This window comes from Neofelis nebulosa, chromosome 16 (assembly GCF_028018385.1).
Source record: "Neofelis nebulosa isolate mNeoNeb1 chromosome 16, mNeoNeb1.pri, whole genome shotgun sequence".
In the NCBI taxonomy this organism is placed as follows: Eukaryota; Metazoa; Chordata; class Mammalia; order Carnivora; family Felidae; genus Neofelis; species Neofelis nebulosa.
Window position 1 is genome coordinate 44979077 of NC_080797.1, and position 72089 is coordinate 45051165.

The 72089-nt window shown below is 42.4% G+C and overlaps 1 protein-coding gene and 1 long non-coding RNA gene across 3 annotated transcripts; one reads left to right on the forward strand and one right to left on the reverse strand.

The window, feature by feature from the left end:
* The first annotated feature begins 829 nt into the window (after positions 1 to 829).
* On the forward strand, positions 830 to 28035 carry PCTP (phosphatidylcholine transfer protein). 2 transcript variants are annotated; one of them, XM_058703154.1, is made up of 6 exons: positions 830 to 1108; positions 18603 to 18717; positions 21289 to 21368; positions 24536 to 24707; positions 25577 to 25644; positions 26776 to 28035. In XM_058703154.1, exons 1-6 carry the CDS (start codon positions 965 to 967, stop codon positions 26839 to 26841), a joined length of 645 nt encoding a protein of 214 aa, XP_058559137.1. In that variant the 5' UTR covers positions 830 to 964; the 3' UTR covers positions 26842 to 28035. The 2 variants fall into 2 exon arrangements, with proteins under 2 accessions (XP_058559137.1, XP_058559136.1); XM_058703153.1 differs by having other exon boundaries at positions 837 to 1108; positions 18600 to 18717.
* Positions 28036 to 28637: 602 nt separating this feature from the next.
* On the reverse strand, positions 28638 to 32318 carry LOC131497130 (uncharacterized). The gene is made up of 2 exons (XR_009254783.1): positions 31740 to 32318; positions 28638 to 30850 (listed from the first exon to the last, which is right to left on the reverse strand). It is a non-coding gene; the product is annotated as an uncharacterized LOC131497130 (long non-coding RNA).
* Between the last annotated feature and the right edge of the window lie 39771 nt (positions 32319 to 72089).

A 72089-nucleotide genomic window follows, 5' to 3' on the forward strand; every position in this document is an offset into this window, starting at 1 on the left:
TGTTTATTTTATGTGGTCACCTCCTCAGTTCTCACTGGTTACACAATTCTTACCCCATTTTACAGATTAGGAAACATGGATTTTCAGAGCGTATTGACATTGTGGTATGACATTGTTTCAACTACTTACTCAAAGCCAATTACAGGGTGCCGGTAGCACATATACTAACACCCAAAGGAGCTGAGGGAGCAAAAAGATCTTTGAGTTGCACGAAGATCTGAATTATGCAAGCAGCAGAAATCCTCGGTGGACACCATGATACCTTTTAGATTATCTTTCACCCTCCAGGGTGGCAAATTACCTGGTAAACCCATTATGGATTAGGTTATTTAATCCTTTTTGTGCCATGGACCCCTTTGGCCTCCTGGTGAATCCCATGCACCCCTTCTTGGAATAATGTTTTTAAATGCATAACAGAAGGAATAGACATGACATTGGAACAGTATTCAGTTCTAGCATCTGATCCCGGGGATTTTCAAGCATTTCTGCTCTGTCCCTCTCACCTCCCAAGTGTACCAATCCCCTCAGAGACTTTCCCTGCCTTCTTCAGAGAAGGTAAAGGAGGGACACCCAAGCAGGTGTTAGGAGGTACGGGGTGGGGAGGAGGATGAGATGGGCTAAGGAGCGGTTTCTGAGATGGCGTTAGTTTCTTCCTTTTCCCTTCCGTCTACAAGCCTCCTCACTCCCCTAGCCCCTGCATCTTGCCCGAGATCAAGTCCAGTACTTCTCTGGTTTTTCTTCTCTTCCATCTTCACGATCTCAGGCCCAGCCCCGCCCACCTCCCTAAGCCCGCCCTTCCGTGGCCACGCCCCCGAGGCTCCTCCCTCCCCATAAATCCCTCCAGCGCTCCATCGCGCCTCTGGTCCCTGCCAATCACGCTGGACCACCCTCTCGGCCCGCCCCAGAGCGCACACACAGCGGGTCCGCGGCTTCGCCCGGGAGGCGAAGCTGGGGCTGCCAAAAGATGGAGTGTGGTGCGGCCGGCGGCTTCTCCGAGGAGCAGTTCCGGGAGGCCTGCGCGGAGATCCAGCAGCGCGCGCCGGCAGGCGCCAACTGGGAGCTGCTGGTGGAGACCCTGGGCTTCAGCATCTACGGGCTGCTGGACCAGGTAGCGGCCGGCCAGTTGGAGGATCCCAGGCAGTCGCTTGTCGGGGCCAACCTCCCCAGGGGAAGCGCGGGGCAGCGGCCTAGGAAGTCAGGGCCGGAGTTGGTCACGCGGAGCAGGGAGGAGCGAGCGCTGGGGCAGTGCTGGCAACTGACTTTGCCCTGCAGTTGGGAGGTCATCCGAATTCAGCCTAAGTCTGAGGCCCAGGGCGGGAGTGGTTTGTTGGAAGCAAATGATAGGGTTAAAATGCAGGACTGCAGAGTCTGAGCCCCATGCACTTGGCTGCAAGGGACGTGGATCCTCCTCCCGGGTGGGTGCCACTGATGTGTGTATGTTGGTGGGGTGGAGAGAACCTTAGGGTTTGCATACAGGTGGGAAGGAGACCAGACTTTTCAGAAACTGACTGGATGTGCAGGGTGATAGTGTGTGTGCAGAGCAGTGTGGCTGAGAAGGGAGCTAATATCATCTCAGTCATTTTAGTCATTTCATTTCGCAGCTGCCCCTTTCTTGTAAGGGGCACTTAAGAATTTGGTCTGAAGCTTTAGGGAGAAGGTTAACTTAAAGGGTAGGAGGAATAGAGTTGGTTATTAAGCAATTCTCCAGGCACTCCCGGAGGCCTTTGGAATCAGGTAGCTTTCCAGGTGGAACGATTGCGTTGTACCTGAGACCTTTCATCAGTTACAGTGAGTGATAGTAGCTGAAGGCACATGGGATAATAAATCACTTTTAGGCAAGTGAAGTGAAATCAAGGTTTACTGGCAGAGAACCAGAGTAGTATAGAGTAGGGAGGCACTCTGAACGTGTGTGTAGCAGGGCCACGGGGTGTGACAAAATGAACAAGAAGCTCACAGTCCAGCGCAGGTGGAATTAATTTCTGAGTGTAATTTCATTAGGTGCCTTGGTGCCAAAGTGGACATGTTTTCAGACAAAATCTTTTATTCTTCTGACCATTCCATTTTCCTTACCAGCCATATCCAGGCATTTGCCAAGTTTTGTCAATTCAGCTGCTCAGACAAGCCTGATATCTGGCCCCCTTCCCTTCCGTTTTCATTCCTTTGTGGTTGGCACTTTGGATGGTACCTTTCACCTAGAGTTGCAGAAGACTTCTGGCCTTCCTCCTTCCTCTCTGATCCCTTCCATCCTACACATTACAGCCTGATCAGGCACCTGAAGGAGAGGCTGTGGTCTTACCACTCCCCTTTCAGTGGCACTGTTGATTGCAGATTTAATACTATTATAATAGCTCACACACTGCATGCTGTCTTATGTTCCAGGCACTGTTTAAGTGCTTCACAGGTATTGACTTACTGAATCTTCATGTCAGTCTTAATGTAAGGCACTGTAATTATCACCTTTTTACCTATATGGAAATGAATGTGTGCAAAGGTTAAGGTGATTGCTCAAGGTCTGAACTGGGATCAGAACTCACCTGTCTACTTCCAGACCTGTGCCATGAGCAGGCTCCTGCATTGCCTCTCTGAGAGAAGTCAAATGCTGCTGGGTAGACTATACAGATCTTTCTCAACTTATGATGGGTTTACATCCTGATAAACCCATCATAAGCTGAAAATATCATAAGCTGAAAATGCATTTAATATACCTCACCTACTGAGCATCACAGTTAGCCTAGCTGATCTTAACTGTGCTCAGAATGCTGTCATTAGCCTATTGTTGGGCAAAATCATCTAACACAAGGCCTATTTTATACTAAAGTGTTGAATATCATGTAATTTTTTGAAGAGTGTACTGAAAGTGAAAACAGGATGATTGTATGGGTGCAGAATAGTTGTAAGTGTAGTGGTTCACTGCCCCTGCCCAGCATCAGAAGGTACTTTATCACGTATCACTAGCCCAGGGAAAGATAACAATTCAAAATTCAAAGTACTGTTTCTACTGAATGCATATTGCTCTTGTGCGTTTGTAAAGTCAAAAATTATAAGTTATCCTGTCAAGTTGTTGACTGTATTGAATTGCATTAAGGCTTTTTATTTTATCCTGTTTCTTTTTATTTTTTAATGTTTATTTATTTTATTATTAAAAATTTTTTTTTAATGTGTACTTTTGAGAGAGAGAGAGAGAGAGAGAGAGAGAGACAGAGTATGAGTGGGGAAGGGCAGAGAGAGAGAGACACACACACACACAGAATCCCAAGCAGGCTCCAGGCTCTAGGCTCTGAGCTGTCAGTACAGAGCCTGACACGGGACTTGAACTCACTGACTGAGAGATCATGACCTGAGTCAAAGTCATCCACTTAACTGACTGAGCCATGCAGGTGCCCCAATGTTTGTTTATTTTTGAGACAGAGAGAGAGAGAGAGAGAGAGAGAGAGAGAGAGACCGAGTGGGGAGGGGCAGAGAGAGAAGGAGACACAGAATCCTAAGCAGGCTCTAGGCTCTGGGCTGTTAGCACAGAGCTTGACTAGGGGCTCGAATTCAGGATCGTGTAATCATGACCTGAGCTGAGGATCAACAGACTGAGCCACCCAGACGCCCCTCATACTTCCTGTTTGTTAATACCATCTAAAGATTTCCACTCTATTGAGATGAGTGAACTAGTTTGGTCCCAACTTACATTTCCAGCTTTATCTCCCATGACTCATCTGCACACCCCTTGTCCTCCAGCCAGCCCAGAGCACTCTACCCTTTACTCCAGTGAGCATGTGCTTTCTTGCTTTTGTGCTTGTGAGCTGAGACAGTGCCTGGCTTTCTTTTTTTTTTTTTTTTTTTTTTTTTAATTTTTTTTTCAACATTTTTTATTTATTTTTGGGACAGAGAGAGACAGAGCATGAACGGGGGAGGGGCAGAGAGAGAGGGAGACACAGAATCGGAAGCAGGCTCCAGGCTCCGAGCCATCAGCCCAGAGCCTGACGCGGGGCTCGAACTCACGGACCGCGAGATCGTGACCTGGCTGAAGTCGGACGCTTAACCGACTGCGCCACCCAGGCGCCCCAGTGCCTGGCTTTCTATTGTGTCTTGTTGCCATTGTGTATTGTTACATTGCAGGGCCTGCCTCCCTCTTGTGGGGAGGACATGAGTGGTATTCAGAATAGTTCCTATCCCTACTAATAATACCGTATGTCTTATTTCAACCTGCTTAGGGATAAGGGTAGTCATGGTACACTGATGTAAATTACACGTGCTCCCAGGTAACTTCTTTAAGTTTAAAGGGCGTGGGATTCCAGTAGGTGTGCCCTGAGCCTCAACAGCTAGGACGGAGGGCCATTGCTCCATGGCCACTTTGTTCTCCATCTGTATTAAAATGTCAGGAGGCCCTACTGAGTTAGGATATAAGCCCTTTCCTAGAACCCTTCCTGGGTTCTAGCATTTTCCAGCATTATTTGCTGCCTGGCCCACTTTGCTAAAGCCTCATTTTCTTTCCAGTTTGACTCCACGTTTTGCCTTCTTCCCGGAAGAGAATTCCCTCTAATTTCCAGTTAGTAAATCTTTTCATCCGAATACAATACCTTATCAAAAGTGAATTCACTTGTCCCACATTCTGCACCTATCTGCCCCAAAGCCCTTTTCTGTCTTGTGGGCCAGTGGTGTTTAATCCACCCTGCATGTTACCATTATGTGTCTTTTCTTCCACCAACCCAAACCATTTTACACACATGAGTGTATATGGCCTTGGGTCCTCAGGTCCCCAACTGGGGGCTCAGACCAGAAGACCTTGGTCCTTCTGTTAGTCTTCATCTTGATTAATCTACTTGACTATTGCTGCAGGTGAGTCCAGGTGAGGTTCAGTATTTCAGTTTTTGCTTTCTGGCTTTTTAAATTCCAACAACTGGGGTAAACAGAGTGGACTTGTTTGGAGCCCTTTAATGTTGAAGGGCCAACAGGGGGTACGACTAGTCCATCTAACTTTAGGTAGTGCTACTTTGCCTCAACCCCATCAACATTTGCTTCATTCATCCTGTTTCTTAATAACCATCTAAAGATTTCCACTCTATTGAGATGAGTGCTCTGATTCTCCCCTCTCTTTCCCCATTTTCTTGTTAGTCTAATTTTTATTGGCATCTTTAACATCCATATAAGGGATACTGAGATAGGTAATCTGGTAAGTCTTGGATTGCTCGAATTTTGCAGCAGTAAGGTTACACATAGTACCCATGCAAAGGGGACCTCCTCTATCAAAGTATTTACCATGATTTGGCTAAAAGGCATATTTAATAGATGAATATCTCCATCATGATAAAGCCAGTCCAACATGACTTGCATATAAAGCATATTAGTGGCCTTATGGGGTGGGGTAGGGAAAAGCAGGTAACACTAGGAATTTTTATGATAGGAAGAATCGGGCAGCCACCCTTCTCAGTGTAAACAGATTTTGCAGTGGCTTTTATCCATTCCACCAGGTTGACTGTTCCCTTGGGAACAACCTACTATGTGTCTGGATCACGTATAGACATTTATGTTAATCCACCATGAACTGTGACGATGATCTATTTTGCATGTTTTGAAAAGACTGAAGTGTAGGGGCATTTTAGTTATCTGGTGTAAAAAATAAATTAAATTAAAAAAAAGATTGTAGCCTTTTCTGTTTATGTTTTTTATTTATTTTTGAGAGAGAGAGAGAGAGAGAGAGAGAGAGAGAGTGAGCGAGAGCGAGCAAGCAGGGGAGGGACAGAGAAAGAGGGAGACACAGAATCTGAAGACAGGCTCCAGGCTCTGAGTAGCTGTCAGCACAGAGCCCGACACAGGGCTTGAACTCACAAACCGCGAGATCATGCCCTGAGTTGAAGTTGGAAGCTTAATCGACTGAGCCACCCAGGTGCCCCATAGATGGTCACTTTTGATATACAGTATTTTGATACTTTTTCATTTTCTCTTTTTCTATTAAATCACAGGTTTTTGACGTTGAAAGTTTCTTTGAAACCGTTCTGTTCAATGCCATCATCTTTTTCATTCTCTTCTTTTTTCTACTTCCTTCGCCTGCTGTTTCCTTCCTCTCTTCTCTTTTTTCCTCCCCAGGTTGTAATGTCAATAACTTACCATTACATAGTGATTTAATTTACAAAATGCTGTCACGTGTAAGTTTCCTTTATCCCTGTAAACAAATCTGGAAGATAGGTAGGGACAGGCCTATTTTCCTATTTTACAGATGGAAATAATACCCAGTTGTTAAGTGAGCCACACAGGACCTAATTACTAGTAACTAGACATGAACCAGCCTACTTTGATAAGCATAGCACCAAATATACAGCTTGCTTCAAGGCAAGAATTACTTTCTCTTTCTGGAGGATAAGCAAAACTAGCCCCGAACTGCCACATGGTATCATGGGAAGAACATGGGTTTTGGAGGCAGACAATCCTGGGTTAAGATCTCCATTCTGCCCACTGTCATTCATTTTTTTTCATTCAGAGAAGATTCATCAAAGTGCCTCCCATGTGCTATTGCCCTCACAGGCACTGGGGATAAACAGTGAATGGGAAGATGTGCCACTGTTCCAATGAATGAGTTCTTGAACAATGAACGACATTCACTGATGAGAATAAACCCATAGCATGTAATGATACATTGGGTGAAAAATGCTATGAAGACAGTAAAGTGGGGTAAAGGGATAGAGAGATGGTATCACAGTGGTGGCCAGGGATGATGTGATGTGTTTTAGATGAGGGAATCTGGAGAACCCTTCTGCCGAGGTAACATTTGAGTGGGGACAGAAATGAAGCGAGAGATTGCATCATGCAAATATCTGGAGGAGAAATGTACCAGAGAGTGTTTTTCAAAGCGCAAGCACATTAGGATCACCCTGGGAGCTATTAAGACATGACCAAGCCCTACTCTAGAATCCTGGAATTAATTGATCTGGGTTGTGGCCTGGGTAGTCCTTTGAAAAACTCCCCTTTCATTACAGGGGTTGATCATTCTGTTGTCTCTACTTTTGTGTATGTTTGAAATGCTTCATAATCTGGTTTGTTGTTGTTTTTGTTTTCAGTGTTAAAACTTCCCAGGAGATTCAAATGGACTTGCTGGGTTTTAAATCACTGTAGTAGGGGGAACACTGAGTGCTAAGTCCCGGAGTCAGGCTAAGCTTGCCTTGTTCTCCAGGAAGAGCCAAAAGGATACAGGACTAGGGTGAATCTATGGTTGGAGAGTAGCCAGGGGCCAGGCCCCACTTACTAGCTGGGTGATGTTATTCAGTTATCTTTTCATTTTGAAATCCCAGCTTCCTCATTTTCAAAACAAGGATAATATTTACCTTTCAGAATTACTGACCTCTCAACAGTCATCAAATGAAATGGTATATGGCACAATGGTATTTCTTTTTTTTCTTCTTTTTGTGTTTTATTTCTAACCAGTTGCCAAGTGATGCTGAAGCTACCAGTCCAGGGACTATACCCTGAGTACCACCAATGTATGGGGACCATCTAGAATGGTGCTGGGGGGTGGAGAGTCCTAGAGAAGCAGTGAGTGGAAACTGAAAGGTAAGAGGGAGAAAGAAGAATATCTTAAGACAAAATCAACACCATTTGAAGACTCACTCTCCTGATTTTTAAGTTAGTGGCCACCTGGGGGAGTGAATGTTGACTTCTGAGCTGTGCCAAGAAGTCTCCCTGGTAGAGAAGGGCCACAGGTCACTTACAAAAGCGTTCCCAGTGATCTGCAGTCAGGTCTCCTTGGAGCTCTGGGCCACATCACCATGCCAGTTGACACTGTGACATGCCTACAGAGAGTAAAATCATCAGGCAGAGCTTTGCACCCTCAATTTAGACCAAGTAAGTAGTGGTCTGAGCTGATGGGGTTAATGGCTTGACTTCTTAACATTTTTAAATCTGAATGCCTGGCGCTGTGAGAAGGGACTGCCTGCAGTGTGCCTTTGTCCTTTAATGGGCCTTCTAATCAAGAAGTTTGCTCAGGAGCTGACAGCTCTTTTCCAGGGACTGTTCTTTTCTAGGCTGTGTACCTACTAAAATACAAAAAGCCTGGCATTCCTAGGAAAATGGTGTTTAGCCAGGCTGGGCTAAGGGAGAGTTTGGCCTTTAGGTGGGAAGCACAGATTTAACTCCCACAAGAACAGGTTTACTTCAATGGCTGAGAAGTTTCCACTACCACCCCACAGGTGAGATCATCATCATCAGGAGTGTCTTCACTTCCAGATTACAGGACTGTTCTGCCCCCTTCTCTCACCCTTTTACCTCTCTGCTAAGGGAGGAGTAGCTACCGGCATGAGTGTCCTAATGATTATTGGACCTGGGACACTTATGGAGCCGCATTTTACCAGTGGGCAGGGCCACCAGGTTTGAATGCAGAGCACCCATGTGTGGCATTCTTCTACCTGCCACAGACTGAGGCCAGCTCTTGTGCTCTCTTGCTCATGCTCTCTCTCTCTCCCTCTGTGTGTGTGTCTCTCTCTCCCTTTTTCCATATTCCTGAGCAAGCAGCTGGATGGATATATCAGAGCCTCAGGTCTTCCCCTCCTCACCTCTCTCTCCTGATGAGCATGTGGTGTGAGACTGTGTGAGAATGCTGGTCCCAAGGTTTAAATTGAGGGGACTGAGAGGAGAGGGCTGAGCAGGACCTCCCACTCCTGTCTTGGTATAAGCCAGGCTTCATACCCTCACCCTGTCTTTCACCAAATTCCTCCATGGGGATCACAGGAGGTGACTATTATTAATAAAGCAAAACTCTGATTTTCATTGGGCCTTCAGGACTCTGAGAGCAGAAGTGACTTGTCAGCAAAGATTTGGACATTCTGGATCCTTGGACACAATACCATACCAATTGAACCAGGGGCTGAATTGGAGTAGTGTCAAGTGGAATATGGTTCTTGCTGGATCTTCCAACCCGCTGTTGACATCAGAGTCACCACCTATGGGTGGAAGGAGAATTCTAGTGGGCCCTTCAGTGGGAATAATTTGTTACTTCACAAGCTCACAGTCCCTGGACATAATTTTGTGAGGCTATTTTATCCATCAGGGAAATTATGTAAATGAATGTATTCATGTAAGAAAGGGAGCATCCATGCAAATACGAACCTTTGAATTTTAGTCTGGGACTTTTAATGTGTTTTGTTTTTTAGGGGGAGAGAGAGAGAGAGAGAGAGAGAGAGAGAGAGAGAGAGAGAGAGAGAAAATACGAATGAGCCAGGGAGAGAGGCAGAGGGGGAGACAGAGACAGAATCCTAAGCAGGCTGCATACTCAGTGCAGAGACCCATGCTGGGCTTGATCCCACGACCCTGGGATAATGACCTGAGAGGTGAAATCAAGAGGTGCCCCTTTAATGTGTTTTTACGACCCAGAAAAGCTTAGATGGGGTGCCTGGGTGGCTCAGTCGGTTAAGTGTCTGGCTTTGGCTCAGGTTATGATCTCACAGTTTGTGAGTTTGAGCCCCACATTGGGCTCTCCGCTCTCACTGCAGAGCTTGCTTCGGATCTTGTCTCTCTCTCTGTCCCTTCCCAGCTCTCTCTCTCTCCCTCTCTGTCAAAAGTAAATAAACACTAAAAAATTAAAAAAAAAAAAGACCCAGAAAAATTTAGAGATAGACTTAACCACCTTATTTTGCCATTTAGTTTAGGATAGATACCTCTCCATAGCTACCTTTGGGTGAATGAAAACTCCAAAATATTTGTTCATGTGCTCGTTCAAGCAGTCTTTAGGACCTGTTGTGCGCCTGGCATATGCTAAATCCCGGTGATACCTGATGAATAAGACAAAGTTCATACCTTCAAGAAGCTTTAAGACAATAAAACAAGCACTTTATATATTACATAGATCTGAGTTTCTGACCTTTATCATTTTTTTTTTCTCTCTTGGAACGTCTTCTTTTAACATTTCTTCCAGAGTAGGTCTGCTGCTGAATTCCTGCAGTTTGTATTTGTTTGAAAAACTTTTTATTTCTCCTTCACTTATTTATTTTGAGAGAGAACAAGGGTGAGCAGGGGAGGGGCAGAGAGAGAGGGAGAGAGAGAATCAGAGCATTGTCAGCACAGAGCCCAACGTGGGGCTCAATCTCGCGAACCAAGAGATCATGACCTGAGCTGAAATCAAGAGTATGTCGCTTAACTGACTGAGCTACTCAGGAGCCCCTCTCCTTCACTTTTGAAGGACAGTTTCACTGCATACAGCATTCTAGATTGGTGGATTTTCTCTTTTAATACACTATATATTTTATTCCACTCTTGTTTTACATGGATGGTTTCTGACAAGATGTCTGGTGTAATCTGCATCTATGTTCCTCTATAGGTCAAGATTTTCTTTTTCTTTTCTGAATTTAAATAGGATATATTTTGCTACCTAATTTGGATGTAAATTAAAAATAAGTTAATTAAAAAAATAAATAAATAGGGTATATTTAAGGTTTTTTTTTTTTTTTTTTTGTATTTGTCCCATATGGCGTGCTCAAGATGGGCAGATTTACTTTGAAGGGTGGTCTGAGCCTGCACAGTAAACACCCATGTGATTCAAAATAAAACATAAATATGACTACGACACAAAGTTTCCTCTCTTACATGTGTAATTGCAGTACGACTCATTGGCAGTTCAGAGTTTTCCGGAGTTGTATGTTTTGGAAGTGGTGGTAGCAATGGTCTCGAGCAGGGATCACCAGACTTTTCCTCTAAAGGGCCAGCGAGTAAATATTGGAGGCTTTGTGGGCCAAGAGGCAAAATGGAAGATATTATGTAGGTGCTTATATAACCACCTAGAAATGCAGAAACAATCCTTAGCTTGTGGACTGTTCAAAAATAACCAACAGGACAGATTTGGCATCACCTGACTAAAGTATGTTTCTGACACCTGATTGCTCGGTCATTTTAGGATTTATGAGCCTGAGACTCTAGCTGGGTTCTCAGATTCCTCATCTGTAAAGTGGAAATAATTCCTGTTCTGCCAAATTTGTATGGGGATCCAATGAGAAGATACATTTTGAAACACACAGTAAATTAAATGGTTTTTGTTGTGAGCCATAGCTAAGTGTGTATGTCCTACCCAATATACTCCCCAGAGGCCTGGTTTATACCTGTTGTCCTGGTGATATTTTTACCACATCCCTTTCACTCTCAAAAGTATGCTGGTTGGAATGATAAATAATACGGTCATCCTCGCTATAACTATATGCACTTCAACAGCTTTCTTATTTATCCAATGGTACGTTTGGAGAGGTCAGTGACAATCCAGAGGCAGTATCACAGACCATGACTTCAGCTGTCCGATCACTGGCTGCAAGGCTAGGTTCTACGGTCATTATTTGAGTGACTTTAGTTGAGTTTCACAGACTTTTTTTTTTTTTTTTTTACAGCTCTAATGAGGTATCATTTGTATACCATAAAATTTACTCAGTTTAAGTGTACAGTTCAATGAATTTTAGTAAATTTATGGAGTTATGCAGCCTTCATCACAGTCTAATTTTAGAACATTTGTGATATCCCCAAAAAACACTTCTTGTGGTTGTTATCATTCCCAGTCCAGACAGCCACCAATCTGCTTCCTGTCTCTGTAGACTTGCCTTTTCCAGAAATTTCTCCGAACTCCTTTAGCCTCAGTTTCCTTGTCTGAAAAATGGGTTTCCCAATGAGCCACACTTCATATTATCATTGTGTGGATTAAGTGAGATAATCCGATATCAGTCCAGTGTCCGGTATTCAATAAGCACTCAGTGAATGTTAGCCATCATTATTATCTTACCTAGCTATGTGCAATCCTTAGGGATTAAACCTGCCATGTTTTCATAGAGAGATCTAAAATATTAAATCAGATTTACTCAACTGCCTTTTTTTTTTTTTTAATGTTTTTATTTGTTTTTCAAGGGGAGAGAGAGACAGAGCATGAGTGGGGGAGGAACAGAGAGAGAGGGAGACACAGAAGCTGAAGCAGGATACAGGCTCTGAGCTGTCAGCACAGAGCCCAATGCGGGGCTTGAACCCACGAACTGTGAGATCATGACCTGAGCCGAAGTCGGACGCTTAACTGACTGAGCCACCCAGGCGCCCCACAACTGCCTTTTTTTTTTTTTTATCTTGATACACCCTTCCAAGTGGCAGCTGTAGCTTGATTCCTGTCATTAGAATTGATGCTCTTTGGTGAAAAATGCTTACTTTTCGTAACTTCAGAGCCTGTTTACTTGCCACAGAGTGGCTGGAGTTGGTCAGCTTCCACAGTCATAGTTGAGATCTTGTCCCCTCCTGCGGAATGGGAATGAGCTCTTCTTTGAGAGGTTAAGAAAATTCAGCACACACTCAGAGGTGCATTTTCAGGATGAGACAAATGTGATTTATCAAGACTGTCTCCCAGTCAGTGAGGTCAATGCAGATGAACATCATGATTTACAGAGACGGGGTGACACCTTTCTGGATCAGGTGGGGGAGAGGTAAAGGAGGTCTAACAGATTAGTCCTCTGAGGGAGCTGCAAATGTCAAATGCAAACATTGTGACATTTTGGCATTTCTCATATGTAAACACATGAGCTCTTACAGAATTTATCCTGCTCAGGACAAATAAGTGTGCTGTTGGCAGTAGTGTTTCTCAAAATATGTTAACCTTATAAATGCAGTTGAAAATAAAATGTCCAGTTCTTTTGTGCATTTGAATCAGCACTGCTAAGAAATACAACAATCTGATGTTTAGACAAGTGTCCCAGAATAACAGAGTATCTTAAAAATTACTGATTAGTGCGATCAGTAGCAAATTGCCAAACCCTGTCCCCACACCTCCACCATTTCTTCATTTATAAAGTGGAGATAATAATATGCTTACCTCATAGGATTATTTTATGTATTAATCACCAAGCACAGTGCCTGGCTTCATACTCCATAGATGTTAGTTTCTCTAAAAAATGTGCATTATGTTACAGTTCTGAATCCTCAATTATTTAATATGGAAAAGGGGATCATTGTACCCACCTTATGAATGACAATGACATCTAATATCTGCTAAGTACTTATGTGTGAGGCACAATGGTAAGAATTTTAGATGGATTAGCTCACAATCCTCATAATCATCCCCTTAAGTACAAATTCATTTAGACCCACTCTGCAGCTGAGGAAAGCAAGGCTAGTGGGTAGAAGAGCTTTGACCCTACTGGGTTGTGACTCTGAGCCCATGAGGTAACCACCATGGGGTATTTTCTGGTTTTTGAGATGACTCTGGAATAATACACGTAAAGATAGCAAAGCACTAGTCCATTGAAAGTTCTATTATTCATCCTTTCCCATTCCTGCCTATCTCCTGCTCTGGATCTGAATCTCTACAGAAGAGGCATCTAAAAAATATTCCTCTGGCTGCTTGGAGGCCTGTTAGACAAACACCAGGCTTAAGGCCTCAGGGGAGCATCTCAGTGGGCGGTCCATTCTGGGTGGTCCAGGGAAGGAGCAAGAGCACTGGCTTGGGGACCAGAAGGAACAGGTTCCCGTCCAGCCTTTGCAACCAACAGCTTCATCAGTGGGACCCTTGGTAAGTCACTGACCTCTTTTACGTAAAGGTCTAAGGCCCCTTCTGGCTCTAAGATGCTATGTGATGGGTCTTCTTTATCTTAATCATTAGACTGTGGTTTGGAACAGTGGTTTGAAGGAAATGTGCAGATAGTAGGGCTAAACAGGAGACACTGAAGGAAGTAGAAGGGCCCATATCACCTTCTTTCTGGCTGTCCCAAGTACTAGCTGTGGGACTCAAGCAAGTAATTTAGCCTGCCTGAGATAATTTCTTCACATAAAGATGGAGATAACACTAACATCCCCATCTCTATCACAGAACTCTGTTAAAGATTACATGAGGTAATGAATATAAACCTGAAAACTGAACAATTACTAGTATTAGTAAAATAATTTATAGCAGGTCAAAGTGACCAGAAAACTTCAAATACAGAATGCATGGCTATTGCATGACTACTGACATCACCAGGGGGAAGTATGTTCCAAGCTCAAAAGCCAAGAATATGTGTATGCCCGATTTCCTCCCAGGGCCAAGGATACAGTAAGTCCTAGCAAGTTTATAATTTTATAATAAAATTTGTTAATTTTTTGTAATTATACTTTTTTCTGACCTAGTGGAAGGAGGTGGCACTTTCTGTAACAGTGTGTGGAGTTTCAGATATGCAAAATTAAATATACTTACTGTTGATTAACACTGGTCATGATCTCTTCCCTCTCTTCCTTGACAATGCATTGTAGCAATGCTTATGTACTTCTGTACTGTTTTAATGGATTTATACATAATAGTTTCTCCTTGTAAATGCATCTAAGTCTTATCAGCACTATTCTGGCCATCTGCTTTTCTACTTTAGAGTAATAATGCCAAGTAAAAACAAACCTGGACTCACAAGGAGAGATTTTTATCCAAAAGGATTATTGCAAAGTGGGGAGAGAGATTATTGTAATAGGGAGAACGCTTTGACCATAAGATCTGTGAATGTCTCAAGAATGAGGCAAAAAGAGTTTTTCTTTTATAGAGATGAGTAAACAAGGTGAGAAACCAGTGTGAGGATGTGAGATAAAAGGTGGCATGCCTGGATAGTAGATCAGAGAATATTTTGCCCTGAGGCTAATCTGTTCTCAGGAGGGGCTGTATGCTGGCTCAGCCTGAGGGTGGGCCAACATTTAGGGGAAGAATGAGAGAAACTTAACCAGTCTGGTTCACAAGCATTTTGTTCTGATCGGATCAGTGGGGACAAGCAGTTCAGCTAATCATTTATGAGGCAATGCAAGGGAATTCAGAGCGTCTGTGTCTGGCCTTGTCACAGGTAAACAAGGGCAGCATCTGGGAGTCTTATCTAAGTCCTATGGGGAATGATGGTTCTTTGCAACAAGCTCTTTTCTGGAACACAAAGGAGAGGGGAGTTTTCTTAACCTTCACTGTTCCCCCAAATCACAGGACTCCTGTAAAATTCATTGTTGGAAAGGATCATTTTTATCAATTAAGATTGCTTTTAGCTGCAAGTAACAGGAAACTGTACAGTGACTCAAAGAGGGGTTTATTTTTCTCATTTAACAAGTAGAGCAGGGGTCAGTAGTTGATGACACTGGTTTAGCTGATCAATGATGCCAGTAAAACAATGAGTCTTTTTAGTCTTCCTCCTCATGTTTGGTACCTCTTCATTACAAAATAGCTGCTGTAGCTCCAAATAGCCATAGTCAAACCAGTGTAGGAGACCGGCAAAGTCATTAGTTGTGTACATTGCCACAGAGGTTCTCTTAGCAAGAAAGAAGGCACTCTGTGCTACGGTAAATCTTCTGTTTCTTCTGGTCACTGTATTCTACACAAGGTATTTACTGATTCTCTACCACCGATTAATTTTTTTTCAATTTTATTCATACATGGAGAATTAGAAAAATATACACCAAGTTTTACAGCATGATAAATAAATGGAGACATTCTTACAAATGATTTTCTGGAGGAGCTTCAGGAAAGCCAAGAATCTCTTGAGTAAACTTAATTGGAATCATTTATTGAATCATCTACTGAATCTTACACATAATGCAGAAAGTTTATATTTCTAATTTTAAGGAGATCTTACACATCAGTAATAAAAACTTTGCCCAAATCAAGCCAAGCTTTATTCCCTTTCCTATCTATTTGCACAAACAATGGTACCCAATCCTGATGAGATGTTCCTGTGCTATTGGCAAGAGTATACATTGGTATAAATTCTTAAAGCCTTATAAAAAGCATGAAGAACCTTAAACTTATAAAAAAGCATAGAGAACCTTTACTAAAATCTATCTCTAAGGAAGAATGAAAAAAATTAGAATTATGGACCAAGTTGGTCCATCTGAAATAATAATTATTCCAGCAATATTTATATTTGTAAAAATATTAGAAACGAAGGACTGAATGAGAATAATTAAATTAGGTCTGATCTCTCCATAGAGAATACAAGTTGTTTAAACCATATTATTCCGATTTTGTAACATATAGAAGTATTTATGTACTTAAAAGAAATAATGTCAAATATTACCAATAGATCTTTGTGGATTATGGGGTTACATGTCATTTATATTTTCCTTATTCAGTTTTTTGCATTTTCCAATTTTCCTATAATGAATATTATTTCTACAGTTATAAAAAATTCACTTTATTTTTTAAAGGAAAGTAAAATCGTGTGTATGTTTGCAGAGATCCTTGTCAGAAAGAAATAATAGGTGAAAAGGTGCCTTGATCCAAGAATTTTGGTGGGCTGTTTGTTACTTGAAAAGAACATTTTATTGATAGACGAGGGAAGTGTTACCAAGCATTTTGTTCCTCTGGAGTCCTGGCATTTCTCAGTTCTGCCACGAAGGGAGTGTTTAAAGGAAGTTGTAACAATAGTTCGTTCTTCTGTATTCAAGTAAATCACATCGTTTTATTTTTCTCTTTCTAAGAGGGCTTTCTGTTTTTCTTTTCTGTGATATGTATAGGACTGAGGTCACTAAGGACAGTAACTAAATTCAGAAGGGGAAGGGAAGCAGTGTAAGGAAACAGTTTGTCTTAATTTATCCAGATAACCAAAGTTAACTCATTTAAGCTGAGATCATTATCTCAATGCATAATTATCCCTTTTGCTCAGTATGTACAGAAAATGGGGCCCCAGCATTCCTGAACAGGGAACTGTCTCTCTTCCAGAGATGATTAGTAAATGTATGAGTATGTATAAACCCTCACTATCTTCCCATCTGTGTGAGGGGAGGGCACAGGAGGGAGAAGGAGGTGTTTCTCCTGATGTTTGTCTTTTGGGGTATACAAACTAGCAGATCTAAATACCTCGCGTGCTGTGCTCACAGCATGTGAGGTGTTTAAATCTGCTAGTTTGTCATTTGCTGGTTGGAAACCTTTGGTATAAAGTCACATACTTTTAGAGCTGGAAGAACTTTATGAATTCCATTTCAATTGCATCTTCCATTTCTTACCAGTTAATTTAACAGATAGATGAGATTCTTAAACTAGGATATGTTTTGCCCTGGGTTATGCCCCCTGAGCCAGGAAGCCCTTGTAGCCTCAAGATCTCTAGAAAGCTTCACCATGTTTACCTCTTGACTTCACATGTTCGATTAGCCAATAACATTGCTTTAGCACATGGAAGAACGTGTCATTCTAAAAGCATCGTTTTTGTTTTATTTGTTTGCTTTTGCATGGAACTTAATCTAAAAGCCTTTGGTTTAATCTTAACAGTAAAGCCTTTAGGCAAGAGGAGGGTCAGGAATTGTTAGTTGCCATTGTAGGGAAAGTGAAATGCATAACATGGCCAACTCTAGCCCCAGAACCCTCACAGAGGAGGATATGGTCTCGCATGAAGGAAAAAAAAAAAAAGGCCAGAGGTTGGGTGGGGGGGGGGGGGGGGGGGGAGGAACTCTCATCCTTTGGAATCTAGAAATGGTCTCTCTCTCTCTCTCTTTTTTTTATAAAGAGGACTAATGTGATTTGAAGCTGATGTTTTATACACAAGTTCTTTACATAAAAAGGAAGTTGTTGACAAATTCTTTCTTGGCATTGATAAAAACAATGTGTTAGGTTTCATTATGCCCCATGGATATCTAAAATAGTAACCTGTCCCCTGAGCATTAGCTGCCTATATGACACTCCCACTTGGATGTTTAATAAGCATCTTAAACTCAAAAGTAGAATTCTTGATATCCCCATAGCTCACTTATCACCTCTTCCCAAGTGTTCTCTATCTTAGAGCATGGATCTCTCATTTACCTAGTTCAAGCAGAGGTTCTAAGTAATTCTTTACTTTCTCTTCTCCACAGGCAATCTGTCAGCACTTCTTGCTAACATTACTTCTAAATATAACCCTAAATCACTGACTTCTCTCAATCACTGTTGTCACCTCCTTGTTTAAATCACCATCATCTCTTATCTGCAGAACCATTATCTGAAGACCATTGCACTGGTCTTCAAACCATCTCCTTGCTCCCTTATGATCTATTTTCTACCAAGCATCAAGGATCATCTTTTTATTTAGTGTTCCTCTGTTTAAAGTCACTCATTGGTTTTCCTTAGTAATTAGAACAAAATCTTTATCCCATCACCCTGGTTTACAAAGCCCTGTGGAGTCTGGACACCACTGTCTCTCTGACCTCAGCTCCTACCACCTCTCCAATCCACAGTTCTCTGGATCTTATGACTTCCTGTTTTTTGAGCATGAACGTTCATAAATGTGAAGGTCTTCCCTATACCAGGAATGGGTTTTCCTTATCTTCCCATGGCTGGTTCCTTCTAATATTTAGAATAAGATGTTCTGATAAAGGTTATCCCTCATAGAGGTCTTTCCTTATTACTTGATTACATAGGACACCCCTTGCCCCCAAAACAGGCACCACTGATGACATAACTTTCCTTATATACAATTCAAATTACCTAGATAGCATTTATAGCCACCGCCACCACCACCACCAATGTCTACAATAAATGTATGATCCACTAGAGCAGGGGCCTCATCTGCTTTTTCATTATTGTGTTACCAAGACCACAGAGGAGGTACCTCAATAATTGGTGTTGTATGAACATCTGCTTTTCATATGCTGTGTCATCCGGCTGTCTATTTGGAAATCAATAGATTGTTTTGCCTGTTCTGTTTTTACAGCAGACTGGACTTTATGAGTATAAAGTCTTTGGTGTTCTGGACGACTGCCCTCCGGCTTTACTCGCAGATGTCTACATGGACTTAGACTACAGAAAACAGTGGGACCAATATGTTAAAGGTGAATAACGTCTATTATTAAGAAAAAAAAAATCTAGAAAGTAGAATCTATTGTTACTTATTCCAGCTAGTAGAAAGCAACAGGTTCAATTTCTACTATGTTATGTTTTATTTTTAATTTTGGCATGGAAGTCTTAAGTGTTGGGCTGAAACGTGATTCCTTTGTGATTCCTTTGTGATTCCTTGCATTCCCTTAGCTGCTACTCTCCAGTTTGCTCTGGGGGCTCCTTTGTTCTCACTGTAAGTTCAACATCATCTCACATATCTAGGTAGTCATAGGCAGCTTCTTGGAGGAGGTGGTGTCCGAGCTTTGTTTTGGAAGTTGAATCAAAGTTTTATCAACAAGAAGAATGCATATAGGTGAGAGGGTGAGAAGGTGAGGGGATGGGGGGCTTGAGGCCATCTGAGGCCCAGGGAACAGCATGAATAAAGGGAGGAAGGCATGAAACAGCATGGTATGTTCAAAAACTGTGAGCAGTTTGGTTTTATTGTGTTATTGGGGTAGCAGAATGTAGAGCTAAGGGAGGAGGAAGGTCCAGAGCTCCAAGGCTCCAGTTCTTAGATTTTACCCTGAAAGTCAAGGAGGAGGGGAAGGGTGATGCCCTGAAGGAGAATGCCACCTGTGAAAGGCATTAAATAGGGGTTCCTCCTGTCACTTAAAGGTGGGAGTGGCCTCTGCCAAATCAGTCACAGTGGAAGAGAACTGCAGAACTAGCCAAGGTGCATGTAAACTCTGAAAGACCTTTGCTATAGTCAGGACTTTTGGTTGCAAGCAACAAAAAGTTAACAAATGCCAGTGTAAGAAATGGAAAAGAGTTTATTGGTTTCATGGCATTGAAAAGTCCAGGGGTATCTGACTTCTAGGACAGCTGCATCTAATGCTTAAATAACTTCTCCATCTCGACTCAGTTTTCTTCTGAGTTGACCTAATTCTCAGGCAGATTCTTATGTCATGGCAAAGATGGCCACCAGAAGATCCAGGCTTATAGTCTAACCATATAAATAATAACCCCACAGGAACAGGAAGGAGCATTCCACTTTCCTGCTCACGGCAGCCAGAGCCCCACAATTTGCTCTCATGGCCTCCTGTGGATGTTTGTCATGGTTGTGGTCTCCTAGTGTTTTCCAGTACCCTTTCTATCTAGGAAGAACTGTGATACTTGTCCATTCAAGGGAGAAGCCAGATGTTCTCTGTCCCAGTCTCCTCAGGGATGTAATATAGATGTTGCCAGTAAGACACACATGCAGCTTCAGTGTGAGAGAGAACTGCAGCGTCCAAAATCAGTTTTCTGGTGATGGTCAGGGCTAAGGTGTCTGACACTGGGAGAAACAGTTGCAGAGCCTCTGATGTTTGGTACTTGGCATCAGCCATTCACACTATGGTGTCTAGTCCGGTAGCAGCAGTAGTTTGGCTTCTCTGGAACAATCCTGAGGTTCTAAGCCCAGCTCTGGTCCTTCTACATATTCTGTGAGCTACCTGAGGGCCTTTACTAAACCACAAGGTAAGACCCTGGCCAGATGCACCATCCCCGAATGAATCACTGTGGCCACATCTTGCTCATTTTCCCAGCCCTGAAATTAATGCTGAGTCAGTCCTGCTTAAACCGCATAGTCAAGGAGGGGAAGGGTGAAGGAGAATGGAGATCACTGGTTCAAGAAGGGGGAGGTGATGCTGAGTATGCAAAGGTCACAGATGTCTACTTCTTCCCTTTCTCTCAAGGGCTGTCTTTAGTCTCTTGTGGCACCAATGGGCAAGCTCTTTAATCCATGGTCTTCTAACAGATTTTCCTCCCAAAGCTGAATTAAAGAATACTTTTTCCCCATCAGCATCTCCTTAAGGGTCTGTCATGGTTACTTCAGCAGCCTTGGCTTGCCTCCTTCTTTAAATAAATGCTTAGTATGAAGGCATACTGCACAGCTTGGGGTCAGAGGGTGTACATGCCATTGAATGCTTTTGCTCTCTTCAGCCAAGTTAGCTGCTATTTGCACAATATAGAACGATCAAATATTAAGGGAATCTGGTCATTGCAGTCATGGCAGTGTGTAAAGAAACAGGGGAGAGAAGCAAGACACTTAGGGTTAGCCACAGCTATGCCACTTCCTAGCTGTTTAGGAAGGACACTGCCCTGGCTAGAACCTTCATTTCCCAGTTGAATGCACTAGACTGGGTGACTCAGTTCAGGGCTAGCTGTAATAGGTCAAGAAATCTAGAGAGAGAAATCAAAAGCAAAACTACTGGTACTCTAGTGACATCTGCTGGCTGCCCTGATTTTAAAACCTGAACGTTTAGTTTTGGATGCCTGATTTTGTTCCATTGCATTGTATTTGAGAATCTTGCTTGTGCTATACAATGGACACATTTTGTTATTTTATTTTTACTGTGTTTTAATGTCTACTAGACTCTGCTCTTGGGCAACAAGCTTTTAGCATTAATGAATCTTATTTCTCCTAGAGTTCTGTGCCTTATGAGTTAGTGGTTTATCATTACTCTCAGAGATAATCACCCCTAGGCTTCTTGTTAAATGAAGCCCAGAAAGCTTCCAGATACATTAACTTCTTTTGTTCTCCTTAGAACTCTATGAAAAGGAATGCAATGGAGAAACCGTGGTCTACTGGGAAGTGAAGTACCCTTTTCCCATGTCCAACCGAGATGTATCCTTTCTCAAGGCACATCACTACTTGACTTCCTAAGTGTTTCTGTGCCCCTTGGCTATTGCCCAGTGGTGTCATGCCCATGGCAATGTGGACAGTGTTGTCCTTTGATTCTTGCAGAAACATCTGCTGAAGCTGTTGCTTCTTGTGTGGCTTTTGGAGACCTCAGAGTGTGATTTCTGGGCCTGACCATGTGGAGCGTCTATGATTGTGGTCACTGGAGGGCAGCTCAGACTTTCCTGGAAAGTTTTCTAAGGCTTGAATTTGTTGGCTCCAGAAATGGGGACCTGGAGAGAAGTTCTTCTAGTGTTTGCAAATTCCCTTGATCTAGAGGTGGAAGTGAGCACCCAGGGAGGTAAAGTGACAGAGGCATACATACAGAGTGGGGACTGCAACTCACACCCTCACTTTTCCAGCTCTCCCCATCTCCTCTCCAGTTTGAGTGACCCCACAGCGATCCCTCCTTGACTGCTGGCTCTGGGTACTGGGGATATGTTTCTTCCCCAGTTTCCTCATTTATCATTAAAGCAGTTGAATGGAATGTGGGGAGTTTTAGCTAACACTACAAGGTTCTAGGAGGCCCTCTCAGGATAAGCCTCCTATGGGGGATGGAATTTCAAGGACAGGCAGGGTGGGGGCAGGATGACTGAAGGGTGAGGTTTCCACCCCTTCACTGTCCTCTTCAATCACAGCAGTCAAGTGTTTTACACACTGAATTTCCATAGACGATCCTTTCAGCAAAGGGTCTTGTGGATTAAAAAAAGTTTGGAGAGCCACTGAATTTCTAGCTCTGACATTATACAAGTTTGTATGTTCTTAAATAATTATTCACAAGAAAGAGAAGGAGCATGCGGGTGTGTTTTATAGAAATTGTGTGTGTGTGTGTGTGTGTGTGTGTGTGTGTGTGTGTGTGTTGGCCTCTAAGTGTATGTGTTTACCTTGGCTCCAACCAGATTATAAAATCCTTAGGGGTTTATTTTTATTTTTATTTTTTTTTTAACATTTGTTTATTTTTGAGACAGAGAGAGATAGAGCATGAACGGGGGAGGGTCAGAGAGAGGGAGACACAGAATCCAAAACAGGCTCCAGTCTCTGAGCTGTCAGCCCAGAGCCCGACGCGGGGCTCAAACCCACGAACTGCGAGATCGTGATCTGAGCTGAGGTCGGACGCTTAGCCGACTGAGCCACCCAGGTGCCCCTTAAGGGTTTATTTCTTGCCCGCATACTGCTAGGTAGTTGGTACACACATGGTACATATTTCAACAGATCGTGGATTACTTCTTAGGTTTTATGTGGTTACCTCTGATCCTACCAACAACTGTGCAAAGTGAGTTCCATCATCCTCATGTTGTAGTCAAGGGAACTGATGCAAAGAGAAGTCAGAACTTTGCTGTGGTTTACACAACTAGTGGGTGGCGGAGGCAGGTTCTGGACCTGGGTGCAGCTCTTTCCAGAGATGGTGACCTTGACCAGGGCATGAGTCCATCTCTCTGACCTCACTGTGACACTGCTGGGTAGGTCTTAGGAGTGGACACTTGGGGCTACTTGAAGTTCTATTTAATTGGATTTCCAGGCCCCACAGTCCCACAGTGAGTTTCTCATATGCACATATGTCTCTCCACTAAGGGTTAAATTTTTGAGAACAGAGAATAGCGCAGTGGAAAAGAACATTCATTTTGAGCCAGAGATCCCAGACTGAATGTGAGCTTATTCCCTGATTTGTTGTGTGATTTTGGAAAAGTCCCTTCACTTCTCTGGACCTCAGTGACCTGGTGGTTCTCTGTTCATAGGCTCTATGGAAGGTCCAGCAACCTCCCAACCCTTTGAAGACCTTTGCCAAGTCTTAATAGATCAGCTGATTTTTCCTCAATGGAGTGTCAGGTGATATCTGTCACATGAGCTGAGCAAGTTTTAGGAGAGAGTAGGACAATCTTGGCTGTGAGGAAAGAGGCCTGGGGGAGGAAAGCCAGAGCCAAAGCAAATTCATTTCTCCCCCAAGACATTTAAGAACTTTACTCGTCAGTCCACAGAGAGCAGGGGCAACAGCCCATCCTGCAGGCTGTCTGAGTGAAGGCTGGGACCACTGTGGGTGCTGCAGAGACTCTGAGGTGGCATGGGGCTATGGTTGTTGCTGTTATAGTAAGTATAATTGTGTTATACTTAGGGTGACTTTTTTTTTTTTTTATTGTTTAGTCTTTGAATTTCTTCTAGTGCAAAACCTAAAATTCTATTGAGGCCTGTCTAGCTATGAAAGTCTAACTAGGTTTGGGGGCCAGATCTGGGCTTGCATTCAGGTTCCAGTTGAGCTATGGGTCTTTGGCAAGTTTCTTTACTTTTCTGAGCCTCAATTTTGTCATCAGTAGGATGGGGATACTTACACCGAACTCACAGGGACCATTTCAGGATCAAAACTGGTGCTACATGTAAAGCACATAGTAATGGCTGAATAAATGGTAACTCTCACTGTTTCTTAGGATTAAATTATCTTCTCTAGAATAGTGCCATAGACATAGTGAGTGTTCTACAAGTGTTTATTGAGATGAAATGGCTTTGTTATTTTTGGTGAATCAATGTTGACCCAGAGGGGACATCTACCTACTAAACATTCAGGTGCTTAGGTTTCTTCCTATGACCAGCAGGTGTAAGTAACATTGCTTGGCCATCCTCTGTGCATAGAAGTCAGCAACTAGAGCTTTGGAGGAGGGCAGGACAAAGTTTATGGGGTGCCTGTTCTGCCCTGGTTTCTCCAGTGCTCCCACCAAGCATGCCTGCTGAGCAGTGTAACCCCCTTTCCCTACAGAGGGAAACTTAGCCTCAGAAACAGGGAGTAACCAATAAAGAATCACACTGCTGATGAGTGATCAAACCTCTGATACCTCACAGTGCCTTCTTAGAGAAGGGAGGAGGGGTTTCTGTATATAATTAAAAGCATCAAGGACTCGTTCACAGGTAGGTAAGGCATGCTGTCAAATGAGAACATCAGACAGTATGGGACACCATCTTACAGTGCAGATAGAGAGACAGGGCAAGGAAGTGAAGTAACAGTATAAGGGAACAAATGCCAGGTGAGAGGAACAGAGTCCTCTCCCTTTGCCTCTGGCTTGTGGGGTTTCCTTCTGCCCATCTATAAGGCTGGCATTGATATCATGCCTTGACTGGCAGTACAGTACATCTACATCCGGCAGCGGCAAGAGCTGGACGTGGAAGGGCGGAAGATCCATGTGGTCCTGGCCCAGAGCACTTCTGTGCCGCAGTTTGCCGAGAGGCCTGGTGTGATCCGGGTAAATCGGTACAAGCAGAGCCTCGCAATCGAGAGTGATGGCAAGAAGGGAAGCAAAGGTAAGGCCGGGGCGCATGTTGGTGCACTGACCAGGGCCACCTGTATCAAGGCCATGCTGATTGTGAGGCACATAAAATTCATGGTGCTTATTCCCCGAGTTCAGAGAACAGGCACGTGTAGAAGACAACACCCGGAGAGAGACTCCATTCTCCCCCAGAAACTTGAGTGCATGGGGGACATTTAGATCTGACTCAGCCCATTCTTTACTGACTCTTGCACTGTCTAGATGAAATTAGAGCCAGAAGGTTTAGAAACTCTCACTTTAGATTGGTTCTCGGGATACATACGTTGGGCCTGAGGGTGGGCAAGAAGGCTGGCAGCACTGTCTCTGAGGACGCAGCTCCTGCCCAGCAGAAACCCAGAGACTCAGGACTTGCTTCTCTGGAGTTCCAGCCCACGTGGAGAAAAGCTGTGAGCAGAGTAGGCATACGCAGCCGCCTACAGTACTGGAACGAGTGTGGCCTTGCATGTGAGGCAAAATCTGAAGCTTGGTTCTGACGCTTTTCACATGTCACCTTGAACATGCCACCTAACTTCTCGGAGCCTCCATGTTATCATTTATAAGCTCGGGTTTGTTCTTACCGACTCCATTGTACCATGAAGGTAATAAAGAGAGAAGTAATTAAATGAGATACTATATCCAAGTGTATAGAACATTGCCAGGCATTTAATGAGTAGCAGCAAAATGTGCCTGTGACTGTGATTTAAAAATGTTTACATATAAATATTCTGGGAGACAGGGAAGAGAAGTCCTCCTGAATCCTGTGCCCCCTCCCTTCTTTCTGAATCTAAAAGGGGAAGGTTGGCAGGGTTTGTTTTTGTCTTTGTAACATTTTTCCTCCTGAATTGTCTTTTCTTTCTCCTCTAGTTTTCATGTATTACTTCGATAACCCGGGTGGCCAAATTCCGTCCTGGCTCATTAACTGGGTCGCCAAGGTGAGATCCCAGGAGGCAGGAGGGGGAAGTGTGTTTGACAAATGTTGACTTAGTCCAAGGGGCTGTCCGGCTGAAGAGACATCCTATCTCAGGCCTAATGAGGCTCTTTTATGAAGCAGCTTGGTTGAGTGACTACTGTTAGGACTGAGGTTGCCAACACCCAGGATGTGGAGGCTGGGACAAAAGACAAAGAATCCTTAGCTGGAATGTCAGACCCTCCCTACCGGCAACACCCTGCTGGGATCACTGTCTGGATCCTCCTGACAATAGCCTGCTCATTATAGAGAAAATGGGGCCTTTAGACCCTGCCCTGCTTATGGAGGAGTCTGGAAGGCTAACCTGGCTCCAGAGACAACCAGATGTGTCCAAGCCTGGAAGCCCCCAGTTTTGTTACTGCTGTTGTGTTTTGTTTCCCTGTAAGGAGAGGGAACTGCTGTGGTACCGGATCAGTGCAGACTGCCTAGGGACCTGGCTTGATGAGAATCATTCAGCCTGCTTTGGAGGAGACCTACTTCTTGGTGGGAGGGCTCAGCACATTCCCTGGAGAGTGAAAAGCGCACAGGCTTTGAGTCAAATACATGTGATGTTGAATCCTGGTCCTGCTTCTGTCTGTGTTATCTAGGGAAGCCATCAATTTCTTCCCTTTTAAAAATGGAGATGGATACTACCAACCCTGTAGAGTAGTAGTAAATAAAGCAGTGTCTGGGGAAAATCTTGTACGAAGTTCGGCACTGACTAAATAATAAAATAGCCTAACCCTTTGCCCCCACAGCCTCACCATTTTCTAATTCTGTAAAAGAAGTCCTTTCTCTGATTTCTGTGGAAGAATCCCACAACCCAACCCAATCCCATTTCCTATGTTTTTTCTCTCCAAAAAATGGTGTCTCAGAAACATCTTAGCTTTTTACTAGTGAAAGCCAAGGCATACAACAGTGTCCCCTGCTGTCTAGTCTCGCCTGTGCCTTGGGTCTTCTGTCATTATCTGTAGCAACGTTCTGTTGAAATTGGACAGGGGACCTACTGTCATATTTATTATTCTCAAGGCATCTTTGTTTACCTTTGCCACATCCCAAAGAATCAGGAGTAATGTCTGTGAAGACACAGAAGTGACAAGTCTTCTTTGCTTTGCAGAATGGCGTTCCTAACTTCTTGAAGGACATGGCAAAAGCCTGTCAGAATTACCTCAAGAAAACCTAAGAAAGGGAACGAATGGTGTGTCCATGGAACGATGTCTCTGCAAGTGCCACAGCCCACTGATGCTCAGCTTTTCTTTCACTATTCTATCTTCAGAGGCCTGCACACTGTCCCACACATCGTCCCCAAGTGTGTTTGCCTGATGCCTGGCTTCCTTTCCCACTCTCCCCACCCCGGGACTGGCTGCCTTCTTCCACTATTGAATGTGGGTCAGATTAGGGAAACTTTTGCTTGTTTATTTTTAAAAAGGGAAGTCCTCAATAGGGAACACAATCATTCCATTGTGCCATTTTAGGGGAATGGGTGGGTGGAGGAACAACAAATGCAAGGGCAACCAATCCTGGCAAGCTGGCTGCTTCCCAGAATGTGACTTCTTGCAACCCAGGAGGGGCTGCTGGGATGCCATCCCCTTCAGACTGGACTCTTGGTGCATCAGACTGGGAGACACGTGCTGATGTCCATTTGCCTGATGCTTTGGTGTGTTGATTTGGCTGGGGTCTGAGGTGATGATCCAGTAAGTCTTTCCACCATTTGTACTTGTAGAAGATCATGAGCTATTTTGATTTCAAACCATGTTGAAACACATGGCAGGCCTGATTACGCACTTAATGTGATAGCCATGTTTTCTCATCATCTATGTCTGGGATTCTCTTTCCCACATGCCACTGGAGAGAGGCTGACCATACCTCACTTGCTCTGCGTTTTATCAGAAACTGAGGCATCATGATGGCTCTCTGGTGGTTTGCAAAAGTCAAAATACTGTGTGCACAGCTGTGATAAAGTGTCTTTATATGCAATAAAATGAATTTCCCTTCTAGAATGTTTGGAGATTCTGAAGGGAGAAGAGTTCACAACCAGGGAAATATTAATTAGTGGATTGGATGACTCTACAACTTTTTTCTCAGGAATTCTACCTAAGATGTCTGCCTCTTCTACCGCTAAAAGACCTCCAGTTTCCTGTTTTCTCCTGAATTTTCATAGAGCAAGATATTCTGTGGCTCAAGGCATAGCCTTAATGATCTCAGGGAAAAATTTTAACCACTGTGTGTGATGGCACTGAACCCTGATTAGGGGTCATAGACATTTAGGATGTAAAGCCAGAAGCAAAGGATTTATTAAAATGGGATACCTCAGACTGTATGTTTTCTCTCTGGGAAGAAAACAGATTGAATACCAATAAATACAACGTGACATAAATTTGTCCTGTTTGTAGTTTTCTTTGTATCTTGCTCCTTTTGTGAGAATGAACCAGTTGGGTCTCGTTTGTTTGCAAGACACATCCAACCTGAGTAATGAACTTGAGCATAAAAAAGAATTTAAGGTGCACTTACATGCAAGGCCAGGTGTAGGATGGACTCAGGTTAGGGTTGATAAGACTGACATTAGAATTTGGCTACATTTGTCTTCAGGTTATCTTTGACGTTGGGCTTTGTCTGGTGGCATGATTGCTGCTGACAGCAAAGAGTAGGCCTACATCTTCTCAGGCTCTTGCTGAGCCAAAAAAAGACAGCATTTCTTTCCAGTAGATCCCACACTATCCTATGACTCTCTCAACCATATGCCTGTCCGTTCCCCAGTCATTTTGGACATATGGATAGGCTTATACAAATAAGTGAATGCTTCATAAGTTTACCATTAAAAAAATCATTATCAGTAATATAACTGGAATTTAATTTTAGATAGGTGAAATCTAAAAGTCTCTTGTAACAGAGGGCCAAGTTGAAATTTTAAGTATAGAGTCACTGAAACACAGGCACAACGATTATAGTCTTTGAGCAGAGAATCGACATGAAATGGTGTCATGCAAACCATCTTTAAACAGTGTTTAATAATTTGTTAAGAACTCTGAGAACACGAATATGGAGTTTCTAGGTAAAGTAGTACCAAAAAGCAGTCACAAAGTTTGGGATAATTAGTAGAGTTTTGACTCTTTGGCATTTATGTGTGCTAATTTGGAGAAGACAGTCCTACACAGCATTGAAACATGAGGTCATGTGAAAAACTGAGAACCCATGAGCCAATAGTAAATGCCAGAGGTGCAGAAAATGTAGGACTGGTGCTCTTGGGGTTGTTCCCGATTCCTCAGGGTATGCCTCTCTATGACCGCTGGATGCATTGCTTGGAATTTGAAAGTTATATATTGTCATTCCTCTAGCACTTTGGTTCACTTACTCTTTTCCATTCTGTCTCTCCAAATGGACAATAAGATCTCTGGATAGAAACAGTTACTTCACTTTGATTACCAGCCCCTAGGGTTCTAGACAGTAGGCACTCAAGTGAGTGATTTAGAGAGATGGACCAAATGACACACACTCAGAAGGCCAAGCCTATTCAGATATGGAGGTCTAATTCGATTACATTAAACAACAATTCAGGCCACATTATTTCCTTAGTCATTTTTTGTGTGTGTGTGTGTGTGGTGAGGGGGCTCTAGATTCCTTCGGTTCCCATTGGTCCTTTATTTGTTAAGGGGTGGCTTTGCTGGTGTGGTTACAGGTTATTTTTTAATGTTAGAGAAATGGTACAGTCTGGACACAGTCCAGTTGATTAGTCAGGATATCAGGATTTTAATGAAAAACAAAAAATAGCACTACTGTTAGAGCTAAATTTTTTCCACAGGTGAATTAGTCACATTGCATAACAATCCAAAGCTATCGACCACATTGGAATTGAGGGGTTCCAGCAAAGGGTCACCTCCCATGAAAATGTTCCTATTTCACAATGACAGTCCTGGCCTGGCTCCCTGGCTGAGGTTCTTCACCCAGAGTCCCCATCTATAATGCTTGTCCTTCAAACCTCCTGCTTCCCAGCTGGATTTGGGAGACACAGAGCAGGAAGAGCCCATTCAGTTCTTATGTTTCCAGTATCATCACACAGTTGGCTCGGAGAATTATCCTTAAAACTTAAAAGCTTTGAGACATGCATTCACTGAACAGCTATTTCTTGAGTCTGGTGTCCACCTGGCAAGGGGACCGCCATGGCAGATCCTGGGATGGATGAGACAGGCTTGGTGTTTACCCTCACGGAGCTCATGGTCTAGTGAAGAAGACACCGTGGACAAGCTGTTGAAAGATGATGAGTTTTGAGAAAGGGCAAGTAAAGGGTGCCAGAGGTTGTAAAACTGGGGGCACTAACCGAGTTTGAGGGGTCAGAGAAGAACATGTTGTAGTGGGCTGCCTGTAGGCTGGAGAAGAAAACTGATCTGCGAGGAAGGAACCATTTACATAAAGCTGCTCTGGCAAGAGAGCCAATCACATCTGAGGAAATACCAAGGCCAGTGTGGCTGGGGCAATGGGAAGGAAGGAGAGGCATCTCACGTGTGGCTGAAGAAGCAGGCAGTTACACCGTGGGTGATCGTGAGAGCCATGGCAAGGATTTTGGACTCTATACCCAGAACACCAATAAGCTTTGAAGTATTTTAGGCTGACCTAAAATCAGCAGTGACCTGATGAGTTTAATCATTCTTTTTTTTAAATGTTTACTTATTTTTGAGAGAGAGAGAGAGAGAGAGAGAGAGAGAGAGAGAGAGAGAGAGAGAGAATGAGCAGGGCAAGGACAGAGAGAGAAGGAGACACAGAATCAGAAGCGGGCTCTTCGCTGACAGCAGAAAGCCCGTTGTGGGGCTCAAACTCATGATTTGGGAGATCACAACCTGAGCCAAAGTTGGATGCTCAACCGACCGAGCCACGCAGGCACCCCAAGTTTAATCATTCTTAACAGCTGCTCATTCCCTCCCCCCTCCATGGTTCCTTCTTCACCACATGGAACAGTCCATCCAACACTGTCAGCGGGGTACTCTCCAAGGTGCTTTAAGCCTTGTCACTTGGAATCCTCTCCACTGTCAGGTAGAAGGCACAGTGGCTCACACCCAAATCTAGTTTCCGAAGTGGAGCATCAGCCTCTGAAGTCTAACCAGAAAAAGAGAGGTAGAGAACCTCATGGTCCATGCTGGTGTACCCCACACTCTCCAATGGGTGCATCACACAGCCCACACGAGCAGAACTGTCAGGATCTGGAGGTGGGAGAGCAAACAGAAAGGCATAAAAAAGGTAAGCAGGTCTGCTTTCTCCAAAGTTTCTTTTTCTACACTCCTCTTCCTCGTGAGAAGACAGAAACGTGTAGGTTCTCAGAGTTTAGAGCTAACAAGACAGGAGGGCTTCAGAAAAATTATTTATATTGCTAATCTACTTGTATGTTTTTGTATGTGTCTGTGTGGATACACATTATATGTACTCCACTTCATAAGACAGAAAAACGGAACTAAGTGACATTAACACGATAAGCCAGGTTGGATGCTAGGCAGAGGAGTTCATAAAGGTGGAACAGATTCTTCCACTGGGGACACAGCAGTCTGGAGAGGACTGAAATAGGTGCACAGTTTATGATAATGACAATGGGATCACCAGCACATGGAAGGAAAACATGTAGTATTTTAGGACTTCGTGGCAAACTGCGGTTAAGACAACAGGTCCAAAATCGAATTGCTTACACCAAGCCCCACTCCCCCAATGAAGATTTAACTTAATTACAGTTCTGGCTCACCCACAAATGGAGTCTTAGACCCGTCAATCAGGAATCACCTGATCAATCCTAGTTAGGTAATCTGCCTGACAAACCCGTGCCATCCCCTAAAGGAAAGTGACCTTGCAATAACCGCGCTGCTCTGTGGTCTAGCATAATTCTCGCGTTCTCTCTCCCTTCTTCTTTTTATTTTGTACAGCTCCTCGGAGCTCCTTTCAATCTGTTACACTGGATGCTGCCCGATTTGAATCGAGTTTTGTTCACATACGCTCTTAAAAGTTCTACCATGCCTCAGTCGATCTTTTACCAGCTCTGGTCAGAAGAGGAAACAAAAGGAGACCCCCAGGAGCCCCCAGGGGCAAGGAGCCACCAGGACCTACCTGCTGAGCCCCCTGAGCTTCTGCTTTCCCGCTGCCTCTGGAGGCTGTACGTCCCTGTTGGATGCTAGCTCTGCAGCTCTCAAGGGAGGTGTTTCAGATTTGACCCGAGCATTTCTTTCTCCGGACTGAGTCCGGACACCGGCTGAGTCAGATTGGGCCCAATTTAGAAACTGGACGAGGCGCAGGGTGGGCCTGGGTATGACTTAGAAACTAAGACTAGGGGCCGGATGGGTCCAACATAGAACCCTGGGTGGCTGGCTGTGAGGAGACTGGGCCACGCTTAGCACGAGGACCAGGTCGGAGGGGCCTACTTCCGTCTTAGAAACCGGAAGGCTCTGGGGCTGAACCGGGTCCCACTTAGAAACGGGACCGGGTGTGCACGGACTGGGTCCCGCTTGGAAACCGGACCGCGTGGGGTCCGTAGAGGGGCCCGCTTCGAAACCGGACCGGGTGCCCATGGACTGGGTCCCGCTTAGAAATTGGGTCCTGCTTAGAAACGGGACCGGGTGGGGGCGGACCGGGCGGAGGAGGACTCAGTCCCGCTTAGAAAGCGGACCGGGTGGGGGCAAATCGGGTCCCACTTAGAAACCGGGCCGGGTCCTGCTTAGAAACCTGACCGGGTGGGGGCAGACGGGGCGGAGGCGGACTTGGTCCCGCTTAGAAACTGAACCGGGTGAGGGCGGATCGGGTCCCACTTAGAAACCGGGCCGGGTGGGGGCGGACCGGGAGAGGCGGACTTGGTCCGGCTTAGAAACCGAACCGAGTGGGGGCGGAGCGGGGCCAGTGTGTGGCCTCAGGTGGATGAAATGTTGTTTTAAGCCTGAGCAAGCAGGTTAGCCTTACCAAAGGTAATCTTGAATTACTGTGGCTGCAGTGGAGAACTTCGACATAAAGCTCATCCATTCAGGAGGTGCCCTAGAGCTAAGCACTCATCATAGGGGTAGGGGGAAAACTGTTTTTCCTCCTCTAAAAGTTTCAGATGGCCAGAGTGTGACCCTCTGGGACACGCCACACACTCCAGGGCCTGCGGATGGGATCCTGAAGAAACTGGCAGAAGCCTGTGAAAGGTGAGAATTCTTAACCAAAATTAGCTTTGCCGTTTCCATCTCTGTCTGTGGGGCTTGGCTGAGAGAAAAAGGTAAAGTTTCATGTTGTCCCTACCCTTCTGAATTCAGATGGGCAGGCAAAAAACATTTGTTAAACAGAGTGAGGTCTTTGCATTGTGACTGGTGAACGCGCTTTTGTATACTCATTGGTTGTCAAACCCTTCCCTCCAGGGACAGCTATTGTCTTCTTGTTTGTCTCATTTTGGGTCCTGAGAACATGGCTTGGCAACAGGTTGGGGACCCTGATAATATAGCTGTACAGAAATGTGGGATGCTCTCCATTTGTGGCTGGGATCCTACCCACTGTTGCCAATTCTTAGGGGAATGGTCTTTAGGTTATCTCTGGGGGTGGCTGTGGGTCTTGGAGCATAGTATCTGTGCCTGTGGTCCCTATGGGGTTGTTCCTTCATGATGGGAAAATTTATTGCTTGTCCAAGGCTGAAATTTGACAAGGTATGCAAAAGGATTTTTTTTTTCTCACTTTTCTTCTTTTTAAAGTAGTTCTGTGGACAGTCGTTGGCCAAAGTGGAAGCTGATATTTATTTAGAGCCTGAAAAGAAATTTGTTTTAGGCCTTACCCCTAAGCTAAATGATACTATGGACCCAGAACGAAGAAAAACATCTTGCACCCTTGTCTAAGGATTTACTAAAGCATTCCAAAGACACACGGCTCTGAATCTAAACATAGGAATCTCCTGATTTCCATCTTAGTTGACGGTCTCCCTGATGTAAAGAAGCAAATTGAGGATAATGTAGTTGGATGGGTAGGACAGTCTCCATATCATTCTGGTTGTAGCCCAGTTCTTTGAGAAATTAAAGGCAATTATGCTTATCTTACAAATCGAATATAAGCCCAGAAATGTGGTTCTGGAAACAGTTCAAAGTCCACTTATCCATTTTTCCAGTCCCCAGATCTCTTCTAATCATTAGAAAGGCTTGCAGATTTTGTAAAAGATCTGGACTTGGGAAACAAGAGTCATTTTTGACGGAACTTGCATTTTTTCTGTGCCTGTTGAGATATACGTATTTTGCGTAGTCTTTTCCAGGAACCAAGGGACTTCTTATCGGGGGAGGAAAAAAAAAAGGCTATTTTGAAAACTAGTTCTGTGAACAGTCTTAAAAAGTCTCTTCCACAAACATTAATAAAAAGCTATCTGAGCAGGGGGAACTTATTCCATCTTCCAAAAACACAATTTCGATCCAACTGCCCTTTTATAAACTAGTGTCCTTTTATAAACTTTTACATTATAATACCTGTCTTATGGCTACAATTTTAAAATGAAAGCTGTAAGATCTGTTTGAGCTGTTTGTATATTTATGTACAGTTGTGTATTTATGTTATAGGTACATGGGGAGGGGGTTTGTACTTCTGACTGGTATTGCCAAAATTAGTTTTTTATTTTAAAGTTTTAATTTAAATTCCAGTTAGTTAGCATACAGTGTAATATTAGTTTCAGGTGTACAATATAGTGATTCAACACTTCCATACATCACGTAGTGCTGGACACAAGTGCATGCCTTAATCCCCATCACCTGTTTAACCCAGCCTTCTACCCACCTCCCCTCTGGTAACCATCAGTTTGTTCTCTGTAGTTGAGTCTGCTTCTTGTTTGCCTCTCTCTCATTTTCTCCCTTCTGCTCATTTGTTTTGTTTCTTAAATTCCACGTAAGAGTGAAATCATAATGTATGTCTTTCTCTAACCTCACTTAGCATAATACTCTGTGGCCTCATCCATGGCATTGCAAATGGCAAGACTTCATTCCTTTTTAATGAGTGAGTAATATTCCATTGTGTGTATGTGTGTGTGTGTGTGTATCACATCTTCTTTATTTATTTGTCAGTCAGTGGACACTTGGGCTGTTTCCACTATTTGGCTATTGTAGATAATGCTGCTGTAAACATTGGGGTGCATGTATCCCTTTGGGTAAATACCTAGTAGAATTGCTGGATTGTAGGGTAGTTCTGTTTTTAACCTGCCAAAATTAATTTGAAAAGAGTTCTATTTAATTGGCTTAAAGACAAATACGTATTATATAAATATCCTCTGAGAAATATAGAAACTAGCCCAAATATTTTGCAAGTTCACATGATCTAGGATAGTCCTCAGTAAATAAAAGCTAGTTTAAATTTATTGGTTTAATTAAAACCGGAATTTTAGAGTTATCAGTATTAAATGTAGTACTTTTATTCGACCTCAGTTTACTAAAAGTCAAATAAGCTCATGTTAAATTCATATCAACTTCTGTTACAGAATTTTTCAGCAAGAAAGATAACTTAAATGATTAGCTGTTTAATATCTCATGAAATTTTCACAAATACTCTAAATGTAATGGTTAAGAATAATTAAGTAGATTTAAGTAAGACAGAAGTTTATAAATGAGCTTTCCTACAATGATTATGTTTTATATGTTTACTTAAAATTAGTTTCCCAAATCTGTTTGGAACGTTTCAGCCTACATAATCATGTGACGTACTTTTTTATGATAAGTCTTGAATTTGGACAGAAATTTGGCAAAATTTGGGGAGGATTTTCTTCACAGACTAAAAGAATAGCCTGAGGCATAGCAGAGGCTAGAGAGTGAGAGACAGATAGCTATGGGCAATTGGGGGTAATAGCTAATAACAGCCAACATTTATTGACCACTTATGAAATGTGAAGCAGAGGCTTAGCACTTTGAGTACATTAAATTATTTCATCCTTGTTCACCTACAAAGACTCCATGAGAGCATGGTACCTTGTCTTGTTCCCAACTATATTCTCAATACATAGAACACAAAAAATATCTGACTGTCTGCTGAAGGAATGAGTGAATCCATGGGGTAGCAACAACCCTAAAGCCCTATGATCTCAGTTTGACCACTATGCCAGAGAGATGGACTCCCCCCAGATTTACAGCTAATCCTGTGCTCCGCTTACTTCTTACCAAAGAGTGGCCTTTGAGAACAAATGAATTTTTGGAAATTTTTTAAAGCTAGAATTGCTTTATTTTTCAGTTATTTTGTGTGTGTGTGTGTTTAATTTTTTTGTTTAATTACTTAAAAATTTTTTTTTAATTCTTCTTTGCTACCCATTTTGATCCAACACCCTTAAAGGACTTCTGCCAACTATCTGGAAGTCCACACACTGGAAGGGTATTATTGGTTTAACTGGGGGAGGGGAGAGAGGCAGGCGGCAAAGCAGAAGAAGAGAAGGAACTTTCCATTTGCAGGCCAGAATCTTGAACATTCAGAAAACCTGTATTCCCCCAGGGACAGGTATGGAGGTTGGGTGGGGGCAGCACACCAAATCCATTTTCTTCTATCTATTTTATCCAGTGTTTCTCTAGCGGTTCAGAAACTGAGAAGAAGCCGGTGGATACCAAGCAGGACAAAAACAGCACTTAGAGCTCAGTGAAGGACATACGGCAACTTTTGTTTTATGTCAAACAGCTTACGAGGGGCTGGATCTGTTAAGTGGTCATGAGTGTGGTGTTTCATTTTCCAAGGGAAAGTGAGTAATGGTTCTCATCAGGAGCCTGTATTTCAGGTCTGGTACTGAATAATTACTGGACTGCTGAAAGCTTCCATGTAGAAGTTCACCCTCCATTCTACTGCTTGGCTCATGTTCCCATTTGAGCTACTTTAAGCTCTTGTAAACAGTGTTTGTTTTCCATTACAAGCTAGGAAATGTGACTGTGTGGCGACGGTGCTGGGTCCCTGGAGAGGGCCTGCCAGGGAGGCCTCTTCCTCACATCTCATTTCAGTGTGTAACTTGCTGTCAAGGTTGGGTAATCACTGAAGCTCATGTCTTCCCATCCTATTCTGTTCCACTAACTTATAAAATGGCCAGAGACCCGCTTGAGGACTGGCGGATCAACCAGATGTTTCCTGAGCACAGACAGTGTGCATTTCCCCTTGCATATCATCTTGTGAGAGGGGAGGGCTGGCAGGCGCTCACCCCGGCTGACATCATTGGGCGAGGTAGCCTGGGGAAGAATTTCAAAGCAGAGCAGCTTGGCCAGGGAAGAGCTCAGCTGGCAGACCTGTGCTGGGATTAAGTGACCCAGATAACTAGGGAGAAGGAATCAGCAATTTATGTGTGTTTATTCTCTGAGAGGAAGTAGACCCTCCATTCCCTGAATATCCATGGGCTATGGGGTGAACTTCCCCAGTGGCTCCACAGACACAACCAGGAGCATGCTCACTGTATGGCTCCTCATCCAGCTCCTTGTTTTCCCTGACTTTTGCTTGAGGTTGATGTGGGTGGGACAAGCTCTGTTGATTGCAGTGAATAATAATAAATAATAACCACAAATTAACGAGCCCTTCTTTCCCAAATGCAACATAGTGGAGCTCAGTTGCTAAAAAAAATCTATGATTCTGAATCATCTTATAGATCACTAGCTTGTCACATTCAGGGTGGTAGGAATGAATAAAATAAAATAATTTTTTAATATAGAGAACAATTGACATGGAGTTGCCAGCTCCCCCCTAGAAAGGTCATTAAGAATAAACTCAAAGAAATAAATGAATAGAATGTACCATTTACTATCACTAAATTACATAAAAGAAAGTTTGGTTTAACTTCTTTTGCTCAATCCCTCCAAGGAATTTTCTTCATAGCTCATAATCAAAACCAAACTAAGAAGACCTGAACAGTTCCATGTGACCTAGGATCTGGCCCCTGCCTACTTTTCAAACTCCACCTCATTTTCTTATGTGTCTGTACCTCAAACTTCTCTCTGTACCTCAAACTTGCCTTGGTCTTTGCATTGCTGTTCCCAACATCTAGAATGCTATTCCCCCAGATCTGTATATAGTGCTCTGCCAATGGGGAAGCTTTCTGATATGGCTGCCAATGATCCCTACCTCCTGATATTCACACCCTTGTATAATCCTCACTGCCCCTCCCCCCCTGCCCCCACCACACATACTGTATGTGACCTGGACCTAAAGACTTGCTTCTAAAGAATAGAATAGAATAGAATAGAATAGAATAGAATAGAATAGAAGACTTTCTTTATTTTTTTTTTCCAATATATGAAATTTACTGTCAAATTGATTTCCATACAACACCCAGTGCTCATCCCAAAAGGTGCCCTCCTCAATACCCATCACCCACCCTCCCCTCCCTCCCACCCCCCATCAACCCTCAGTTTGTTCTCAGTTTTCAAGAGTCTCTTATGCTTTGGCTCTCTCCCCCTCTAACCTCTTTTTTTTTTTTTTCCTTCCCCTCCTCCATGGGTTTCTGTTAAGTTTCTCAGGATCCACATAAGAGTGAAACCATATGGTATCTGTCTTTCTCTGTATGGCTTATTTCACTTAGCATCACACTCTCCAGTTCCGCCCACGTTGCTACAAAGGGCCATATTTCGTTCTTTCTCATTGCCATGTAGTACTCCATTGTGTATATAAACCACAATTTCTTTATCCATTCATCAGTTGATGGACATTTAGGCTCTAGAAGACTTTCTTTAAAGAGTAGCAACAGTGATGGGATGTCACATAGGAATTAGGTTATAAGACTGTGACCCATAGAGATTAGGTTATAAAAGACTGACTTCATTCTTGCTTATTCTCTCTGGCTCTTGCCTACTTGTTCTGATGAAGCAAGTTGCCATTTGTGAGCTGCCCTATAGACAGCTCACGGTATGACAAAGAACCAAAAACGGGCTCTCGGCCAACAGCCACTCAGAACTGAGACACTTAGTCCAACAGCCTGGGAGGAACAGAATCCTGCCAACAACCTTCTGAGTGAGACTGGAGGCAGATCCTTCCCTGTTGGGCTTTCCTGTGACTGCATTTCCAGAGGACGTCTTGGTTGCAGCCTTGTAGGAGATGCTGAGCCAGAGACACTGGAACCAGCTAAACCATGCCCCGCTGCAGGCACTTTGAAACACTGAGATAGTAAAGGTTTTGTTTTAAGCCAGTAAATTCTGGGTTAATTTGTAACTAACACACTGCCTCACTTTATGTAGGTCTCTGCTCAGATGTCTCCTTCCTTAAAGTAGTCTCTCGCCTGCAAAACAAAACAAACCAAACAAAATTAATCACACGTTATTCTCTATCCCCTTACCCTTACTGTATTTTTATTCATGGAAGTTATGACTACTTATATTATGTATTTATTTATTAGCTGGCTTTTATACTAGAATGAAAGTTTAGTCAACACCCACTGTATCTAAATATGAGCACTTACTCATGTCTGAAGAAGGTGGACGTATATTTGCCCTGATAGTGCTTAAGTTTATTTGACAAATGCTTATTGTAGGCTACTATATGCCAGGCCCAGTGATTATAGGTTATTTATTCCTGTTCTCTGGGATCTGGGCCAGTTAATTTTAGTCTGTTGGCTAACCTTTTTTTTTTTTTTTTTTTTAAAGCTAAGTTACTCTGTTTTGATAATGCACCTTTCTGTGCCTCTAAGCATTTGATAAAAATGTCATATAGGTTGGAGTCAAGGCTAGAGCTGTATGTGCTCTATTGAAGTTCATTGTTGGATGAACATAATTTTTTGAAAAGTTCTTATTTCACACTGTGCTGAAGTCTGACTTTATGCTACTTTCATCTACTGGCCTTAGCTTTGCTCTCAGAAATAATAAAGAACATATCTAGTCTTTCCCAAGCCCTGTTATAATTGCTTCATTAACTCTGCGTCTTTGGGTATACGTTTTATTTATTTCTGCTCTAAACTTTTCTTGGATATTTGTTTTTTATTCATTTTATGAGGTTGATATTGTAAATTCAGCTTTCTGCTTGCTTGAGAGGCAGTGTGTGAGCTATAGCTATGGCCCTCTCTCCACCCAGTTTCCAGTGGAAGTGGTAGGGCCCATGGTCCCCAGGGATGGTATCCTGAAGCAGCAACACCTAGGAGCTGTCCTATCTGTCTGTCTTAAGCCCTCACATTCACCTTTCTTATCTCAAGGCAGATTCCTCCATTTCTGGGGTATGTGTGTGTAGGGAGTGGGGGTGGGGTAGATGGTGGCTAATCAGCCTGGCTGTCCTCCTCCTTTCATGGAAAATAACAGAGGGAGACCATCTCTGAATGTGGATCATCCTGTTGTCCTCATCCTTGACAACTGCTTTTTTCTTCCCGTGAGCTCTGATCTCCACATTTCTCTGCAATTTTATCTCTATTTTCTCTTTACTTCTGGGTCATGAGTGTAATAGTTCTTATGTTTCAATCTTTTTGTTTTAATTCTGATGCATGTATTTATGTGTATATATTTTGCGTATTTAAAAAATATATGACTATGTGTATATTATATGCATAAATATATGAGTATATATTTTTCAGATGGCTTAGCTGCCATCTGAAACCGTTATCTCTCCTTCCTTTTTTATCATTCCTTCAGATACTTGAAGATCATCACCATTTTCTCCCTCCTTGGTCTAGACATCTCAAATCCTTTTTCTCCCAGTTTTTTGAGAAACAATAGACATACATCACCATACAAGTTTAAGGTGTGCAGTGTGATGGTTTGATTTACATAGATTGCAAAGTGATTACTACAACAGGTTCAGCCAACAGCCATCATCCTACATAGACACAATAAATAGAAGAGAAAAAAAGTTTCTCCTTGGGGTGAGAACTACCAGGATCCACTCCTACAACAACCCCCCCCTCCATAACATACAGCAGTGTGTGTTAACAATGGACACCAATGCTGCATGTTACATCCGCAGTTCCTTTAATGATTCTAAGCTACAAGAATTTTCTGAACCCTTCTCACCAAAAAAACCACCTCCTCTATTCCTATAGACACATTATTTTATTTAATAACTCCCAATGTTGAGAGGGATACTCAGAATACAGTGGGATTATTACTTCTTGTAATCTGTGCTCCCCCACCCCCTGACCCGTTCATGCTGTGTGGCAGATCATTTTTTAACCACATATTTATACTGTTGGCTCAGAATAATCAAATCCCTTTCCACCTTCCTTGCAAATTTTAAATATATAAACTCTGTCAAGCAACAGTTGCCCCATCCTCTACTTGTATAATTGATCATTTCACCTAAACGAAAGACTTCCTACTCACCTCTCTTGAGTTTTATCATGTTAGTTTTAGCCTCCACATCCTGTTGTAGTGAAATTTCAGGAAATGCAGAAAAACTAACTTCAGTTTATTCTTGCCTTCACCAAATTGATGCTCCTTTGATATACTGATCCCCAATGAATTGTGGCTCCTTCCATCTATATAACGTTTTCTCCTCTATTATTCATTTATCAGAGAGCATACTATACTAGCTTCTTTAGCTGAAGCCCATTTGAAGCTGAAGCCCATTTTTACTCGCTGAGATTATGTTATTCATTCACTCAGTAAAGATTTATCAAGGGGCAACTCTGTGCGGAGAGCCAAGCTGGGCATTGGTTATACAGAGATAAATGAACAAACATGGTTCTTGACCTTATAGAACTTATGGTAGACTATTTACATTTTTATACTCATTTGTAGACTTGTTATCATACTTATAAGTGCTAGTGTTTACATAGTCTGATTTTTACCTTAAAAAAAAAAAAAGACCAATCTTGATAAAGCAAAAACTGTAGTATCTAGGTCGTGGGTTGATGGGTGTTCACTATACAATCCTTTCAACTTTTCTGTATATTTTAAAATTTTCATAATAAAATGTTGGAGGAAAATTTGTGTTTCATAAGCTATATATTTTTTAATGGTGCTCAGCCATGGGAGTGTACATATCCTTTTTAAAATATCTTTACAGGGGCGCCTGGGTGGTGCAGTCGGTTAAGCGTCCGACTTCAGCCAGGTCACGATCTCGCGGTCCGTGAGTTCGAGCCCCGCGTCAGGCTCTGGGCTGATGGCTCGGAGCCTGGAGCCTGTTTCCGATTCTGTGTCTCCCTCTCTCTCTGCCCCTCCCCCATTCATGCTCTGTCTCTCTCTGTCCCAAAAATAAATAAAAAAACGTTGAAAAAAAATATCTTTACATTGTTTTCCTTTTTATGTAATTCAGGATACTGCAGCCTCCTTCCCCCAGGGTTCTCGGGAGAAATTATCACGTAATAGAACACTTGCGTTGGAGACGGAGTAGGTAGGACTCCAGCACTTAGTGGCTTTGTGCCCCCATAAGTCATTTAATGTCTCTAAGCCTTGATTTTTCTCATCCCTAAAGTGGGGGTAATCATATTCATACCCCAAGTTCTTGTGAAAACTAAATCAAATTGTGTACATGCTCACTTAGCATATTTAAAATGCATCCTGCCCACTTTTACCACTCCCTCCACTCGTCTACTTTGTACATACCATTATTTCCTTCCTTAAAAAATGTGAATTAATTAATCCCCATGCATGCTGCTTTTCTTGTTTTACCCTTTGAAAAATAAAATTCCTAGAAACTGAAATCCCTATTGTATTACTGGATGTTTTGGGTTAGCAAATATGGTATCAAAAGATACGAATTCATCCATCACCTTCAAGTTTCCTTTTCAGGTATGGGATTGATGTTAAGGAAATGCTGTTCATATCCTGACCAGGTGGTCTGAAATTGCTGCTATGTTGTAAATGCTTTGTTGTCAATTCCTGTCTTGATTTAGTATGTTTATGCTATTGTCTGTGTGTCCTGATTGCTCTGTCTGCAGTATCTTCCCCCTTCGAACCTGCAAAAGCCCCATGCTTCCTTTGAGAACAAGTTCAATACTGTGTCTTTTACTCTTGATGTTTCCACTGTATCATGTCATTTCTCAAAATATCTTAAAGAGCTTACTACTAGATGGTAAGCAGAGAAAAGCAACTCTTCCGTCTTTGAATTTCAGCACATAGGACTGGGAGCACCATGTAGGCACTTGTTAGAGATCACTCATGGGTGCTTGCATGGATGATGAATCACTAGAATTCATCATCCCTGGGTCTCAGTTTATTTCCATGGAACAAGAGAGATAGCCGTGTTACTTCAGAAGCCTGTTTGAACACTGAAATGCTAGGATTCTTTGCTTTTGTATTGTTACATACAGCATACCATTTTTTATTTCAAGTATTGTCTTAATGCCAGATTTCTCAAAGTCAGAAGCTTCTTGATTTTTAGGCACTTGGGATTTGGATGTTTATACATCCCCTCTCTCTGACTCTTTGCCCTTAATTGCACCAAGGGTATGATTGAGTCGATATATCTAACCAGTCCCTGACATATCTCCCACTCCAAATAAACAAACATACACCTCCCCATCTCTCTCACCTTCCATCCCCTCTATCTCCCAGATTACTTAGTTTAGAATATTCCTTCGATCTTGTGGCCTAACTCCGAAGGAGGTTGAATGGATTCCTGTCTCCTGGAGGAGCCTGCTGGGTCTCTGGATAAGTACTAAGATGATGCTAGTTCTTTGAGGCTCAGATCCTTTATCCTCCAGCAGCTGCTGAGTTAGTTTCTTGGAAGATATTTAAATTCTAAATTCTAAGATATTGTGAGCCCCCCGTTGATTATTCTGGAGATTGAGCAGCACTCAGGGAAGACAAGGAGGCATGTTGTTAGGGAGGCATTAGACCACATCTTAAATGTATTTCTCTCTCCTCACCCTTTAAGTGGCAGCATTCTGGACATGTTTAATATTCTCAGTTCTCTACTTTCTCTACTAGTCACACTCTTCAAATCCTGTCCACCCTCTCTGACTGCTAAAGCTTATTCATCCCCTGCAGCTCAGTTGAAAATATTACTTCCTACAGAAAGAATTTCTCGATTCTCCTATTGTAACACTTACAATACTGCTTGGTGATTGATTATTTGTGTGATTTCTTCACTTAACTAAATTTCGTGTAGGAGGAGATACCGTCTTTCTTGTTCCTTGTTGTATCCCAAGAGTTTTAGTAGTGCTTGACACACAGTAGTTTCTCATCCTATATCTATGACGTGAATTAATAGTAGTCCCTCTTCTTACGGAAATTGACATAAGATGCACAAAATAAGCGTATGATGTCTATCACTGTGTATTAATACAATATGAATGAACAATGTATTAATGCCCCTCATTGTGCAACTCCTAAGGATCCTGTGGACATAATATTGTTTCTCTCATTTGGCAGAAAAGAAAATTTAGGCTGAGAAGTTACATCATTTCCCAGGGTTACACTACCACTAGAAAGTAGCAGAATTGGATCTGAACTCTAGCCTTCTGGTATCAGATTAAGTGCTCTCTCCATAACGTTGCAGCAAGTGTTGTAAGATTGTACAAAATTCTGCTGCATTGCAGAAATGGGACAATTCACTCCTAAGATAAGATGATATTTGAATTTGGATCTGAAAGAAAAATAAGATTTGTTTTTAATTACCAAAATCAAACAATGACCCTTAGGCATTTTAATGAATTCAGGTAATACAGATGTGTTTAATGTAAGATATGAAAGCTCATCCTTCCTTATTCTAATTACATTCCCAAGACATATCATAAACCATATTTGTGTATATATACACTGTGGTGGTTTTATTTGTTTAAAAGGAATCATACTGTAAATACTGTTATTCATCCTCCTTTTTTTTTTTTTTTCAAGACTTCAGTACAACTTGGACAACCTGGTATGTGTTGTATTTATATTTACGGGCTGCATTGTTAACTGCTGCATTTCATCCTTTCATAGGAATGTTTCAGAGTGTGTTTAACCTGTCTCCTATTGTGGGCATTTATGTAGGTGGTTTTCCATTTTCTCCTTTGTAAAAAACTGCAGTAATTCTTCTGAGTCCTTGTTAAAGATTTTCTGTCTATCCGTTCCTAAGAAATGGGACCCCTTGTGTCATGGGTTATATGCAATTTAAATTGTGAAAGAGGGGTATCTGGGTGGCTCAGTCGGTTAAGCATCTGACTTCAGCCCAGGTCATGATCTCATGGTTTGTGGGTTCAAGCCATGCATCGGGCTCTGTGCTGATAGCTCAGAGCCTGGAGCCTGCTTTGGGTTCCGTGTCTCCCTCTGTCTCTGCCCCTCCCCTGCTCATGCTCTGTCTCTCTCTGTCTCTCAAAAATAAATAAATGTTAAAAAAAGTTTTAATTGTGAAAGAAACTGACAAAAAATGCACAGAATGTGCCAAAGCTGTATTTGGAGGGCAAAAAAACATTCAAGGTGGAGAAAATCACACAGATAAAGGTGCCAAAAAACGTAAGTCACATTCCTTTGTTGTTCCCCAGATGTTTCAGCATTTTGACCCTTTGTGTGAGCTCTGATGACAAATTCCAGCTCCTGCACAGCGCCCAGAAGCTATTTGTCAGTACGTCTCTTTATCCTCCCTCCTGTCCCTTCAGTGATGAAGTCCCTAGAGGTTAAGCACTCTCATTATTAATCTTAACACAAGAATCTCTGAAAACCAATGTTTGCTGCCCTTTGGTTCTTTACTTTCATGACTCCTCACCACACACAGACCCCTTATTGTGCTATTCACAACTTTCCAGATGAAACCAAAGGCTTGATTCAACTGTAGTCAAACGAATTCTCCACAATTCCACACACATACGTGCACTAACCCTCCGCTTTCCACCAGCGACTGAAACTTAAAATTGAATGAACAAGACATGAGATGTTTCTAAAGAGCTATCCTGTCACAATCAGCTTTATAAAGGCACAAATGTGCAGTTGCATTTAATGGTGTTTATTTTAAAACATACGATGTTTACCCTTGAAAGCCTATTATGCATCTCTCACCTTACAGTGAACAAAAGGGCATTGTAACTTCATGTAGGCTGACTGCTTGCTTAAATTTAGGTCTGCACTCAAATGAGAAAAATACTTGAGTATCAGTCATCTTGGAATCCAAGGGACTTATTCATAGAGCATGTGGGGCTCTATTCATAAATGATTTATGTCTTTGTATAAAGGAGAGTGGGGGTTGTGTGTGTTGCTCAGAGAACCATCGACTGCCTCTCCTGAGTAATTTATACAAGATCAATATTTATCAAAGTGAGCCAAGAATTGTGCCATAACTCTCAGAGAGCCAAATACTTCGTTTACAGTTCCTTCACCCATGGAAGGGAGCATGACAGATTAAAATGTTTGCATAAAAGCTACTTAAAGTGGTTCTCACTTGGTTCCTGTTGCTTTAGATACAATGTGATGTTTTGGCAGAAATTGCAGATTTCTGTCATGGATGTTGCTCAATGGCTAACACATAGTAGATGTTTTTAAAAATGTATTTGTTGAATTAACGACTAAAGGGAAATAAGCAAATGTTCCAAAAAGAAAGGAGGGTTTCCCACTGTATTTATTCTTTTAACATATATTAATTAAGCACCTGCTAAGCCTTATGCATTGAGTGAGGACACAGTTATTACCTGGAATGATTCTCTCAGACATATGGGTAAACAATTAAAAGCATATTAATGAAAAATGCTATATGCTTTGTTAAAGGTTTTAAAAAAAGTGTTTTGGAGATCCTGAGGAAGGAGCAACTAATTCTGCTCAGAGAAGTTTGGGAAAGGATAAGAGTAAGTAGGAATTATACAAGTAGATAGTAAATGGGGGAGGGAATTTTAGAAAGAAATAATGGCATGAACAAAGGAAACATGAGAGATCTTCAGAATGCAGGAATAGGGAAGATGTGTTGCCATGAGAGATTAGAGTATTTGTGTCAATAATGGGAAATAAGTATGAACTTTTCCATTAGAGTTGGATTGTGAAAGGCCTTATACACTCAACCAGTGAGCTGTTGCTTTATTTTGTGAGCAAGAAGAGACTTCCACAGATTTTTAACCACAGAAGTGACGTCATCACATTTCCCTTAGCAATGTATCTCTGGTGGCACAATTTATACTATCTCTATACCATCTGGTAGAGAAGGGTAGAGAAGAGATGACGAATGGCTTTCAATTTGTTTATCAACTCTATGAAATTTATATACATCTACAGGAAAACAAAGTATATCAGAACATGTGGAAATATAGCTATGAGGGGGACAGTGATTTTGATGGTGGCAGTCTCTTCTTGATTTCCAGAATTTTCCTTTGATGAAGGAATTAGTCCATGATGGAGTCTACAAAAATGAGCTCTGAATGATAGTGTAATCCTAAGGCAATAAAATCATGCTGATGTGTTATGGTGTTTTCTTTTTATTGTCAACATCACCACCATGACTGCTACTTAGAAACCACCAAGTTTAACAGCAGCTGCTAATTGTTCACTAATGGCCTGCACTCTCAGAAGTGTTTATAGAACTAATACAGCTAGATTTCTACTGGCAGAAACTAGTTGTCAGAATTCTGGGTGTCTTAGCTTCTATTCCTTTCTCACATGGGGCTTGGCAAGACTGACTTATGTATCCTGAGAAACTTAACAGAAGACAATGGAGGAAGGGAAGGGAAAAAAAAGTTAGAGAGGGAGGGAGCCAAACCATAAGAGACTTAAAAACTGAGAATAAACTGAGGGTTGATGGGGGGGGGGGGGAGGGAAGGGAAAGTGGGTGATGGGCATTGAGGAGGACACCTGTTGGGATGAGCACTGGGTGTTGTATGGAAACCAATTTGGCAATAAATTTCATATTAAATAGTGAAAATCAAATAATAATTAAAAAAAAAGAACCAAATGTACAACTTTTTTTGAAGATGGACTTTCTTCTCCCCCTACCATCTCCTCTGGCCACAAAAAGAATCCTTGGATCATTATTATTTTGCTCCCTATTCCTAGGTTTAAGAAAACCCTGTCTTTATAAGACAGTAAATCATCGACTGATGCCCCCTCCTTTTTGATGGCATACCCTGTGAGATTTGACTGACGTTGTTAAAGCTTCCACATGAAGCCAATGATTGAGCAATAAATATATAGCTGACCTTTATAAATGCAAACATCATGGCCTGGAGAGATGGGTGAAAGGTTTTTGCTTTTCATTTTAAATCTTCAGCATTGTCAGGAGTTAAGACTCTGGCTAAGACTAGAATCAGGACAATTTTGAAGTGCACAGCAATTACCTTGCATTTACTTTATTATATTTGCAAATTATACTTTTTCGATTTCTTCAGATTTAAAATAAATTCCAACGCTTTAAAATTGCTTCTCGGGGCTCCTGGGTGGCTCAGTCAGTTAAGTGGCCGACTTTGGCTCAGGTCATGATCTCGTGGTTCATGGGTTTGAGCCCTGTGTCAGGCTCTGTGCTGATAGCTCAGGGCCTGGAGCCTGCTTCAGATTCTGTGTCCCCCTCTCTTTCTTCCCCTCTCCAACTCGCACTCTGTCTCTTGTCTCTCTCTCAAAAATAAATAAACATTAATTTTTTAAAAATTGCTTCTAATTTGTTTTTGGTCCAAGGTAGTTTAATAAGCACCCTCTTACATCCTTCTAAAATACTAAGAGTAAATAAAGTAGATATTAGTGATAGTGATAATTATAGTATTGCTAAGAGTAATGGTTTTGATGATGATGATGGTAACTACAGTTCATTAGCATTTCCTATATTCTAGGTCTTGTGATAGTTTCTTTACATGTATTCCAACATTTAATCTTTCCAATAATCTTATGAGGTAGAGAACTAAAACCTAGATTGTGATTTGTCCAAGGTTACACAGCCAATAAATACTAGAACACATTAAGGAATTTAAGTCTTTTGTCTCCTGGTCCAAGTTCTTTCACCCACGTATTGCCAAATCTGATACATAGAATGCTGTTCCTACTCCTTAGGTGATGCATCTCACCTTTAGGGAACTTGGATTAACCTCACTTCCTCTGAGAAGCACTCCCTGCCACTTATTAGCCATGTGGTTTTAAGTAAACCATTTAACATGAGTTTACTCATCCATAAAAAGGAGGTAACAATATGTGGCTCAGAAGTTGTTGCAAAAATCAAATCCCTTAACCTAAAAGGCCTAGAAAGGTCTGGCAGGAAGTAAGCACTCACTAAATTGTGGTTCATTTTTCTGCACTGGCCACTTGACTCCTTATGCACTATCCTAATTATGAGGAGTGCAAGTGACAAAAAGAGTCATGTGAACCCAAGGCTCACAGACTTTGGATATCAGCACATTATTCCAAATTTCTCATGTGAGCCAGCAAATTGCAATCTTTATGTCTGTCCAAAGCGTTCATCAGCATTGCACTGGACTTTAACCCTACTATCACTAACAGCGAATAAAATGTCCTAAAGGTTGATGTCTGAAGAGAAGGGAAAAACAAAGAACCCTGGTAGGTCAGTCTCAGAAGGAGCCAAAGCTCACACTTCCTCAGAACAAAGGAATGTACATTTTCCCCTTGCACATTTAATGTATAGTTTCCAAGAGGTCAGCTAAAAGTAATGGACTTCAGCCAATCTAATATCAGGCAACTGCTCCAACATATTTCCCTTTGATACCTGGTGAGGCAGTGGTGTCCAAGAAACATCTAGGCGATGCAAAACAAGCAGAAACCCAGCCAACTCCGACTGCTACATCACTAGTCTCCTCCAAGCTTGGGTTGAAAAACTACAACATAATACTCTACCTTTTTTGCCCACTCTTTCTCCAAATAAGAAGATAGAATTCTGATGTGAAGAAAATAACATTAGAATTCTTCTTTCTTTTAGTACTCAAAACAGTGGCTAGCCTTTTCATGTTTCCACCTCCTTCCATAAAAGCCCTTTTTCTTTTACCTTAAACAAACGAAAACAAACTTTCTATAAATTGAGATTGAGTTCAGTCTTATTTTTCCTTCATTTGAAAAGGTCCTGTAGGTATGATTTTATATCTGTTATCTGTTGGCACTGGGATTCTCTTTAGGGTTAGCAAAACTGGTCTCATAATCTCTATTGTAGTTATGGGAGGAGGTTTAGAAGATTGTGTAATACACCCAGATATCTTAGCTAGTAGGTGGTGGAGCCAGAGCTAGAGCCTACAGCTTCTGACTTCATTTGTTTTTCAAAATCAGAGCACCTCAGAGTGTTTTTGCTTTTGTTGCCGTTCTTATTTTGTGTGTGTGTGTGTGTGTGTGTGTGTGTGTGTGTGTGTGTGTGTGCCTTGTATACACCTAGTGCAGAGTTTAGAAACAAAAACAAAAACAATGAAGCTGTTACTACCTAGAAATATACCTTCCAGCGGGCAAATAGATGGCATTACCCTAAACAGAAAGCAAAGTCATTGTAATTAAGTGCTGGAACGAGCATGCAAACCAATAGTAGAAATTACATGAGAGTCATTAGGGAAGATCTCCGGGAATAAGTAAGAATCCACCCATCTGTGAAATCCGGAGCCCTGGTTTTCCCAACCATTGTCACAACTCAGGGGTAGAGAGGTGGGGAGGAGTGAGGGAGGCAGTCCCACTGAATGGTCTGTGTTTATAGAAATTCCTTCATTGAGTGTGACTCTAACAAGCTTTTATTACCCCTACTGCCTCGATTGTAGGAGTGAGTTTGATCTCCCTGTTGTCCCTGAAACATGACAGGGCCTATGACAGCTTACCCACAATCTGCTCATGAGAGGGGCTCCCTGTGGATGTAGTATTTGGAAACAGGATTCCAGAGACATGGATCCCCCTGCAGAAATGATTCCCCAAAAGTCTGCCGGAGGAAACCATAGTCAGGAGGGAAATTGGAGTCAAAAACTTAACTTATGAAACCATGGTTTGGCCTAATGGGCAACACCAGGTTAAAACCAGTGGCTAGGCCATGACAGTTAGTGGCTAGGATGTCAGGAGAATGAAAACAAGGTTTGATGCCTACACAGGTGAAATCAAGAAATTTAAGCAAATTCTGGAAACTGTGGATCTTTCCTTTTTTGTGGGAGGAGTTATAGCCAAGCTGCCAGAGTTCTTTGAAGACATTAAGGGAAGGCTGGACAGTTTTTACCAAGCTATTTACCCTTCATGTAATGCCCTTGTCCTCCTATCCCTGACTTTGATTCCTAAATTTCCTGCAAGGCTCGGCTTTAATATTTTCTCCAGCATAGAATTATTCACAGCCACCCAGACAATAGAGATCTTGTTCAGTTTGTCATGTATTCAGATAACTCTGTATTATCATTTCATTTGTCATATACAAAGTCTTTTCTCCAAAAAGAATATAAGCTTATGACAGCAGAGGTGAGAATGTGATGCCTTTTGAAAAGTCCCAAATGCCTTAGTCCAATAATTATTATCATTATAGCAAACACATGTCCAGCACTTAAACTGTGTCCCATGCTTTCTTGTAAGCACTTTTCCACACATATTATTTAGTCCTGACAACAACCTACACAGTATTTCCTGTTACTATCTTATTTTACATGTGAGGAAACTGAGTCCCATAGAGTTTCAATGATATTTCCATTGGTTCTTGGTTAAACCACTGAGATGTTGACCTCTGAAATCTCCCCAGAACAATTTTCATAAGCACTTTTGCCTCGCTCCACTGCCGAAGAAGTAGATGTTATGTGGAATCTGAATACAGCACCTGGCTGGAGAGGGTTGGTTTTCTGATGATTCACACTTTTAAATAAAAATAATAAAACCCTTGGCTGGACAGCTTCACTTCCCCAGTCCAGCTGGGATGTGGTCACTGTGGTTCCAAAACACACTTGGGTGATATTCCAGCTTGAATAGCATAATTTGCACATTTGGTTGTCAAAGTTCTGCACGGTGGTCTTGTGATCACACTCCTTGTCCAGTGCCTGCCAAAAGTTCGCTAATGCTTTGGCTCTCTGTCCTGCTCTTTGCTGGAAGTGGCATGGAGGAGAATGCCTTCTTTAGTTGCAAACCTAAGTTAAAAAGGGACAAGCTGGGTAAGTGACCTAAACCTAAGTCCTGATTCAACCATTATTTGCAGGGCACTAGTATGAATCAAGTATTTTCCCGTATCTTATTACATTAGATCTTCCCAGTAGCCCTGTGAGCTGTGTCAGTCAGTATTTTATAGATGTGTACGTAGATTCAGATGTGCAAAGTGACTTGTCAAAGATCATTATTCAGCTAGTAGAAAGGAAGAGATCCGTTTTCTGTGGATCTCCCGTTTCTGTGCTCTTGCTGCTGCATCAAGGTACTTCCAGCTCACTTTGAGGTGGATAAGGTGAAGAATAGAGCAATATGATAAAGATGATGCTAGTAGTAAACATCACTACTAACATTTATTGCGTCCTCACTATGGGGTAGGCACCATGGGAATACCTTACAAGCACCATTCCATCTCATCCTCATAATAACATATAAAGTAGACACTATTTCTCCCATGTTACAAAGAAGGAAGGTGGTTTTCAGAGGTGTTAAATCATTAGTCTATACTAATACTGTACTATACTAATGATAGCACTAAGATTTGAGCCTAGGCATCTGTCACTATAGCTTGTTATAACAGCTGTATATACTATGACATGGGAGTAGTGGATCGGATTCTTCCCCTGCCCTGGATCTTCGTGACAAAGTATGAGATGAGCACTTGAAAAAAAAAAAAAAAAAAAAAAAAAAGGTCAGACTGACAGGATTGCCAATGGAATCCATTTAATCAAAGTCACAATTCTCAACTCTTACCTCCATGCTCAAAGATTGACTTAGGAAAATTGCAGACAGACTGCAAGGCAGATGATGGAGTTACTGAGATGCAACCTTACCTGGCCTGGAGCTTTAGATGCCCAAGCCAGTTATCTGTGTCATTAAGTCCTTCTCACTCCATTTTACTAGGAGTGAACTGGAAAGGAGATGTGGATACCTTGCCAAGCCTTTGGGAATCCACACCTCTGTCATTGAGATATGAGGAGGGCCTTTAGTTAGTAAGAATTCTCAGACACCTCTTCTGGAAGAGAGTCAGTCATGTGCCTTCTGTTGCCAAGGGGGTTATCACCCTTTTGCGTGAGAATAGTGAATCTGGGGGTGGCAGCTACTCCCAGAGTGATTGAGAGCAGAATCATACCTGGCAAGGGAGAAAGGGAAGAGGAATGGCAGATGGAGGATTAGTTTTATATCCAGTTATTAACACACCAAACTAAAAGGAGCAGGGCTCCTTTGCATGTGTGAATTACTCGTTACACTGTTTTCCTTTCCCCCACCTTTTCCTTTCCCCTTTATTTTAATTTTTATTAAAAATGAAAGACTTCATTTATTTTTATTTATTTATTTATTTTTTATTTATTTTTGGGACAGAGAGAGATAGAGCATGAACGGGGGAGGGGCAGAGAGAGAGGGAGACACAGAATCGGAAACAGGCTCCAGGCTCCGAGCCATCAGCCCAGAGCCTGACGCGGGGCTTGAACTCACGGATCCGCGAGATCGTGACCTGGCTGAAGTCGGACGCTTAACCGACTGCGCCACCCAGGCGCCCCGAAAGACTTCATTTAAACAGCATTATCACAACAGAAGGATATTCACATTCTGCTTTAGGTTTTCATAATCCTTATGAGTCTTCCCGCCCCCCCCCCCCCGCCATGTATCATCCATTTCTATGTGACTGTAATTGTAAAAGAGAGTGCTTTTCCATGTTGCCCCATATTTCTTGAAAACATTTCTTATCAAAAGCTAACCCAATGTATGGATGACACAAACTTATTTTTCTTGTCTTCTTCTTTTCGTTGATATCCTGATATTTTTATTTCCATTCTAGAGTGTGAGGTTATTCATGACTATTCCAGAGGTGAAGGCCTAAAAATCAAGGGAAATGTAAATTTGTCTATTCTGCCATGTAGTAATGCCTCCCATTAAAAATAAAACAGCTATAAGATAGAAGTGAGGGGGTGAGAAAAAAGGTCAAAACTGGTCATTCAAGTGAGTTTTTATTCTGGTTATATTCAAGTTAGGAAAATAAAAGGTGAAGAAACACACTAACAAGCTGACAAACAGCCCTGCACTTGGCGATGGCCCAGCAGCTGTGCCCAAGGGTGGACACCTCTGGCGGTGCCAGCAGCCATGCCAAGGCTGGGTGAGGCTGGGGGGAAAGAAATGCCTCGCATACCTTTGGATCTGTTTAGTCACTGACTCAGGAAATAGGCCTGTGTCACTCAGCTGGTAGCATCATTACTTTGCCTGGGAGGCCAAGGGTTCAAGTCCCATACCAGAAACTTGGCAGCTTCCCAAAGCCTATGCTTGTGTTGTTGTGGGAGGCGGATGATGGCATGCGCTGGAGAAGAGCTGTTTCTCCTTGATTCTTCCAGAGAAATGGGGATCTGGGGAGCAAGGGTGATGACACATCACTCAGCTGAGTGCTTTGACCCACAAGCTCTGAAAAGCTGTAGTAAGGAATCGGCAGAACTATTACCCTTCCAGGAAGAGAGGACAGACTGAGCTCTCTGCCATGGTGCACCACCTCTTTAACTCAATTCTCAGCTCAGTCTTTGTTGCAGCTACAAGAAGCATAGAGACCAAGAACAGCAAAAAATGGTGACAGGTCTTTATTGTTAGAGTGAGGAAGCTGCAGTCCTTGGTTAGTGAGGAAACCAAACCTGGAATGCACATCCACACTCCTGTAGAAAAATCTCTTGATGAACTTTTCTTTAAAATACTTGCATGCAGCATTGCTTGACAGTTTAATGTGATCTATGAAAGCATTTTGTCATTTGATATTTCAGTTAGCTTAAAAGTTCAGAAAGTATCACATTTAAAAGTACTTGGAATTATGTATATTAAATATACCCAATCATTTTGCCTTTGAGTATGTATTGGAAATCAGGGAATAAACAAATGAAGAAAAAACGGTGGTACAAAGGGGCCTGCCGCTTCAATGAAGGTGGAAATGGTGATGGATCTTTTAAAATAAAATCAGCTCACCCCAATAAAAGATAAACCATGTAAGCATGAAATATAATTTCTTCTCTTGTCTGAAGAATTTCTATGACAGCTTGCGTGGCCTGAAAAGTAAGTTTGTGTCTGTCATCTGGGCATGGATCAATACTTTACAAGTTGCCACAGAGCTGGTTCTGGTTGATCTACTTTGTGCTCAGCCCTGATGCTGAGCCCTTTGCCCCAGGAGCATGGGAGGCTGAATGAGGCTTGGGATAGTGCTCTTAGGGTGAAGTTGTATAGAATGGAGAGGCCTCAGTAACATGAGTTACCTCTCAGCCTGATGTAAAATCACCCTTTCCTCCTTTTCCCCTTTAAATAAAATACTTCGCTTGTGACCAGCTGTAAAGGAGGTACCTACTTGTATAGGGACTCCTTGGGGAGGCCCAGATCTAGTGTTTCTGGTTCCATGACATCTTTTGCTGTGTTCCCATGGGATTCATTTCTATTTAGTTATGAGAAGTTCTCTTCTTCTCCTGTAAAGCCTTCTCTCCTACCCCTTGTGTCTAAACATACAGTGAGAGAGATTGTGGCAGTTCTAGGAAAGAGAAAATCCTCCAAAGCTGGAAGAAAGCTAAGCAGTTTTGGATCTTCCTTAGCATTCTGTGGCACCTGTCTATTGTTTTTTGTGTTTTCCACCTGAAATTATTAGCATCTCTCTTTTTGTGAGTGCACATTTTTAAAACAGCTTTATTGAGGTATCATTCACATACCATACAATTTGTCCATTTAAAGTGTACAGTTCAAGGGTTTTTAGTATATTCCCAGAGTTGGGCAACCCTTGCCACAATCAATTGTAGAACATTTTCAGTACCACCAAAAGAAACCCCACATCCTTTAAGCTAGCATTGTCCAATCCCCTATCCTCCCAGCTCTAGGAAGCCAGGAATCTACTTTTGCCTTATGGATTTGCCTATTCTGGACGTGTCATTGAAATGGAATCAAGGATCTATTTAATTTTTTTTTTTTTTCAACATTTTTTATTTATTTTTGGGACAGAGAGAGACAGAGCATGAACGGGGGAGGGGCAGAGAGAGAGGGAGACACAGAATCGGAAACAGGCTCCAGGCTCCGAGCCATCAGCCCAGAGCCTGACGCGGGGCTCGAACTCACGGACCGCGAGATCGCGACCTGGCTGAAGTCGGACGCTTAACCGACTGCGCCACCCAGGCGCCCCTCAAGGATCTATTTAAGCATCCTACTGTTCTTCCACAGAGCCTGGCAAAAGACCTTGTACCTAGTAGGGCTTTGAGTTAGGTTAAATTATTACTTGTGTTAGTTATATTGGATAACCTGATCTTAGGATCAGTATAGTCCATGAAGAAGGAAACTGGATAGACCTAGATGAAAAGCCTCAAATGTCATTACCCAGAGTGTGCTAATGATCTGGACATTATCAGAATGGACAGACAGCCTATGATTCATAGCTTCTCCTAGGTCAGATTCTGCAGACATGGTCTCCTGTACTCCCAGTCTGTTCAATGATATAGCACGGACGCCATAAACTCAACAATTCAGAAATCGATTCCTTAGAAGACTGGAGTTCTCTCATAAGTTGGCATACCACACTGCGTGTTAACAGGCAATAACACTAAAATGCACTAAAGACCATGTAATTTATTCCCAACATGCTGTTATTCTTTCCAAAACATTAGCTTTGGAGCAGAACGTTTGCTAAATGTTGTCTTTATTTCCAAAGCTTGGGGTAAAGATCATATGCAACCAATGGCTGAGAGATAATTGGCCACTTTACAGTTTCAACCTCAAATGAACTCCCCTGTCTGAGTAAATTTCCTGGTAAAAGATCCCATTTTAATAGAATGTGAAAGCTGCAAGAAGGATGGAGCTTACAGATCTCAGTATGGTCTGTTAGATAAATGACCAGGGGTAATATATCTTAAAACCACATTTTGTAGACAGTTAACAGAAAGCCCAGAAAAAAAAATACTCACTGGTTCAGCATTCATGCCTAAATGAAAATAACATGTGTGCCTTCAGCCCAAGATGTGCCAGGGCTTGGAGGGAAATTGGCAAGGATTAAGACCAAGAGCCTTTTGGGAGCTGTTAGGCATTGTCCTCCTGGGCCTGACCTCACAACTTTCTCTTAGAGGAGAAAGTAAAAGGTGGCTGCCTTCAAGCTTTGCTCTCAGAGTTGCCACAAAGAGCCCCCCAAAACACCTTGTGGCTGGCTTCTTTTCACTGAGCTGGCATTGAATCAGAAGTAAAATTATCATTTTGTTTAGTAGATGAAGAAATGGATGGCTTATACTATTTAATCTAAAAGTGGTCTCTGGCATGGCTTTGGGTCCCTAGGTGTTGAGAAGTGCTTACGAACATGAGGCTGCTCTTGCTCTGTATTTAAAGTGAGATGCTTTGTTTCCTCCTTTGGATTCGCCTCTTTTCTGAGGTCTGCCTCATGGTGACCTGGTGACTGTGAGTTGTGTTTTGCAGAGTGGAAAGGTGGTCTTACTGTTTTAAGTTCAGTTTCATAGGCCTGAGATCCCTGGTTTAAGATTTAGATTCTCCATAATGGACGGAAACAAAAAGTCCCAACTGTAACTTATTTGGCTAGAGGGGAGGGTGGTTTAAATCTCCTACCACCAATAGCATCTGTTTGTAGGAGCTCATCCTAAAGATTCAATTCGTTATTTAAAAAACACAGGGCCAGGAACTATCCAGGGAGACAGGGGAGAACTAACCATGGCTCCCCCTTGAATAAATCAGTTACCATCATTGGTTGTGGGGGAGAAGGAGGGGAACATAAATGTGGTGAGTACCATGGCATAGGTATGGATGGGATATAATAGAGCACAGCCTAGGGTGGATCAGAGGGACTTCTGATTTCTTATATTGGGTCTTTGTCTCACAGGATCCCCCTTAGGATCTCTTGTAGGGCTGGTTTCGTGGTGACAAATTCCTTCAGTTTTTGTTTGTTTGGGAAGACCTTTATCTCTCCTATTCTAAATGACAGACTTGCTGGATAAAGGATTCTTGGCTGCATATTTTTTCTGTTTAGCACACTGAAGATATCGTGCCAAGCCTTTCTGGCCTGCCAAGTTTCAAAGGAGAGATCAGTCACGAGTCTTATAGGTCTCCCTTTATATGTGAGGGCACGTTTATCCCTTGCTGCTTTCAGAATTTTCTCTTTATCCTTGTATTTTGCCAGTTTGACTATGATATGTCGTGCAGAAGATCGATTCAAGTGACGTCTGAAGGGAGTTCTCTGTGCCTCTTGGATTTCAATGCCTTTTTCCTTCCCCAGTTCAGGGAAGTTCTCAGCTATAATTTCTTCAAGTACCCCTTCAGCACCTTTCCCTCTCTCTTCCTCCTCTGGGATACCAATTATGCGTATATTATTTCTTTTTAGTGTATCACTTAGTTGTCTAATTTTCCCCTCATACTCCTGGATTTTTTTATCTCTCTTTCTTTCAGCTTCCTCTTTCTCCATAACTTTATCTTCTAGTTCACCTATTCTCTCCTCTGCCTCTTCAATCCGAGCCGTCGTCGTTTCCATTTTGTTTTGCATTTCGTTTAAAGCGTTTTTCAGCTCCTCGTGACTGTTCCTTAGTCCCTTGATCTCTGTGGCAAGAGATTCTCTGCTGTCCTCTATACTGTTTTCAAGCCCAACGATTAATTTTATGACTATTATTCTAAATTCACTTTCTGTTATATTATTTAAATCCTTTTTGATCAGTTCATTAGCTGTTGTTATTTCCTGGAGATTCTTCTGAGGGGAATTCTTCCGTTTGGTCATTTTGGATAGTCCCTGGAGTGGTGAGGACCTGCAGGGCACTTCCCCTGTGCTGTGGTGTATAACTGGAGTTGGTGGGCGGGGCCGCAGTCCGACCTGATGTCTGCCCCCAGCCCACCGCTGGGGCCACAGTCAGACTGGTGTGTGCCTTCTCTTCCCCTCTCCTAGGGGTGGGATTCACTGTGGGGTGGCTTGGTGCATCTGGGCTACTTGCACACTGCCAGGCTTGTGGTGCTGGGGATCTGGCGTATTAGCTGGGGTGGATCGGCAAGGTGCACGGGGGCGGGAGGGGCAGGCTTAGCTCACTTCTCCTTAGGTGATCCACTTCAGGAGGGGCCTATGGCAGCGGGAGGGAGTCAGATCCGCTGCCGGAGGTTCGGCTCTGCAGAAGCACAGAGTTGGGTGTTTGCGCGGAGCGAGCAAGTTCCCTGGCAGGAACTGGTTCTCTTTGGGATTTTGGCTGGGGGATGGGCGGGGGAGATGGCGCTGGCGAGCGCCTTTGTTCCCCGCCAAGCTGAGCTCCGCCGTGCGGGGGCTCAGCAGCTCTCCCTCCCTTTGTCCTCCAGCCTTCCCGCTTTCTGAGCAGAGCTGTTAACTTATGACCTCCCAGACACTAAGTCGCGCTTGCTGTCAGAACACAGTCCGTCCGGCCCCTCCGCTTTTGCCAGCCCGACTCGGGGGCTCTGCTTGGCCGGCGAGCCGCCCCTCCGCCCCGGCTCCCTCCCGCCAGTCCGTGGAGCGTGCACCGCCTCGCCGCCCTTCCTACCCTCTTCCGTGAGCCTCTCGTCTGCACTTGGCTCTGGAGACTCCGTTCCGCTAATCCTCTGGCGGTTTTCTGGGTTCTTTAGGCAGAGGTAGGTGGAATCTAAGTGATCAGCAGGACGCGCGGTGAGCCCAGCGTCCTCCCACGCCGCCATCTTCCGGAACTCCCTTTATATTGGGTCTTAAAGGAGGAATAGGAATTGGCCAGGCATGTAGAAATTGGCAGTTGAGTAGAAGAGCATGTTTTTGAGGCAGATAAGTACAGCAACAGAGATAGCATGATGTGGTTCAGCATGTCTTGGATGGGTGGGCATGTATTTTTGGAAGATAGGGCTGGACAAGTCTGCAAAGACCAGAGCAACATAAGCCTTGTATTTGAAAATGCGACGTACCACTTTCCTAGTTTTCCTAGCTTTTTCAGTGTGGTAACCAATACCCTGAATTCTGTCCTAGCAATTACAACTATATGCATTTCCTCTCTTTTGCTCCAAACAAAATCATATTCTGGCTCTGCCACTTACTATGTATGTAACCTTGGACAAATTTGCCACATGAAGTCTTTGTTTTCTGTTCCATAAAATGGGACCAAACCAAAAACAACGTGAGGGGGTTATTGTGAATATCGTCAGGATCAAACAAGCACAATGCTTGGCATTAAAAAGTTCTCATGAAATATTTGCGGAATCAAACTGGTACAGGAATAAAAAGGAAATTCTACTGCCTGGAAAACAGCCTTTAGCTTTCCAAACACCAGTGGCTGCCAAAGTAGTCTAGGACACCTGGAAAGAGGTAGAAAAGGGATCTGAACCCTGAAGAAGAGTGACAGGAAGCCAGGGACCCAGAACCAGGAGACAGTAGGCCAGCAAAGCAGATCGAAGTGGAAGGGATACAACTTGTGCCAGAACAACAAGGGCATCACTAGGTCAGGAGTGCAGACAGGAGGGAGGAGGTGGCAGATGCTTGCTCATAGAGCACTTCAGGGAATGGATGCACAGCAGCCCATGGTTTCCGCTTTCCTGATGTCATCCTGGTGTCCTACCAGGCTCTGGAAAGAAATCAAAAAAGGGAAAGAAGAGAGGAAAAAAGGGAAAAAAGAGAACAGCTGCATTTTTGTATAACAATAACACACTTTTGTGATAAAAACACTCACAAACTAGGAATAGAAGGGAACTTCCTCAACCTGAGAGCATCTATGGACAACCCACAGCAAACATCATTCTTAATGGTGAGAGGCTAACAGCTATTCCTCTAAGATCAAGAGCAAGACAAGGTTTTCTGCTCTTGCTGCTTCTATTCAGAAATTGTACTGGAGGTTCTGGCCAGGGCAATTAGGTAAGAAAAAGAAAAAAAAAAAAAAGGCATCCAGATTGGAAAGGAAGATGTAAAACTATCTCTTTTTTTGCAGGTGATATGATCTTGTTTCTGGAAAAACAATCTTGAAAAAGAAGAAAAAAGTTGGAAGATTCATAGTTTCTGATTTCAAAACTTCCTACAAATTGATGTTAATCAAGACAGTGTGGTACTGGCATATGGGTAAACATGTAGATCAATGGATTAAGATTGAGAGTTAGAAATAAAACTTCTCACTTACTGTCAACTGATTTTCCACCGGGGGTACCAAAAAATTCAATGGGGGAAGTATAATTTTTTTCACAAATGGTGCTGTGACAACTGGGTATCCACATGCAAAGAATGAAGTTGGATTCCTGCCTTACACCATATACAAAAAATGTATCAAAGACTTAAATGTAAGAGCTAAAAGTATAAAATGCTTAGAAGAAAACATAAGGGAAAATCTTCATGACATTGGATTTGGCACCAAAAGTACAAGCAACAAAAGATAAAATTGATAAATTAGACTTTAACCAGATTAAAATTTTCTGCTTCAAAGGATATCATCAAGAAAGTGAAAAGACCACCCACAGAATGGAAGAGAGTCTTTGCAAATTATATATCTGATAAAAGGCTTATATCTAAAATATATAAAGAACATCTACAACTCAATAATAAAGAGACAAAAACCCAAATTAAATGATAGAAAAAGATCTGGAGTGCCTGAGGGGTCTCAGTTGGTTAAGTGTCCGACTCTTGATTTCAGCTCAGGTCATTGACCTCTTGGTGCTATCAAACCCTGCACCCGGCATGGAGCCTGCTTAAGATTCTCTCTCCCTCTCCCTCTGCCTGCCTCTCTCTCTCTCTCTCTCAAAAACAAAATAAAAAAGGAAGAAAAGCATCTGAATAGGCTGTTACTCAGAGAAGATATACAAATGGCCGATAAGCACATAAAAAAACCTCAACATCATTAGTCATCAGGAAAATGCCAATCAACAGCATGTTGAGGTATCACTTCATACCCACTAGAATGGCTATCATGGAAAAGACAATAGCAGGTGTTGGTAAGGATGGAGAGAAGTTGGAGTCTTCATATGCTGCTGAAGGGACTTTAAAGTGGTGCAGCTACTTTGGAAAACTTCTGCAGTTCCTCAACAGGTTAAACATAGAGTTAACATTGCCATAAGATCTACCCAAGATATGTGAAAACATAGGTCCACACATAAACTTGCACATGAATGTTCATAGCAGCATTATTCATAATAGTCAAATAATGGAAACAATCCAAAATTTTGATAACCGATGAATGAATAAATGAAATGAGGTATATCCATACAACGGAATAGCATTCAACAATAAAAAGAAATGAACTGATATGTACTACAGTATGGACAAGCCTTGAAAACAGTATGTTAAGTGGAAGAAGTCACAAAGGGTCATATATTGTTCCATTTATATGAAATGTCCAGAACAGGAAAATCCATAGGGAAAAGAGATTAGTGGTTCCCTAGGACTGGGGGGAAATGGGGAATGACTTCTAATGGATATGGAGTTTATTTTTGTGGTGATAAAATGTTCTAAGATTGTGGTGATGGTTGCTTAACTCCATATATTAAAAACCATTGAAAAACCACTTTAAATGCATAAATTGTATGGTATGTGGATTATATCTCAATAAAGCTATTATGAAAATAACAAAACAACTAGCTATCATTAATTGAGTACTTTCCAAATACCAGGCACTGTGATAAGCTTTGTAATCTTATCTAAGTGTTATAATAAATATGCCAGGAAGGTTTTATTATTTTTATTTACAACAGAAAACTTAAGTTCATAGATATTCAGGAACTTGCCTGAGGTCACAAAATTGGTAAGTACTATATTAGTTAGAAGTTAGGACTGTGACCCATTTTTATCTTACTTTGAGATTCAGGGTCATATTAAAAGGTCTTAGATGGATCTTGTTGACCTTCTTGTGTTCCAAGTCTAGTGTTTCACAATATGACCACCACAAAACAGCAGGAGTTAATGGAATCTCTTCTTCCAACTTTCTCACCATGGAACCGTTGTAAGGTGTTGGCCCCAGTTGCTGCTGGATATGGGGTGGAGAGGAATCTATCCTTAGTTGGTTATGTTCTCTGGCCTTCCAAGGACTCATTTGTTCTAGAGAGTCCTTTAATTCCCCCTCAGATGTGTCACAGCTGTAATTCTGGGAGTGAGACTCTTGACCTTCCACCCCTAGCACTTGATTTTACACATTGTGTCTTGTGTTTGAAGGTGAGTCCTGTTACTCTTGGCTCTGTCTGCTTCCTAGTTCCGAGAAATAAAACGTGACAAGGAAGGTGTTAGGCCCACGAAGACAAGGGCATCTAATAGGCTTACTGAGGAGAATTTGGATGAGTTTTGGGAAAATGACTCTGCAGTAGACGGATTACATTTTCTGTTTGGGCTCAGCAATTAAGGGGGAAAGGGGGACCAGAGCCAAATGTGCTTGGGAATCTTGTCAAATTCCAAATGTTGGAAAACATTTCAGGATGTTTGACTGAGTTTGGCAAAATCAACACCTTGACTGTGCCCTTTCTTCTTGAACAAAGGTAACATAACAAACTGCAAGGATTCAAGTACACAAGAAGCCATGGGCATGATTACCCTTTTATGGGAAGTGGCACAGTGACACCCCTTGTCAATGGAAACATTTCAGTGAGGGTATTAACTGTGAGCATGGTTATGATAGCAGAGTTTTTAGAAAGAGGGTGAAAGTCAACTGAAGTAATAATTCAGGTCTTAAAAGGAAGCAACATATCTTTTCATTCTGCTGTTTGTGATCAGAGCAGAAGCCGGAAGGGGAATTGTGTCCTTCTGTGACTGTCCACAGCCTGATTCTGTGTATTCTGAAGTATTCCCAGGAATATTGTGGCTTCACTCTCATCCTTTAGTCAAAGGAAAGCCTTTTCCACTGGGTTCTTTAGTCAGAGCAGAACCATATGGAATGTTCCAAATCAGAGAGCTCTTCTCTAGTTTTCAGTAAACCCAAACCTCCGTGATAGGTTGAGTGGAAGGAAGGGGAAGGTGATGATGAAGTCCTGGGGACAGCTTGAGCCCTTGTTGAAACACTGAAATGGGTATGAGGCTATAGATAAGCATATGTAGTGCTTCAAATTAGTTTCTCTCATAATCCCTGAGTTACTTCATTGGCTCACAGTATTTACTGAGCATTTACTAGGTTCTATGCACTAGAAAGACAACAGTAAATAAAACACAAAATTTCCTGCCCTCCTGGATTTCGCACTCTAATGGATAAAATACATTGTTTTTTGGGAGGTAAAATGTTAAATTACTAGTTGTTAAAAGTCAGTTGCAGAGTTGGTCAAAGAGGGATAGAATTTAATTTTCCTTCCTATAAGTAGCTGCAGTACCCTGTTGGAGTTTTTACCTTAGTACTTCAAATAGTTATCCTATTTTCCTGATAAATTTTCACACTGACGTTCACTGTTACCTCAGATGGAGTATGTTGTCTTCACCATTAATGTGATGAATTATGTCTAACGTTCAATTTTCTAAGAAAGAGAAGCAACAAAACTCATATTTTAAAATGTTTTTCCCCTAACTGACTAAAACATAGAATTGGGAAATATTTGATATAATATTGAACTAAAGCTTTCTCCATAAATATCTGTTTTTCTGTGTGCCTTTTTATCATCAGATGTTTTTATTCACTGAGGAAGTGAAATTTGAAAGTAAGGATATAAATTAAAAGTTTATCAAAGCAGCCTTGGATTTTTGCTTCAAGGTAGAAGAATGGTTTCCAGTCTCCCCTTCCTTCCGTTTCTGCACATCAGTGTCATATATTAATTCTTTGTGGTAGGAGCTGTTATTTTTAGTGGATTCCAGTTCTGGCACTTGTCAAGGGAGCTCCTGTATGGTAACTGTTGTGGACATGTTAAAAGATACAGGTTTTTCTGTGCTGCATTAGCCCTAGACTCGCTTTCACTGCTTCTGAGTCCCCAGCTGGTCACAGCTGGTTCTGCTGATGCTCCCCAGCTGCAGGCTCAGCTCCCTGAGCTATTCCTGATGGAAATGGATAATGCGGCATGACTCCCATCTCAGGCTGGTATTATATTCTGCTCAGACCCAAGATTCGATGACTCCAGATGACAGGGGCTCCCACACTTCTTGTTACTAATTAGATCTGAGATCTACCAGCAGTATTAATGACCACAAGGGACCGGGTAAGTTTAGAGTACAGTTCCCGTCACTAACTTCTTTCCCTATGTTCATTCAGTCCACCGACTGGAACTACAGCCTTGATGCCCTTTCCTTAGTCCAGTCACTTTATTTGACTAGTTTCACTAGTCCAGATTCTGGAGGCCCTAGCTGTAGTGACCCAGTTACTGACCTGGCTTTCTTGCTTTGAATAAGACCCTAGAGAGTGTATCCACCTGGCCCATTAGACTGGCCAGTATCCACTGGTCTAATTCTGGGCATCACTGACTGGATTCAACTTGCTGGTACAGCCATTTCCAAAATAAAGATGGAGACAGTTATGGCTCATGGACACTGGGCATGATGTAACCTCCAGCAACTCAGGAGCTATGCTTTGTCTCACCGTAGTGTGCATGTCTCAAGCTAACTCCTGCTCTATCCCCAGCTCATCTGAAAATACTGTAAGGCATCAGTACAAAGTTTCTAAGGTCCAAGTCTCAAACAGCAATAATATGTCATTGGAGTCACTTCATGGTAGAGCAGGAAGCTTTTGGTGTCAACATTTATTAGCTGTTAGGCATTCTCAAGGTCCCTTGGTCTGTGATCATAGAGATAAGCAGACCTGGATTTCATACTTATCCCAGTTCCCTGAAGGAAGTCAAGGTTTTGGAGCCAGGAATGGCCTGGAACTTTTCTGGGACTAACCCAAGGCCGTGTTAAATTCCTCTGGGAACGTCCTAAGATCTACAGCTGCAGATTCCTTGTTGCACCCACAGCGCAACATAGATTTCCTAGTATCACCAGCTGCATTCAGTATTTCTACACTTTTTCTTTCATCACTGCTCTACTGGTTCCTTGAAAAAAAAATCCCACATTGGGTGTGCAATTGAATTTGGAAGTGGGAGGGAGGCATCTGGGAGACCAAGTGAAAGCAAAGTGAAGAAGCTCGTTTAGAGAAGCAGATGGCACTTACCTCGCGAAAGTGGGCTACGTCCTCACAAGAGCATGTATTTTTTTAATGTCTTTTTTTTTTCTTTTTGGGGAAAAAGAAAAATTGGTCTAAGTACATGACTCTGTCAAGTACAGAGGGTATTAGACACTTATTTTGTCATCCATGTCCAGGACAGGGTCGAAGTCCCTTAATTTGAGTTCTCCGAGCCCAGCAAGAAGCCTATTGCTTGTAGCTTGAAGAATGGCCATTCCCTTTACAGATCCTGTAATTCTCTAAGTCAAGTGCAAAGTAAGGATGAGACAAGCTTAAGGCTGCTTCTGTTCTGTGTTGAACAAATGCTTGATGTAGAGAAGCAAAAGGAAAAAACAAAAGTGAAATTGTTTGATGAGGTCATAGAGAATTAAGTGCTGGATGTTACTGCCATCTAGTGATGATATAACACCTGGCTGCCTGGGGAAGGGGAAGACCCATCTTTGTGCTACAAACACAGTGGCATTGCCTTATAGCCTAACATAACCTTGCAGGCTCTGGGATGGAGGTGACATCTGGGCAAGCGTCTGATTTACCAGGGAAAGGTACTATGTTTAAAAAAAACCTGATTAAAAAAAATTTTTTTTGCATTTATTTACTTTTTTTTTTGAGAGAGAAAGAGAGCATAAGGGGCAGGGTCGGGGGTGGCAGAGAGAGAAGGAGACACAGAATCCAAAGCAGGCTCCAGGCTCTGAGCTGTCAGCACAGAGCCCAACACGGGGCTCGAACTCACAAACTGTGAGATCATGACCTGAGCCAAAGTTGGACGCTTAACTGACTGAGCCACCCAGGCACTCCTCTTTATAACTGTGAAAACAGTGTAATCCTAAGCCTCTCGTCTATAATTTGCTTTTGTTTATAAAACTTCATTAGAACAAAGAAAATAGGTTTTTAAAAATATATGACACCACCTTCCCTAACACATGTTCACACATTCTCAGAGACCACGTTTTATAGCACCTCCCCTGCGTCTATCCACAAGTTTTGTCTCTTTACAGAGCATCACTTAATAAAGCTGTCTAATTCCAGGCATATTCCTCCTCTCTCTGCTGTACTCTCAGGATACCTTGATGGTGGTGAGGAAGGAAAAAGAGGAAAACCATAATTGATTCGCTACCTTGTATGAGGTACTTTACAGTTATGATAGCCCTCACTGTAACCCTGTAAGGTGGGGTCATGCCAGTGTGAAAGAGGAAGAAACTGAAGTTTAGAAAGGTTAAGCGACTAGCCAGAGGTCACACAGTTAACTGCACATAGCAGAGGTGGAATTTGAACCCAGTGTATCTGGTGTCATAGTCTGAGGAATTTTTGTGGCACCGTAAGCACAGAGATACAGTGTTGGGAGGGATCACTGAGTGTGGAGTAGGAGGAAGGTGCTCTCTCTGCCCAAGAAAGAAACAAGTCCAAATGTACCTTCACAGGGCCTCCTCTGGCACATGTACAAATGCCAGGAAGGCACAGATGTATGTGAGTGTAAAGGGCTGGCAGTTTTAGATGCACAAATAAGCCCACACCTAGAGCAGATCTTCCAGAACCAGTGAGTCTGGGACACTTATTTCATTTCCTTCCACTCCCCCATCTGAAGAAATTGAATGTCTTGTGAAGATAACCAACCATCTGCAAAGGATTAAAACGGCAAGGAAAAAAAAAAGATGATCTAAGCACAACATTAACTGTCCCTTTGGTGTATTAAGGAAGAACGCTGAATTTGGTAGAGGATATAGAATAGGATTTAGGAAGTAAGGCTTAGCATCTCACTCTCTGGCTAGATGTCTGTTACACTGCAGATCCTATAAGACCACTCTGTTGCTACCAAGAGAGCTAAGCACAATGGGGCCGTTCTTGATAGAGGCTGATTTTTATGCCAGGAAATTTCAGGATGGAAGTGAATATCCAGCCTTGTGTTTCTCACTTGGAAAATTCTGAAGGCAAGATACTTTTTGGTGAAGTCTGTGATACTAGGCAGACACAGAAAATTAGTATATTAGTTTTTTGTAGAACTAATTAGGGGGTCAAAGAGGTATGAGTTTCCTATGGGAGAAAGGAGTCAGTAGCTGGACTTTAACCATTGTGCCAGTACAGTGTCCTTGTTAGCTTCCTAGAACTGTTATAACAATTCATCCCAAACTAGATGGCCTAAAACAATAGAAATTTATTGTCTCATACTTCTGGAGACTACCATCCAAAATCAAGATATCAGAAAATCTACGCTCCCTCTGAAGCTTCTAGGGAAGGATCCTTCCTTGCCTATCCCAGCTTCTGGTAGCCCAAGATGCTCCTTGGCTACCAGCCCTGACTCTCATCTTCACATGCCCGTCTTCCTTCTGTGTCTTTGTATGGTGGTCTCTCTTTGTGACTGTTTCTGAATTCCGCTTTTCTTATGACACCAGTCATTGGATTAGGAACTGCCCTAATGACTTCATTGTAGCTTGATCACATTTGCAAATACCTTATTTCCAAAAAAAGGTCTCATTCATGAATAGGGGTTAGGATTTTGGGGTTTGGGATACACAGTTCAATCCAAAACAGTGTTTAAGAGGGTTGGCAGCTGGGTGAGGGACCCCAGCGGTAAAAGCTGTAGAGATTTATGACAGGTGTAGGAGCTGAAGTGGGCAGTGGGAAAAAGTCATGCTTCAGGTTAGAGTCTCTTGAAGACGTGCACAAATGCACCATAAGAAAACTGGCATGTGAACTCTTGCTTCACAATGGGCACAACTGCCAACAGTGGGCAGCACATAGCCCCAGTCAAGTAAAAGGACTTCTGGCCACCTCCCCTCAATCTTTCTTCCCAGCCTCCACATATTGCAGATAGAAGAGACCTCCAAGGTAGAGGAGGATGTGTCCCAGGAAAGAAGGAGCAGATCACAGCCCAACTCCCCACCAAGGAACCTAGAGCCATGGGAAAAGCTACATATACCACCTCTGAGCCTCAGTTGCCTCATATATACAGTTTGGATGATAATTTAACACATCCACACCTTCTGCAAGGCTGCAAAAGAACTTTCTAAGTTTTGGGGTACTGTGATTATAGAGGCCAGAATCCACATTGGGCATTCTGTTTTCCACGTCTTGATTGTATTATATCATACAAGGCACTCAGCTTCTGAGCTCCAGCTTTTTCTACAAAACAGGGCCATGAGTCATGGGGCTAATGAGCAGATGAAATGAGATGTGAAATTGCTTTTTATTTTGTAAAGTGTTTTATACTTGTAAAGTATTTCAGGCATGTCTCCTTCTGTCTGTATTTTTATAATACCAAATAGATGTAATGTGTTGGATTAAATGTAAGAATTGACATTACTTGAACTGTTATTGATAATAATTTGTGATCAACAACCAGCCCTGGACATGGGATACTTCTGGAAAGCTTTAAAAGTACTGATGTCTAGGTCCCACCCCCAGAGATCCTGATTTAATTGATGTGGGCTTCAGCCTGGGCACCGAGGTTTTTTTCAAAGCTCCCAGGGATTGGATGATGCAGTGGGTGTTGGATTGAGAGCCATACAGTGGGCTTCCCACCTGCTGAGCCTGAATGGTTGACTGCTCCCCTGTTACCTCTTTCCTCTTTTGTTTGCCTCTGACAGTTGTTACCTGCAGTGCAGTTTATGTTGGTGAACTAGGAACATGTTGATTCGGGTTTGATTTTCTGGCTAGTCAGTGATTTTTTTTAGCTTTCTTTTTGTCAGTTTTGATCAACTAATTTATCATGTTCAGCTGGCACATGAAATTGCACCTGTCATCTTAACAAAACGACACTTGGTGGATGAGACTCCAAACTCTGACGGGAAAAATAGCATCATGGTTGTGAATCTGAGCGAGGGTTTCCTTGCCTCCAGCAAAACAGTTGCTTTTATTTTTTCATAATCTGAGGTATCTCAGGAAGGCCACAATTGCACTGTAAGATAACACATGATATTAATAAATCAGAATAAACGAAGCCATGCAAAACATCTGCAAGGGCCCAGCAGAGAAAGGCCAAGAATATCAATAATTTAAGGCAGGACAAGGGTAGTGGGTAGAGGGAGGTTGCTGTGCTGAAAGGTTTCTGGGAGAGGATTGAAATACGCTTCTGAATGGAGAAGCTGGCTCAGGGCTGGCTGCTGTGAAGCAGTGGTGGAAATCCCTGCAGGAGAAAACACAGACTTTGGGAAGGAGTGGCTATAAGCTTGAGGTCAAAACTGACAGTACAAAGGCAGATGTGTTCTTAGCAGAAAACCTTCTTGTGGGCTGTGCGCACTTTCTCTTCCAGCCTGGTTTATAGGGCAGGGACAGTAAGTCTTCCCTTCAGTGAAAACGGCACAAGTGTGCATTTAACCTACTAAAGGCTGTCCAAAGAGAGCTGAGACTGGCTTTCTTCTCCGCCTTCTCCCCCAGAAGAAGCAAGGACAAAACTCCAGATGTAAAAAGCAACTCAGTCACTGACAGTTCCTGTAATACTGTAGTCTTAGATGCTCTCCTGACTCCAGAGTGTAATTATCCCTGTACTTAATTGGAGGTTCAGGAGATCTTATTAGCTTGCTCTATTGTTGCATAATTCAGGAGTTCACTTCAGGCTTCCTTAAGAGCCCTTTCTTGGCTTTTCATCCCAGAGGACCATTTTCCAAAGGGTCCATTTTGGCAGGAATTTTTGGGATGTAGAGAAGGGCTGCAGAGAACGGTGCAAGCAGAAAGGCTAAGCATCTGGGAACAGGGAGATCTGGCCTCATCCCTGTTCCTCTGCTAATTCATTGGTGATGCCAGCCAAGCAGTCAGCTTCTCTGGGCATCAGTTTCCTTCCTCATCAATGAGAAGGCAGAACTGGGTCAGCATTTCCAAAAGTGTGTTCCCTGGAACACTATCTCTCAAACTGCTTCTTAAGAAAATGGTTCTGTAGCCTTAAATAACTTCAGGAAATGCTGTGTACCAGGCCTGCCTCACTCAACATCTTTTCCAACAGAATCTAGCTTACTACCTAAACACTGTATTTTCCAAACTCTTTTGCACCAGAGTTCCAGAAGTGACTTAGGCTCTGAGTAAGATGCATTTGTGCAAGATGTGAATCTGGAACTGAGGTCAGCAGGCAGGGAGGCATCCATTTAACTGGCATGGTAAGGTTCCTGTGACAACTTCCTGAATGCCTGGCTTCCTCTGCGTGGCTGGGCTCCCTTAGCAAGCTGGTTCTCTGCTGTGGTTCTGAAAGTTATTCCTGCAAACCCACCATGGAGCTTGCCTTGCGAGCCTTCCAGCAATCCTAGAAGCTCCCAACCTCTTGTTTCAAATCCCCTGCTGATTAAAATGATAAAAGTGTTTTTGTTATCTGGAGCTGAATTTGGCTGATATACAGCCCCTTGGGTATTCACAATACACATAAACTAGTTAAACGTTCTAAGATTTCTGGCAACGAAAAACCTATTTTACCTTGCATACTTCAAATTTAATGACTTTAACTGCCTACTGGGGTCTGTGTCTTATGTTGACTATTCCTATACAGTTTGTACTTCAAACACGCATGCTATTAAAATTCAGAGTGGAAAGCAATATATTTTTCTTTGTAGTCCAGCAGTATGCATTTTTTTTCTTTATTATCTTTCAGAGGGTAAAGAGGAGGGAAATATTTATCTTTTAAAACATTTCAAATTCTGATCCCCACTTTGCATCCAGCCTTTTTGATACAGATAGTGCAGCTAAGCAGTTGATGGAGATGGATGTTCATGAATATTTCTGCTGCACCTTCCACCTTTCACATCTTTGTAAGGATTCATTCTCCTAGACATTTCGATTCTTTGGATGGAAGGAGAGGTCCAAGACTGGAAGTTATTAACAGATACCCCAGGCATTTCTGCTGTGGCTGATATGTGGTCACCTTTCAGAGTAACTGCACAGGCCCCAGAATGAAACATCCAGTGTCTGCTCATGGCAGTCTTTCTAGAAGTTCTCCCTGGAGAATTTCTGGAACTTCATCCTGAGACCAGCTGCCTCTGGTCTCCCCAGCAGTTCCTCAGTCTCCAAAAGCCAGCAGGGTGACCTTTGTTACAAAAGGAATAGTTTAACTCTTTTTATGCAGACATTTTGCTGTCGAATCAGTAACACCTCAGTGAGCTTGGGTAGCTTTCTCTCCCCTCTGCATTTATCACACCCTGCAATAGTTCTGTCCTACATTATTGGAGTTACAGTTTTTTTAGGTTTATTTATTTATTTTGAGAGAGAGAGAGAGAGAGAGAGAGAGCCTGTGCATGTAGGGGAGGGGCAGAGAGAGAGAGAGGGAGAGAGAGAATCCCAAGCATGCTCTGTGCTGACACAAGGTTCGATCTCACAAACCATGAGATCATGACCTGAACTGAAATGAAGAGTCAGACACTTAACCAACTGAGCCACCCAGGTGCCCTTGGAGTTATAGTTTTAAATGTCTCTGTCAGATGATGATATGAGATCCTTGGGAGAAAGGACTGCCTCTCAATCATCTGTGATTCTCTAGTGGTTAGGATACTGCCTAGCACAACTACACTATTACTATTCATTAATATATATATATATATATATATATATATATATATGTGTGTGTGTGTGTGTGTGTATATACATATGTGTGTATATATGTGTGTATACACACACACATATATATATTATATATA

Coding starts and splice junctions, on each gene's coding strand:
- PCTP (XM_058703153.1), top strand. CDS start 965: ATGGAGTGTGGTGCGGCCGGCGGCTTCTCCGAGGAGCAGTTCCGGGAG. Junction 18,718..21,288: donor GTGGGACCAATATGTTAAAG/GTGAATAACGTC, acceptor TGTTCTCCTTAG/AACTCTATGAAAAGGAATGC. Junction 24,708..25,576: donor TGGCAAGAAGGGAAGCAAAG/GTAAGGCCGGGG, acceptor TTTCTCCTCTAG/TTTTCATGTATTACTTCGAT.